Source organism: Eptesicus fuscus, chromosome 16, assembly GCF_027574615.1.
Source record: "Eptesicus fuscus isolate TK198812 chromosome 16, DD_ASM_mEF_20220401, whole genome shotgun sequence".
NCBI lineage: Eukaryota > Metazoa > Chordata > Mammalia > Chiroptera > Vespertilionidae > Eptesicus > Eptesicus fuscus.
The window spans coordinates 11,560,064-11,629,124 of record NC_072488.1 but is presented as its reverse complement, the minus strand read 5'-3'; the positions used below and the strand labels follow the sequence as shown (position 1 = coordinate 11,629,124).

At 56.4% G+C, this 69,061-nt stretch overlaps 2 protein-coding genes and 1 pseudogene across 2 annotated transcripts in view; 1 reads left to right on the top strand and 2 right to left on the bottom strand.

The window, feature by feature from the left end:
• The window catches only part of SLC35F6 (solute carrier family 35 member F6), a 12,898-nt gene extending 742 nt beyond the window's left edge, over window positions 1-12,156 (bottom strand). The window contains exons 1-6 of the mRNA XM_008162338.3: window positions 11,973-12,156; window positions 5,175-5,247; window positions 4,302-4,473; window positions 3,835-4,047; window positions 3,003-3,113; window positions 1-1,723 (exon numbers count right to left, since the gene is read on the bottom strand). The exon at window positions 1-1,723 is cut by the window's left edge and continues 742 nt beyond it. Coding sequence (XP_008160560.2) covers window positions 1,254-1,723; window positions 3,003-3,113; window positions 3,835-4,047; window positions 4,302-4,473; window positions 5,175-5,247; window positions 11,973-12,049 — 1,116 coding nt within the window. The 5' untranslated portion in view covers window positions 12,050-12,156 and the 3' untranslated portion in view covers window positions 1-1,253. The remainder of the gene's footprint in view (window positions 1,724-3,002; window positions 3,114-3,834; window positions 4,048-4,301; window positions 4,474-5,174; window positions 5,248-11,972) is intronic.
• A 6,472-nt stretch (window positions 12,157-18,628) lies between these two features.
• Window positions 18,629-19,842, top strand: LOC114230331 (40S ribosomal protein S3a-like; annotated as a pseudogene).
• Window positions 19,843-32,786: 12,944 nt separating this feature from the next.
• On the bottom strand, window positions 32,787-68,787 carry KCNK3 (potassium two pore domain channel subfamily K member 3). Its single transcript, XM_054728324.1, has 2 exons — window positions 68,505-68,787; window positions 32,787-33,748 (listed from the first exon to the last, which is right to left on the bottom strand). The coding sequence occupies exons 1-2, from the start codon at window positions 68,785-68,787 to the stop codon at window positions 32,787-32,789; spliced, it is 1,245 nt and encodes a 414-aa protein (XP_054584299.1).
• Window positions 68,788-69,061: the final 274 nt, after the last annotated feature.

Genomic DNA, 69,061 nt, shown 5'->3' with positions numbered 1-69,061 from the left:
GGGATGGAGGGCCGCTCGGCTCCCTGGGGTCCCCAATGCCAGCTTCCTCTCTTTGAGGGGGATGAGGGGGACCTACTGGGAGGATACCAGCTCATGATGTTTCTATCCCAGCCACAGAAAATTCCCCCAAAGACCCCAGAGAGAGACCAGTATGGCAGCGGGGGGCGGGGGGAGGGGGGGTGGCCACAGATTTGGAATCAGATTTCATTACTTAAACACCTGCTCCATGAAGAAGTCCCTTAACCTTCTCTGCCTCGGTTCCCTCATCTGTACCCACCTGTGAAGGTTGTTATGTGACAGAATGAAAATTAAGCACTTCAAACAAGGCCTGGGATGCCGGAATTACTGTGAACGGGCAGGATCCTGGTCAATCCATCACCCTGGAGGTGGGGCTGAGGGCCAGCTGTGCTCTAGATCCCAGCCTGTGGCAGGACCATGTGGCTACACGGCCAGAGCCCATGGCAGGACACCGGCCTTACCAAACAACTTACAATTTTGGGCCTCAGTTAAAATGGAAGGTGCAGAGTTCATAAAAGCTGCTACCATAAGGGCTGCCTGGAACTCCCCTGCAATCTCTCCCAGGAAGGGGAGCCCTGAGGGTGTGCGAGCAAGGACACCTGGGCACCAAAACAGGCCTGGGGGAGGCCCTGTGGGCAGAGGGAATTCCCAATGAATGGCTGTCACTCCTTTCCCAGGTTGGTCAAAACCTCAGGCCACAGAATGGGCCCAGCTGGGGTTGGGAGGCTCCGAAGCCACAGGCTGACACCATCTGCTTTACGGAGCGGGTCACCAAGGCCCAGAGCGACTAAGGGGCTGGGAGCACAGGCTGAGGTAGCAAAACCCAAGGCTCCGGACAGCGCTAGGGGACATCTTACACGTTTTAAAAACGGGGCTCTTAGTTCTGCTTTGAATTTGCTCACTGACCTCTCTTCTCTGGAGAATAATTTTGCTTGGGATTAGAAAATCCTAGGGGTGTTACTCCTGCAATTCCACTGCGTGGCTCCGCGTTAGTGCTGCTGTGGGGGCCTGGGTGAGCTTGGCGTGGGTCACTGCATTCAGGCCTGGGGGAGGTGGTGACAAAGGAGGACCTGGGTGTCCTGTCATCTTCTGTGGTCCGGGGGTCTGTCCTGGGGGTCTGTGGGGAGGGGCAGGGCGAGGCCTTGGGGACAGGGAGCGTGGGGCTCACAAGTCTGTGCGGCCTCAGCCTCAGGGTGAACAAGGTGCATCCACGTGGCAGCAGGCCCGCAGGAGGCTCAGCTGGCGTCGTTGATGAGAGTCCGAGAGGGATCCAGCAGGCGCTCTCGCTCGCCCTCCTCTGCTGGGGACTGGCCGCGGGCCAGGCGGGCCAGCAGCGGGCGGTGCAGCCCGTTGTAGAGGGCAGTGCCCATCAGGAGGATGAGGAAGCCGAGGATCTGCAGCGGGTGGAAGGCCTCCCAGCCCAGCGCCAGGCTCAGTGCCCAGATGACGACGGTCCGCAGGCTGTCCAGCACCATGCGGGTGGTGGCACTCATCTCCTTGGTGACGCTGATGCCCGCGAAGTTGAAGAAGGCGATGCTGCTGATGTTGCCCAGCAGCGCCAGGGCGATGAGCGGCTGCCGGCCCACCTGGCAGAAGGCGTCCAGGGCGTCCTCCAGCATCCCTCGAGGGTTCCCGCTGAAGGAGCCGGCAGGGATGTAGTACATGGGCACCAGCAGCAGGGACAGGATCACGAAGCCAAAGAGGCCTGCGGAGAGGAGGGACCACGTCACACTCTGCTTGGCCCCGACTCCCACTCCCAGCACATCGGGGCCACCTCCCCTGATCTCCAGCCACCCCTTCCTCGGGGCCCCCACGCGAGGAGGGCCTTCCTCTCAGGACCGAGAGCCGTCCCCTCTCATCCGGAGTTCACAACGGCCACTGAATGGGCTCCAGCTGCCCCTCTCCACGTTAACCCCCAGTTTCCGACTACAGCGAAAGAAATGCATTTTACATTGCGACCAGTGCATGTATGCACAGGCACACACACACACACACACACACACACGCGCGCGCGCTTTCACGGAACAACAGCTACCCTTACAACGTGCAGTGCTCTCTGACTTCTAAATTCCAGTCGACTCATTTAAAAGAGAATTGCTGGCTATAACCACTACGGTGCCCACAAGTGTGGAAAAACTGCTCTCATTCAGCGTCACTGGCCTGTGATAAGGAGCTGAACCAGAATGTAAATCAATGCACCGCTTCATTCAGAAAGTCTTGCTGGGGAAAAAGAGCAGAAGCAGAGTGTGCTTGACAATGTCGCTGACTTAGTTATGAACGTTCTGCCATGGCCCTCGGCTCACTGTGGACCAGGCACAGAGAGCAGCCTGACTAGGCCACGGCCACACTCGGTAGCGCTGCTCTAGTCCCCCCTGCTGGTGTCATATTTTTAAAGCACAATTTTAATAGCTATTTCCCGGCTCCAAAACCTCTGCTGCTTCCTCCCTGCCTGCCACTTAAATTCACTTGCCTGATGTTCCAGGTTCTCTATATGAACCTGACCTGATCGTTCTCCCAACATCAAACCTGCATCTCGCCCCAACTACTCCTCACGGGGTTGTAAACTCACGTCCAGCTCCCATGTCTTCGCTCTGTCTGGGGTTCCCTCCTTCCTACTCTGCCTGTTGAAATTGCAGCTCAAATGCCACCTTCCCTGACCCAAGGCACTCAGGTAGCCTTGGCAGGTGCAACATCACTTGAGCTCAGGGGGCCCGAGCTCAAACCACTGCTTGGTCACTTCTTGCTGGTCAGCGCCTCTAGAGTGAGGCTTACAACCAATTCATCTTCAGCCTCATCCCCCCTGAGCTCCTGGCCGTGTGCACGACATACGTGGCGAAGGGAGGAAGGAAGGGGGCAGGATGCTCACCCCTCCCAGTGGTCCCTGGCACCTGGACCTGTGCTCCTACATGTGCGTTCACTCCACACACTACCCTCCAGTGGGCCCCCCGACCAGCGCCCTCCCCCCAGCCCCTGTGCCCACTCACCCTCCGTGCCAACTGCCCGCAGAGGGTGCACATTGTGCTTGTAGACGAACTTCTCCTCGAGCACCATCTGGATGGAGACGATGATCTGGGCCATGATGATCAGCAGGTCCCCTGTGGGGAAGGACCAACAGGGCCCAGGGTGAGGGAGGCAGGGAGCCAGAAGGCCACGGGGCTGTGGGCAGGGTGGCGGGCCCACAGCTGAGGGAAGACAGCCCCCAAGGGGACATAACAACAGCCCGTGACTTTTGCAGGACAATATAGTTCATGAGGCACAGTCATAACATACCGTAACTAATCTGCTGGCCTCTGGGGGTGGGGGGGGAGGGTGGGTTGATAAGACAGGCACCGCACCCGCTCTGGGCTGAGGTCCCAGAAGGTCCAGAGGCCTGCAGAATGGGGTAAGCAGGTCTTTGGAGCACAGGCTGGGGAACAAACAGTTCTGGTTTAATCCTACCTGAGTGACCAGGGTGGTCACTTCATTGTAGGATGGGCTGCACTGCTTTCTCTCTGGAGTAAGGGCTCAATCAAGGTTCATTCCTCTGCTCTCCCAAACCCAGCGGTGTGTGTGTGTGTGGGAACATCACAGCACCAGCTCTCTGCTTCCTCTGACCTCCGGTTCCTTATCCACCCATTTCTCATGCTGCGTCGGCCTCTGGCCTTCTCTACACTCCACTTGCCAACTTGAGAGCAGGTGCATGTCCACAGCGGCTGGTCCCCACATGCCCACCCGGGGCGTGGCACGCAGCAGAGCTCGTAAGCTTGCTGATTGGCTCTGTGCTGGGCTCCTCGAGAGGGCAGGAGGGCAGCCCCCGGGGTCCCGACCCCGCGGCACCTGTGATCACTTCGCTGAGCTTGTGCTGATCGTCGTGCTTGCTCAGGAGGTCGGCCAGGCCCACGACCACCAGCCCCGCGATGGTGGCGAGGATGCCCAGCCACTGGCTCAGCACCAGCCTCCGCCCCAGGAAGGCCACGGAGAACAAGCCCGTGAATATGATCACCGCTCCCCGCAGCATCTGGAAACTGGAGGCGCTGGTCATGTTCAGGGCTGGGGGAGGACAGACACATGGCGTTAGTTCCTGAGTCCAGGCGGTCTGCCCGCTGAGGTGTCCTCAGGGCTGAGGACACGCCTCCCACCTGGTAGGCGCTCAGTGCATCTCGGGTGAGGGTGCGTTTGTGAAAGTCTGTGGGAGAGGGCGGGGGTGGGTGGAGATGAGCTGGGGTGGGAGTGGCTGTTTCATCAGTGGCCCCCTGGGGTCATGGGCTTCTCTGAGCCCTACTTGGCCTGGCCTGGAGACTCACCCACATACATGATGCTGGTCCCGGTCATGTCGCAAAGGGCTGGGGCCAGGAAAAGGAGGGGGTTGAAGGGCTGCTGGGGATCCATGCTGGCATCCGAGTACCTCGCGGTTCTGCACCGGAGCAGGTAGAAGGCAGCCAGGCAGGAGAACTCCCCCAGGAACATGCCCACCGCCTGCAGGGACAGAGCCCCAGGAGTTCAGAGCTGGAGGGAGGGGCACCTTCCACAAAAATACTTTTCACATCACCTTCCTTCAAACAAGAGCTTACCTAACCCCCACACACAGAACGGGCACAGGCAAAGCTGCTGTGTGTGGGAGGCCAGAGACTGCCTCCTGGTCGCCCCTAAGCCCCTTGAACATTTTGACACAAACCCTAAGGCTGTGGACAGCCTTGTCTGAAAACTGCTGATCTAGGCCAACCCCTGGTCAAGCTCCAGATGGGTAAACTGAGGTCCAGTGAGGCTCAGGAATTTATTTAAGGTCACAGAGCAAGTTGCTGGCAGAGCTGGGCTGAAATCCGGGTCTCCTATTTCCCTGTGGAGCAATCAGGTGCCTCCTATGTATGGTCCCTGTCCCTGTGGGGTCTGGGCTCCCAATGGGTGGAGAGCAGGTTTGGCTATGAGGGCTGATGTTTTCCAAACGTGTCCTGACTTCGACGTGGTGAGCGCTGGCCTCACACAGAGGACTGTGCCCTTTGCTCCCTTCCAGGGCACTCACACTCTGGCCTCTCTTCTGGGCAGTTCTCCTGGGAGCAGGGGGAGACTCCACCCCCAGATCCGGAAAGAGCAGGGCCTCCGGGGCCAGGAGGCCTGGGCGACAGGAGGTGGGGAGGACTGAGAGGTGGGGAGGGTCGTGGGGAGGACGGGGCAGGTACCTGGAGGAAGGGGTGCTGGAAGCTGTGCTCCTTGCTTCCTCCGCAGCCCGGGGCCACGAAGTTGTCAGCCCACCTGCAGCAGAGAGAGAAGGTCACGCCCTGTCGTGCAGCGGTGCCTGCGCACAAGCTCGCTCCTCCCAACGCCCAGAGGCCACACTTGGGGGACTGGGCCCAGAGTGGGGATCCCTCCCAAAGGGGCCAAGCCTCCGTGCAAGGAGTCTTCATCTGGGGGTGTGGACAGAATGTGGGGACCTGAGAGCCTTTCGCTGAAATGTCATGAACCTCTAACTGAAATTAAGCTTTTCCTCGAATTCTGAAGGCGGCATTGCAGCACTGGGGCTTCGTCACAGAAATCACAGCTACTCTCATGCTCCCACGAGGGTCGCTGCGGATGCTGTGAAGTATCATCACACTCATCACTGCTCCAAATTTATAGTAATTAGACCCACTGTTTACAATTTTATGCGTTAAGAAGCGTATAGACACATATGACTATTCATGAACTTGCCTCTTTAATGTTTTGATAACGTAATGTCAGCATAATTGGCTTTTTCCTGTGATCCTCAGTCTTTTATTTGCACATTTTAAAACATCACTTTAGGATTCACCAGATTATCAAAGAGCCACACTGCACAACAATATCAAGAGTCACTGGTCTACAAGGGCACTTGGGCCCTGGGAAATGCTGCCTGCCGCCGACCACCTGGTCCCCTTCCTGTGGCCGGAAGGCTTGGGGGGGTCTTTCCAGGGCAGACGCTGAGGCAGGTGGCAGGTGCCCGGCACCAGTGCAGCGGCCTCCCTGCCAGCACCCTGGCAGACGGCATAACCGATCATGGCTCGCTTCCCCAAAGAGCCACACAGGCCCAGAATCCTTCACGGCCCAGGGCGCTGGACAGCTACCACCAACGTTCTGTGCTGTCCGCCGTCTGTGCACTGAAGTCCCGCCCTTGAATTTCATTTTTGCTGCGGTCTAGTCTGATCTCGCTTTCATTTGAAAGCCCTTCAGAGATGTGGGGACTTTTCCACCTTCTGATTCTTCTCATCTCCTGGCTGAACAGCCCAGTCCTTCCTAACCTTTCACTTCCCTGGCTGCTGGCTGCTGGAAGTGTGTTGGTGGGCCTGGCCCAGAGCCAGGGGCATGTGATCTGGCCCAGACTGAGCCTGGCGAGGCAGTGACCCCTCTCTCACGTGGGATGCCCTGGTTAGCTGACACAACTGTGTCTGCTGACTCAAGTTAGTTGACACAACTGGGACTGTGTCACACTGCTGACTCAAGTCACTCAGAGCCAGGGCTGCTTTCTGTGGGCTGCCGGCCTGCTCCCTCTGCAGCACCCACCGAAGGCAGAGGCTGTCTCTCAGCGGAGAGGTTCAGGACTTCTCCCGAAACGTCTGTCAAGAGCAGCCACACTGCAGTGCCCAGCCCTACTCCAGAGGCATCTCTGCACAAGCAGGGGGGCCTTCTGCTGCCTGTGCCCCCCACAGAGCCACAAGCATGGGCCCCTGGTTGTGCCAAGCAGCTAAGAGTCTGGGTTTGACACACATCCTGTCCAGCCCTGGCTTCTGTGCCCTGAGTTTGGGGAGGGGAAGGGGAAGCTCTTTCCCACAGCCCAGGGCAAGGGCACGATGCCCGGATGCTGGCAGTGGGAGGGCGAGCTGAGTGGTGATGGAGCTCCTGGTCACCCGGGAGGGCAGCACCGGCCTGTGAGGGAGAGACCACGTCTACCCAGGTATCTGAACACATCCCAGGGCGAGGGAGCAAACAGGGCTAAGGCCACCTTATCTCACAGAGGGAGACCCCCATCTACTCCCTGAGATGGGGGTAAGAGGGGCAGTTAGGAGGGCTTGTGGTTCTTGGGAATGACGAGGTGCAAAGGAGCGCTGCAGGGCGGGGAGAGGTTCTGATGTGACCGGCTGGGAAGGCAGAGGAATCCGGGTCAGGGCCTGGCTACAACCCGCCCCAGCACCAATGGAGAAAGGAAACCCTCGCTGCAGAATAAAACCATCCGCTCTCGGGGGTCTCATTTCTGCCTGATCTGCTCCAGGTTCTGGCTCTTGGGTCCCCAGGGAGGGCAGGACATGGGACGTGGGTGGGGGCCACAGGCAGCTGTGGCTCAGGGCAGGCATGATTTACAAGCTATTCGCTTTTGCAGGAAGAGCCCCCTGGGAGGGCCTGGGGGAGGCAACTGAGTGAGACAGAGGAGAAGGAGTGAAGAGGTCAAACTTCACCAAGGGCACAGAGCCAACTTCCCCGGAGGCACTGAGCAGGTTGGAGAGGTGGGAGGGCTCCTTCAGGAGGGGTAAGGGAGGTCCTGCCAAGTCCATAAGGTCAACCAGAAGCCTTGGCCACGGGCAGGTATGGAAGCCCCTTCCTCATCCTGGGGCCACACCCGAGCAGAGATTGGCAGGTTCAAGATGACAACTGACATCTGTCTCACTCTCTGGTTCCACACTCACTGTCATTTAGAGTGTAAGTTCAGCGTCCAGCAGCTCCCACGTCTCTGTGCCCTGCTCCTGGCACAGCACTCTACAGAAGCTCAAACATCTTTTGGTTGAATGAATGAGACTTTCAGACCCCTCCAAGCAAACAGGCAGGTGCTACGTACAGTCCAGAGGCAGTGACTCATGAGTCCCAATTTCCCACCTGGTCTGAGGTGCCCCCTGCTGGTGGGAATAGCTGGGCCCAGGGTGGGGCACCGTGTGGGGAGCTGGATGCAGGGTTGGTGCTGAGCTCCTCCCCTCCCCCACCTCCACCCTAAAGGGCTGTCTTTGCTTTCTCCAAGGGCTGGGTCTGCCTGAACAGGTTGGGGCTGGCAGCATTCCCGGCTGGGGAAAAGGAGTCTTTTTGTATCTGAGGGCCTGGGGATGGCGGACAGCCCAAGGGATTAGGTGTCATCGGGACAGGCTGCCCTGCCCAGGCTCTCGTCAGCCCGGGAGGAGATCAGGCCAGCAGACACCGTGAGAGGAGTTAGGCTTCACATCCTGGCCCTGAGACAGGCCTCAGTTCATTGTGCAGGCACAGGAGGACCTCAGCAGCACAGAACAAGAGCCAAAATCCGGCCCCAGTCCATCTGGGGATGACAGCAACGACCCTAACGTGGGATAGCTCTTGGCTATTTGCAAATCATGTCACTAAAATGTTTTTATAAATACAGGGTTCACTGAGTACTGACTTTGTGCCAGGGCTGTGCCCAGCACTTCCCGAGGGTTGTCTGGTCGAAGCCTCACAGGGATCCTCATTTTACAGACGGGGACTTCCAGGTGTGGGGTGGAGGGGTGGAGAGAGGCGTGTTCAGGCTCAAACAGGTAACAACGGCCCAAACCCATGTGCTGACTTTTACATTCAGAAAAGGCAACAGGCTACATGGAAAGCCGATTTTGAGTTTCATAGGCTGAACAAGTTATAGTGTTTTTATCTATAAAATGGGGATAATACTGCCTTAGCCGGTTTGGCTCAGTGGATAGAGCATCGGCCTGCGGACTGAAGGGTCCCAGGTTCGATTCTGGTCAAGGGCATGTACCTCGGCAGGCTGGGGTGGGCTCCCCTTGATGAGGGGTGAGTCACTACACATGGCCTTGCCCAGTCAAAATCACAGCTCAGCATTCTGAGAGGCGAGTGTATCTATGTGTGTGTGTGTGTGTGTGTGTGTGTGTGTGGGTGGACTGAGATGGAGGAAGTAGCTGCCACAGACTGACTGGCTGTGTGTCCATTCCCCGCAGAATCTCTCATTTCCTCTTGAGTTTCCGGCTTGTCAAGCCCAGTGAGTCAGCAACTTTCTCCCACAGCGGGAGCTATAGAAGGGCCCAGGGCTTCTCTACTCTCTAGGGTAACCCGGGCTCACGTGGTGATAAATGAGAAGGAGCCCTCTCTCAGTGCAACCAGAAACTCTTCCTCAGTAGATGTTACCTGTGTCTGGGGAAAAGGTGGGAGTCCCGCCCCAGAACGAGGCACTTTGGGGTGCTGCAATGGTTAAGGAATAGGACTGGACCACAATGCCGAGACCTAGGTTCTGGTCCCTGCTCTGACCCAGCCAGCTGAGTCCCAAAAAGAAACTTCTATTGGGACCTCGACTGTAAATTGTGGGGGTTGGAATGGATGATTTCTATGTTTCTAACAACTCCAAATGCCTCCCCAAAATGGCTAGAGAAGTCCCCAGCCTCGTCCCACATTGGTGATTAAGAGCATGGATTCTAGCCCTGACCGGTTTGGCTCAGTGGCTGGAGCGTTGGCCTGCGGACTCAAGGTTCCCAGGTTCGATTCTGGTCAAAGGCATGTACTTGGGTTGCAGGCACATACCCAGTGGGGAGTGTGCAGGAGGCGGCTGATCCATGTTTCTCTCTCATTGATGTTTCTAACTCTCTATTCCTCTCCCTTCCTCTCTGTAAAAAATCAGTAAAATATATTAACAAAAAAATAGCATGGATTCTAGAATGGGCTACTTAGGCTCAAATATAAATTCTATAATAGCTGAGTTGAACTAGGGCAAACAAGTCCATCTTTCCATACCAGTTTCCCGATCCGGGAACAATGAGTTTACCTACTTCGTAGGGCGGTAATAAGAATTCATTAACTTAACACATGAAAGGCGGCCAGAGACAGGCCTGGCACACGGTGCTCTCCGTGAATGAGCTGATTAGCACTTGCTATGATCACATTCTTATCTTTCTGTCCCGCCAAAAACTGCAGGTCAGAGTGTGATTTCAAATTGAGAATGAATTCCCATCAGGATATACACAGCCACTTTCCCAAGTTCTTTCTCTGAGAGCATCCTTCTCCCAGGCTGGCCTTGGAGCACTGTTTAGAGTGCAATTCTGGGGCCCGTCTCAGGGAGGGAGGCTCAGGGCAGGGGACAGGATCAAAGGCTGGGTCCCCACCTGGGTGCTTCTTTCCTGCCGCTCAAGGCAAGGCCTCCGGAGGCTGAGGATCCTTTGGTTTCCTACCTGACCGGTTTGGAGCTTTTGAAGGAAGGAGCTGAGTCAGCCCCGTGTACCCCTGGAGTGACCGGCAATCTCAACTCTCCTTGGGGACAGCAGCCGGGCAGACCTACCGCCACTCTCTAAGCAGTTGCCTGAGGTCTTGGCTGGAGCTACAGATGGGCCACTGGTTCTGCTGTGAGCAGGTCCTAACTCGAGGCGGGGCCCTCAGGTTGAGTCTCCTTTAGAGCTAAGGCTCACAAAGGAGTGACCTCCAGGAGGCCTCGGGGCTCAGGAGACCAGCGCGGGACAGACGGACGCAGCTGACACAGACAGAAGGTGGGCCCCGCCCAGAGCTCCACTTCCTCTGGAGAAGGGAGGACACTGTGATCGCCAAGTGTGTACATGCCTGCCTCCTCCACCTCGGATTCTAAGCATCTCAAAGGCAGAGACCGTCTCTGTCTGCCTCCCTGAGTCCAGACGGCGCCTCCTACACTGCAGGTGCTTCACACATGCCTGACGCATTGAATAGGATACTTTCCTCCCAGGCCTCTCTTCTGGGGGCATTTCTCACGTCGCTGATGTCATGTGCTGGGAGCCAAAGCCTCAGAAACGAGTAAGACATGACCAGCCCCCTCCTCCCAGGGAGCACAGGCCAGAAGGTGACGAGGGTGACTCCTTCTGGCTCTGGAGCCTGACTGGGAGGGAGACCGCTGTCCACCATTCTCCACGTGCACCGTGGAATCGGTTCAGAGAAAGGCCCGGCTCTGGTCCTGGGGCTCCCAGATGGTGAACAGAGAGAAGGAAGGCCCTGCTCTGTGGTGGGGCAGAGACAGGGGCGAAGAGCTGCCAAGAGAAGGGGCTGCCTCCTGGACCCCTGTCCTCCTCGCACGTTAGGGAGAGGAGGCTACGTTTGGTTCCTCCCCTCATGACAGCCTGGGGTGCTCAATCCCCAACCTCCTAGGGCCTGTCCTCACCCTCCCACCAGCACCGCACCCTCATACATCACGGCTGAACTGCCCACTGCCCTCCCTGTCCGGGTTAATGGCGCTTCTGTACTCCAGGCAGACAGACATCCTGGCGGGATCATTGTCTCTGGATCCTGTGGGTCAGCCGGTGGCTTCTCTCTGCACCTGGTCTCTCCCCCCTCCTAGTTCCCCTCACCTGCTAGGCAGCAGCCTTGGGGTGGTTCTCCCTGCACCAAACTACGCTTCACCTTGACCACCAGCCTCATCATGCCACGTTCAGCCCCTCACCCCCTGCTCAGAAGCCCCTCTTAGATTATGGGGTAAAATCCGGCGCGGACATTCGGTGTTAGTCCACTTCCGTCTGGCCTTGCTGTTTCCTGCCGCGATGTCCCCGCCACAGGTAAAACTCCAGCTGTAACCCTTCCTCCATGCGGGCTGACAGGGCTGCCCCTTATCGGATCATTCGGCCCGCACGGCCTCTACGGCAGCTCGGGAGCACACATCTGGGGGCCTCCCCGACCCCCTCCCAGCACCCCCACAGCTCCGGGAGGGCGGGGCCTCCCACGCCGGCAGTGGAAGGGGTCCCGGGAGAGGAACTGGTCCAACCCTCCGTGGTTTGAAGATGAAACTCAGGCGCGGGGGTGGAAGCGACTCGCAGGATCGAGCACACAGCGGGTCACCGCCGGGTGGGACCCCTCCAGCCCGGGCACCTGCCCGCCCCGCACTAGCCCAGGCCTCGCGTCTCCGGGTGGTCCCCAAACGGAGCGAGCCGACCGGAGAAACTGGGCGAACGGGTGAGGCCGGGAGAGGACAGCTGGGAGGGGTAGGCGGGGAAGGTGGGGGTGGGGGGGTCGCCAGCGCCCCGCGGTCGCGGCGGGCCCGGCGGCGCCCCCGGCCCTCCCGCCGGCCCCGGACTCACTTGGCGGAGAGCGTGTTGATGGAGCCGGTGACGAGCATGAGCCCGGCCAGGAACAGCTGGTACTTGGTCCAGGCCATGGCGGCGGCGGAGGGGGGCGCGACGCTGCAGGGACCCCCGCGACCTCCACGATCTCTCGAAACTACAGCCCCTGACCCGGTCACCCTGGGGTCTCGGGCGCTAGCGCTTCCGGGCCGGGCGGCACGTGACTCGCGCAGGCCCCGCCCCCTGCCCGCTGGCTCCGCCCCCTGAGCTGGGCGCGCCGGTTCCCACAGGGTGACTAAGACACGTCAGCGGCGGCCAGGTCTCCCCATTTACGAAAGGAACTGATGGGACGGTGCAATGAGGGTGCATCTTGGATGTCAGAGCGTTTTGTAAACCGTTTGGAGAAGCTGAGCCGAATGATGTCAGAGGCAAACTACAAAGTGTTCCTGTCCAGCGTGGGAATCTCCTCTTCACATGGAACCCAGGGGCCTCCTGGTGGTGGCGGGGGAGGGCCTGGGACGTGTCCCTAGGGATCCCAGCCTGTGGTGTTGCTCACATCTTCCGGAAAAGTGATGTAGGAAGCTCATTCCTGCTCCCTGGGAGACCATTTTAGAGCTAAAGAAACGAAATTGATCATGCTAGTGAATGATGGGGCAGGAATTCGCACGCAGAGTCTTCTGTCTCCCCCAAATCCATACCTTCAGCCCCCCATGACGACCACCCCATTGCTCCTTCGTGGATTCCCCGAGGCTGCGAGGAGGCAATCCCGGCAGAAAGCCCTAGGCTTGTTTGCAGAGCTTCCTGGCTTTCAGAACCCTACTCCTGGTTTTCAGCCTGAGATGGACTGTCCTCACCTCCAGGTTTCTGGTCTGCACCCCGGGCCAGTCACACCGCAGGTCGGAGCCGGAGGCCTTCGAGGATCTGCTTCAGGCCCACTGGGTACACTTTCCCCATCACCGCAGGTTTTGTTACGGAAGTTGCAGAGATAGGACCTGCCTGCCCACTCCTCCTGCTTACCCTAACACTGCCTTGAACTTGTGAAAATGACCAATGTGGAATCAGAAAAACTCTCCAGGGACTGCACCAGACCCTTTTATCGCGGGGAGACCTGCTGTAGGAGGTCACCTGAGAGGCAGGGGTTTCCCAGAGGAGGGGATGGCACAGAGGTCTGAGTGGACATGGAGTGTGTCTGGCCCACAGACCACCTGGGAGCGTTCCTTCTCTGGAGCCTGTTCTCATAGGTCTGAGGGAGATGGGAGACCCAGAAGGAGCTTTCTTCTGAGCTTCTTGTCCTCAACAATATCATTAGGTTCGTGTGTTTTAAGAGGAATTAATTCATTTATCCAAAAATATCACTGAGATTCTGGGATCTGCAGGGATAAATGAAGTACAGCTTCTATCCCAAGGGGCAGGATGGTGCATGCCACGCCCTGGACAGCCCATCACAATCGGAGGCAGTTCCTACAGGCCACGGTGACACGCTCAGTGGGACTCTGGACCATTTCCCCCAAGTGTCCAAGCCAAGGGCACTGTCCTGAAGTAAACATTATTAATGATCAATGGTGTCACCAGCCCGACATGATGTCACTAGTAGCACAGTCTTTGCCTGTCTCTCTAGCCATATCTTAAAACGAATCTTAATTTATTGCCATTATTTGACCATTCATCAACTGTTGTCCTTGAAGCCTAGGAGACAGGAGGGTTTATTTGGAAATGGAGCCCACTAAGTGCCAGGCCCAGAGCCAGACGTGAGAGCCCCCCCAAAGACAAGTGAGACAAGGTCCCTACCCTGAAGGAATTTGAGATGTTATGAAGGAGAGGGGTGAGCACATGGGTAACCATGTAGCAATGCTTAAGAGACAGAGGGAGCTGGGAAAGGCATGGGGTTCCTCAAGAGGGGCAGGAGCAAGGCCATGAGGGTGACAATCAGAGCCGTCCTAGATTGGGGACCCCATCTGTGTCCGCCTGTGCTGGGAGCTTGGCCACTGTGGCCTCAGTTCTCACAGTCGCCCCATGTGCTGAAATTTAGGGCAGATTTGAGCAGGGGCTTGACAGAGGAGCAGAATTGCTCCAGGTGGAGAAAGGGGTCATGTGGGGCAAAGACCACCATGTGGACATCATGGAATGACCAGCCACCCCTCATGTTGGGGAATGACCTACAGTGAGGCTCAGGTCTCTGCCAGCCTGGCCAGCCTGGGCTTTACAGGTGAAAACCAGGGTTGACATGGGTGTTCCCAGGTAGCAGGGACCTCAGACTGGGCATTAACGAGCACTTCCCTTGCATAAGTAAGTGATCCTGACTTTGGGACTTTTCTTCCAAAGTCAGGGGCATTTTGAACAAATTTGCATGCTACTTTCAAAGAGCCTCTGATTTCCAGAGTCAAATAAAACGCTTCAGTGCAAACCCCTGCATTTGTATTCAAAGCTGACCGCCAGCCTGTGACTTGTCTGAAGGATTGAACATTTCCCCAATCAATTGAATCACACCCTGGATTAGGAGAGAGTCATTTTCTCCTGGGAAGGACAGAGACAGTTCCGTCAGACCTGTTTGTTTAGAACACGTGTTGGTTTTTTTTTTGCTGTATGTCCTTGGGCTACTTCTCTCATGTGTGGCCTGTTCCTCTGGTAGAATGTGACCGTATCATGGGCAGGTGACCAAGATTCTTTGCTTGACCAAATTTTAGTCAAAGTCATGAACCTGCTCCTGGGCCCATCTATGTATTTTCTTAAAAAATCCTGTTTTAGCAAGAACCCTGCCAAGTCAGTTTCACCAGAACCCTCCACCCTCCATATCTGATCACCCCCCGGCCCCAGGGGATGTCTGATCACCTGGCCTGCCGTCAGCAGGGATCCTGTTAAGTCAGTTTAGCCAGAGTCCCCTTACATCTGAGGTTTCCTCTTAGTAATTTCCCACCCATTGGCCTCACTCTGCTATTTGGCTTCGAATGACCATTGGCCTGGCTGCATTTGGAACTGAGCTCCGCATAGCCCTGCAGACTGAGGTCTGGTTTTCCCTGTTGCAATGTTGGTTTTATTGCTTTAACTGCCGTCTGCTTCTGGTTTTCCTTTGACACAGGACTGGGTGTCCAGTTGCCTGTCTCTCCCAGCAGGGTGGGCAGTGCAGAGCGGCCATCTGAGGCTGTGGCCGGGAGGAGGAGCTACGGCCTTGGGAGGAGGAGGGCAGAGGAGGTGCTGGATGTGTCCTGGGAGACACTGGGCCAATGAAACCAGGCCTGACAGGACCTAACCAGGGAAGGGAATGTGGATGGTCTTTATTGGTCGTGAGGTGGCACATAACTGTTTACCAGCTCTTTCTGGTGGATTTTATGGCTTGTTTCTATGGTGACTAAAGATGATCAGATCAGGAGTCATCTGCTCCTTGTAGCTTCAGGCCCTCATAGGTCATTCTCAAAACTTCTTTCTTTCTTTCTTTCTTTCTTTCTTTCTTTCTTTCTTTCTTTCTTTCTTTCTTTCTTTCTTTCTTCCTCTCTCTCTCTCTCTCTCTCCCTCCCTCTCTCCCTCCCTCTCTCCCTCCCCCCCTCCCTCCCTCCCTCCCTCCCTCCCTCCTTTCTTTCTTTCTTTCTCTTTCTTTCTTTCTTTCTTTCTTTCTTTCTTTCTTTCTTTCTTTCTTTCTTTCGTTAATCCTTACATGAGGATATTTTCCCCATTGCTTTTCAGAGAGACTAGAAGGGAGAGAGGGAGGGAGAAGGGGGGGGGGGGGGGGAGAGAGAGAGACACGGAGAGAAGCATCGATGTGAGAGAGACCTATCGATTGGTTGCCTCCCCAACCTGCCCCCACCAGAGATGGAACCCACAACCCAGGTACATGCCCTTGACTGGGAATCGAACTCTACGACCTTTGGTAGGAGGGTGGATGCTCTAACCACTGAGTACACTGGCCAGGGCTGCCTTTCTTTTGTTAAAGTAAAAAACCATTGAAACCTGTAAAGAATTTTTGTGAGTTTATTTGAGCCAAACTGTTTTGTGAGTTTATTTGAACCAAACATATGCCGGGAAGCAGAACCTCAAGGAATTGAGATAATGCTCCAGAGAATGGCGGGTTACATTTGTATTTATACATTGCAGTCAAAGGAGGGACATAGGTGGGTTACATGAAATTCATTGGTGATAGATTAAGGAGGTGGGATAAAGCAAAGCAGAGGAAACCCTTGGGATTGGATGAAAAGTAAAATGATGGACACATACTTAGGTGGGTGCAGGAACAATTAACATGATAATGAAGGAATTTGTGGTATCGGTCCTGGCCTGGCGACTACCACATTTGGTTATGCCCCAGGGGCTCCAGAAAAAGGGAAGTTACAAGTTACCCAGACATTTCAAGGGTATGTTATCACAGATGCAAAAAGACAGATAGGCTTAGTTAAGGTAAAGGTTGACCTTGTCAGTGAAGATACCGGCCTAGCAAGTAACTATCCACCATAACTGCGTTTAGTTAAAGTTTAATTTCAGACCGTCCTTTGTGGTTACTTTAGGTCTCTGAGTTTCAAGACCACCGTGCAGGCCTCCCCTGAGCTTGTCAGGTCAGCATGTGGCCCCTTTCGCCCACACTTTCTTAACTTCAGTGCTGATCCTTAGCCTCGGGTGGGTTACTGGATCTTGAAAGCTGGTGTTGGGCTTGGTCCTCTGGGAGCAGGATCAAGTCGGATCCAGATAAATTTGATTTCAGATGCCCAGTGAAAAATTGTTTCAGTTTAAGTATCTCTTCAATATCGTTTGGTCATATACCTATACTAAATATGATATATCATTTATCAAAACTCAAAATTAATCGGGCCACCCTGTGGTTCATTTGCTCAGACTGACAACCCTGGCGGCCTGGCACGCGGCTCAGTGCCCTCGCTCAGAGAAGGTGAACCATGATGCCAGCTGCACCGAATCGATGCATCTCAGGCAAATACCTTCCTTTCAATATGCTGTCCCGTAAGCTCACGGTAGCTTCTTCCTCTGATTCTGTGAAGTCTCTAAGTTGACACCCGTCCCCTTGGAGGTGGGTCTCACACTTGTGATCCAGCGTTTAACACCCTTCTGATTAGAGGTGAGGGATGGGGCATCTGCAGGAGGTTCTGAGGCAGACAGGGTTGAGACCCTCCCTTCGTGCACACGGTTTCAGGGTGTGATTCTCAGCTCCCATGCAGTGCAGACACGGATCCCCCCGAGGGAACATGATCACGTCCAACCTCTGGCTTTTCACGTTAGAAAGCCTTGTCCCAGAAAGGAGGTGGCTTGCTCAGCTCAGTAGTGACGTGTGAATGGTATTTATTATTTGGATTCCATTTTTACTAATTTAGCTTACTCTGGATAGTAATAAAAACAATTGGCTGGCCCTACAAATGCTTACTCACATTAACAATAATGCAACTTGCCCATCTGGCATGGCTCAGTGGTTGAGTGTCGACCCATAAACCAGGAGGTCACCGGTTCAACTTCCGGTTCAGGGCACATGCCCGGGTTATGGGCTCGATCCCAATAGGGGATGTGCAGGAGGCAACCGATCAATGATTCTCTCTCATTATTGATGTTTCTATCTTTCTCTCCCTCTTCCTTTCTCGCTCTGAAATAAATAATAATAATAATAAAAAACCACAACAAAAAAGGATGAAGTACTGACATATGCTCCAACCTGGATGAAACATGAAAACACGCTAAATGAAAGAAGCCAGCCACAAAGAACCGCTTTTCATATGAGCACATTTTTATGAACTGTCCAGAATACACTAAACTGTGGAGAAAGTAGACGGGTGGTTGCTTCATCCTGGGAGGTGTTGAGGACTAGGGCTGTGGGTAGTGACTAATTATGAATACTATGTTCCTTTTTGTAGGGGAGACATAACGTTCTGAAATTAAATTGTGGTGATGGCTGTACAACCCTGTGCATATACTAAAACCACCGAACCATTTTATCATATGCGAATTGTATCTTCATAAAAGTATCCACAAACATTCAACACAAGGAGCGCAGAAGGAAAATGGACCATGAATATAACCAGACAACCCATGGAAAAGAAAGTACCTCATTCAACTCCACTCGTAAGGAAAATAAAAGTTGGAAGTACAAGGAATACCATTTTCACCTGCGCAGTTGGGATGTGAAACAAAGGATGAGCAGCATGTGGTGTTGGCCAGGCTGTAGGGAAATCATTTGTGGCCAGTGGTGGAAATCAAGGCAGTGCAACCTCTGGGGAGGGCAATTTAGCAACATCTACCAACATGACACGTGCACACCCTCTGCCCCAACACGGAGTGCCACGCGCCCCTGTTCTGTTTGCCTCTAGACTTGTTTCATGTGAGATAGCGAGGCATGAAGTATTTAAGCTCTGATGCTATTCGGTTTCCTGGTATATGAGACCAAAATGAATCATAACTGATCATCCCACCAGTCCCACGTCCTCTTCTATAGGTTTCCCCATATGCGATTGTTGTAGCATCATTAGGTCCATCCAAAGGGAAGGAGTTACAGAAATGGTGGTACCTCCACGTACCCACACGGGGAATAGGGAGGGGCTTTCCAAAGGATGCTCATTATGTGCTGACGAATAGTGGCCTCCAAGGTAACTTATGTGTCCTGTGTAGGAAATGCTACCATCTGTGCAAAATTTTAGAAAAGTACTCTAAAATACGCAGACAGTGTCTGGAAAGACACGTAGAAACTGACAATGTCGCTGGGATCTGGGTGGCGGAGGGCTGGGGTGAGTCTTACTTTTCACCACGTCCTCTTTTTGTACGTGGGGGCCATGTGTCCCTTCACCTGCTCAAACGGTAAACGGAATAAAGGATGCGGTGTCAGGGAGATGGTGTACCCCGCAAAAGGGACCCTTCCTTTACTCTCACAAGTGCTGGAATCGAGAGCTGCTTCCAGACACGCAGCCTCCCCAGAACCTGGAGGCTGGATATTAACTTGCTGTGTGCCTTTAGGCTGGTCACTTGCCCTCTCTGAACCTCAGCTGGACCGCCTGGCTACCTGAGAGCCTTCCGGATCCCAGGCTCTGCAGCCACAGGTCCACCAATATGAGATTCACTCCACAGCCGCTAGATGGCGAGCTGCCTGTGCAGCTAACGGAGAGGCACTGTGGCTGGGGCCATCCAGCTTTTATATTTTATTTTAAAATTAATTTTGTTTATTGATTTTGAGAGAGAGAGAGAGAGAGAGAGAGAGAGAGAGAGAGAGAGAGAAAACATCAATTTGTTGTTCTAGTAATTTATGCTTTCATTGGTTGCTTCTTGTATGTGCCCTGACCTGAGATTGAACCTGCCACCTCGGCGTCTAGGCCAGGGGCCCACCTATCGCTGACCTGCAGAATCATGAAGGTGCATTTAGAAAACGCAAGCTGATTGCTGAGGAAGTTCAGGGCACAACCTGCCTGCCTAATTTCCATGGCGTGGATCTTACCAGTGACAAAATGTGCTCCGTGGTCAGAAATGGCAGACCATGATTGAAGCTTATGTCGATGTCAGGATTACGGGTGGTCATTTGTTTTGTTGATTCTGTGTTGGTTTTACTAAAAAAAAAAACACCCACAGCAATCACATTCAGAAGACCTCTTATGCTCAGCATCAACAGGCCCGCCACATCCGGAAGAAGATGGTGAAAGTCGTGACCCGAGAGGTGCAGACAAATGACTGGAAAGAAGTGGTCAGTAAACGGACTCCAGATAGCACTGAAAAGACACAGAGGAGGCCAACCTATTATCCGCCCCATCACGTCCTTGTTAGAAAAGTCAAAATGCTGAAGAAGCCCACGCTTGAATTGGGAGAACTCGTGCAGCTTCACGGGGAAGGTCTCAGTTCTGGAAAAGCTACTGGGGATGAGACAGGTGTGAAAGCAGAATGAGCTGATGGATCTGAGCCCCAAGTCCAAGAATCAGTTTAAAATTCAGACTTTTAATGCTGACAAATAAAAAAAATCCTATTTGTGAAAATTAACCTTGAGTCACCTGAAGGAACCCTATATAATAAAAGGCTAATATACAAATTGACCACATGGGGGAACTACCGGTTGCTTTGACGTGCTATGGCCACCAGCTCAAAGCAGGAGCTGACCCCTGGTGGTCAGTGCACTCCCACAGGGGGAGCGCTGCTCAGCCAGAAGCCCGGCTCATGGCTGGTGAGTGCAGTGGCGGTGGTGGGAGCGCTAAGGATGTCCTACTGATGGCTTAGGCCTGGGGGAGTGGGCCTAAGCTGCAGTCAGACATCCCCTGAGGACTCCCAGACTGCGAGAGGGCGCATGCTGGGCTGAGGGACCCTCCCCCCTTCCCAGTGCACGAATGTCATGCACCAGGCCTCTAGTCTATATAATAAAAACCCAGTGGTCATAATGCTGTAACAATCAAAGACCGGTCACCAGGAGGCTGTGTGCGTGACGAGGAGCACGTGGGTGGGCGGGGCTGCGTGATTTCGCACGCTGGGCTTCTAGTTTTAACATAAAAAAAGCAAAAACACAGTACTATCTTGGCCATTGTAGGGTAAGTGATTCAAAGAAGCAGAATAACAAAACAAACAAAGAGAGAGACAGAGAGAGAGAGAGAGAGAGAGAGAGAGAGAGAGCGAGCTAAGAGCTCAGCTTCTCTGGGGTCAAATGGTGGAGGATGCAGTCAGGTGTCCTCAATCAGGGTGGGCTGGCTTAAGAGGTTGGTGGGACCCCAGGCCTGGTGAGAGGTTTGTCTCCCTGTCAGTTTTGGGAAGCCTTTGTCCGGGCAGAGAGCCTTGAAAGGCATGGGATGTAGAATCAGGGTGGGCTGCTCTGTTGGTGTCTCTATCTCCCATCTGTGAAATGGGTATAATAGTCACAGCTGCCTTATAGGGTTGACCTGGCAAATAAATGATATGTAGTTCTCTTAGCAGTCTGTGCCCTTGACACATTAAAGGGGCAGTAAATGTAGCTGCCATATGTACGAAGAGTGGAGACACTTCCTCTTCAGAGGACACCTTCTCCTGGGACGGATATCCTGGCACAGAGCCCAGACAGGAGGCCTGAGGGCTTCTTGGAGGAAGCAGTTCTCCGGGTTGAGGCAGCAGTATTCCAAGCTGTTTTGGGGATGGCGCGGATCACTGCTGAGCTCGGAAGGTATGCCCTAGCCATCTGATGTAGACGGCTCCCAGATTTTACTTTTTATGGGGACTTGGGAGGAACGTGCTGCGTGTCTTTGCTTAAAAGTGGTTCTGTTTAAATATTATAAAATGTAAACTCAATGGAATAAGAAGGGAGGATGGCCTTTTTAAGAAGTTTTGGCCAAAGCCAGCGTTTGAAGCTGCTGGAAATCAGCAGGGCTATTCATGTGTAATTTTTAGCGACTCTGAGCAAAATGACCTTTTCTCCACAGCGGAGATGGGCTGTAGGGGGCAGGGCCGGCTGGCCACTGGGTTGGGCAGAACAGTCTTCTCCTGAGTGAAAAATGGCCCCGTGGGAGGGCCATCAGGCGCCTCCGGGTGCTATGTCCCCGCTGAGTGGCTCCCCAAGCCTGGAGCAGGGGCACCCTCATTTTCCGCCCGACAGAGGCTGCTTGCTCACCACAAGCACCTGTGCCTTCCAGAAGCGGCTCCTTTTTTATTCCACCCAGGGGGCCTCCCAGCTTGCCTTAGCCCTGGGAGAGCGGAGTGGAAATTGCTTTTCTCTTCTCCAAAGTAGAGCCCCGCCGACCTTTGCTTGATGTCTGTCTGTGCAGCAACACCCCATGGGGCCTGGTATTCGCTTGTTACGTCCGTACACCTTGAGGCAGACCTGGCTGCGGGTGGCATTGGTGACGCCATGCTTACAGCCGTTCTGGGTTGGGCTTGGCAGAGGATGACTAGAAGCATTGGTGGCCTCCCCACGGACCCTCCGGTTAGGGGGTGTAGGGAGCTTATCCCCCCAGCCCAGCCACCAGGACACACTGAGGTGTGGGTGGGCGGGGCGTGTTCGGCTCGCCTGGATGGGTCATGTTCAGTGCCTCTGCACCTTGTGTTTTATAAACAGCTTTTTTTTTTTTGAGATAACATTGACGTATAATAAACCACGTGTATCTAAAATGTGGAATTTGGTACATTTCTTTGTATGTATGTACCTATGAAACTGTCAGCATAGTCATGATCGTGGAAGTCCCTATCACCCCAAACCTTCCCTGTGCCCCTTTTAAAAAAAAATATTTTATTGATTTTTTACAGAGAGGAAGGGAGAGGGAGAGGGAGCTAGAAACATCGATGAGAGAGAAACATCAATCAGCTGCTTCCTGCATACCTCCTACTGGGGATGTGTCCACAACCAAGGTACATGCCCTTGACTGGAATTGAACCCAGGACCCTTGAGTCCGCAGGCCGAGCTCTATCCACTGAGTCAAACCGGTCAGGGCCCCTGTGCCCTTTTTAATGCCCCTCCTGCCACCCCCTCCTCTGTCACCCGGGACTGCTCTCTGTCCCTCTGGGCCAGTTACACTTTCCTCAGCTTCATATGCGTGGACTCCCACAGCACGTCCTTCCTTCTCACCCGTTTCACGCAGCGTGGTGGCTTGGGACTCGTCCACGCTGCACGGGTCACTGGTTCTTTCCTGCGTGTTGCTGAGTAGGAGGGCGCCTTGGCACAGACACACTCAGGTGGTTTATCCATTCACCTGCTGCCGGGCGCTTGGCTGGTTTCCAGTGTTTGGCTGTTACAAGCTCGGAGCTTGTGCTGCTTCTGAAACAGGGCATTGAGCTCATGGCTCCTCAGGCCCCTCCGGCGCTGACAGTCGCTGCCTGTGTCTGCGTTGCTGGCACTCCGTGCCCCACCCCACCCCGCCCCGCGGTGCTCATGGTGACCCTGACCCTGGGGGCCGATGGCGGAGGCTGGGCCTGGTCAGGACCTGGGTGCTTTGGGCACCGCACTGCCCAGGACTCACTCTGGCCCCGGGAGGAAGTCCTTGCTGCTCCTCAGTCCAGTGGACTTCAGTTAGGGGGGTTGGAATTAGCAAGGGCGACCTGACTGGCCCATGAGTTCTGGCAGTGCTCGTCCAGGCTCCGCTGAGCGCCCCAGGGTGGGTGTCTGCCTGAGCACGGGCCGCATGCCCTGCTGGTGGGCAGAGAGCTGACCCTGCATTTCACAGGCCCCGGGGCCCTGGCAGGTGGGATGGAGCTGGTTCTGCACCTCCTCTCCCTCCCTGCCTCCCAGCAGCCTCAGCTGTGCCCTACTTAGACCCCGGGAGGGGTCTGCCCATCTGTTCACCACGATGGGCTAGAGGGGGCGGGGTGCAGCAGATTCATACAGCGTCTCTGGTGCCAGATCCGGAAGATTAATCCCAGATCGCTCAGGTCTCGGGAACACTGGGGCGGCTTCCCTCCAGCCTGATGTTATCACCCCAACCTGCGGCTCCCTCCTGGGGTCAGGAAGGACGGTGCTCAGGGTTGCCCTGTCTTCCAGAGGCCACCTAAGCAGCAGCTGGCTCCCCAGTTGCCTGGGAGGGGACCCTGGGAAAGGTGAGAAAATGGTGGCAGCGAGCCAGGGGGTGTGTGACCATCGTGGAAGGTGAAGCACACAAACATGGGGTCCAAGCCTGGTTCTGCCACATCCTGGCTGGATGACTTTGGGCAAGTGATGGGACCCCCCCTGAAGCCGTGTCCTCACCAGGCGATGGAGACAGCTGTGCTGCTCCCCCAGGCTGTGCTGGGGCTCTGGTAACACACCTCGCCCAGCTCCTGGCTGAATAAATACTCTTTGCTCCACTTACTCCAGCACCCACTGACCTAGGGGCCCTGGCTGTCAGCCGTTTCCTGTGGCAGATCTCAACTCTTGGCGCCATCCCGAGTGCCAGTGATGGCCTCCCACCTCCTCCCCTCAGGGGCAGACCAGTTGCTTGAGAGAGGCGCTGAGGCTGAAATGGGAAGGCGACGAGAAGGGTAGTGCTCAGCTCAGGAGCTGGGGCCGGGGCTGGGGCTGGGGTGTGGGCTGGGCAGAGCTGAGCTAAAGGAGGAAGCCCAAAGGAGGTGGTGGGGGAGGGGGAGAAGGCTGAGCCAGGCAGGGAGACACCTGTTTGCAGGAAGTGCAGATTCCCAGCCCAGGCCACTGACTTCCTGGCAGACTAGCACATGGTGGCCTGGAGCCCAGCCACCTGGGAGCCTGGATTAAACAGACGAGTTTAGAGCACAGATAAAAGGGAGCGGTGAGGAGCTGGTCCCAGGGACAGTTCGCCGAGAACAGGCCGGAGTACATGTCGCCCTGAATTAAGTGTCCTCTGTTTGGGCCTCTTCTCTTTGATATTTTCATCAAAGGCTTGAATAATGGCACAGAGAGCTGGATTATCAAATCTGAGGGTGACATGAGCTGGGAGAGAGCGGGACAGACTTAATAATGGAACCAGCTTCGGCACCTGGAGCATCATCAAAAGCCAGGAGCCAACCAGATGAGATCTAGCGGCACTAAGTCAATGACATGCTGCACGGACATTACAAAGGGAAACTGCCCAGCTTCCGTGCAGGAGCGGCCTGGCTCCGAAGGCACATGAAAGGCACAGCCTTTTTCTCTGAGCCTGGAGTTTGCTGCCAGAATGCACAGTCAAGGACACGGAGATGCCCTCAGTCCTCCCTGGCCCGGACAGACAAGCAGGAGATCAGAGAGAGGAGGGAGGGTCTCTGTCGTCGGGAGGTGTCAGCCCGGGAGAAGAATGCTGTGGTTCCCCACTCCCCCAGCCCAGCCAGGCTCCTCTGAAGGGAGGACAAACAAAGCCATTTCTTCCTTGTGGTCCATCGGGTTCAGCTAGTGCAATCATCCTGCTGCAGGAGCCCATGGGCGACGGCCGTCAGCTGTCAGAAGGGAAAACCATCTGGCTCTCCCACTTTCCCTTCCTTTGACAAGAGGTCCAGGGGAAGGGGTTCCAGGGACCATTCAGTGTCACAGAGAGAAGCAAGCTCTCTGTCCCCGGCTGCCATTCCCGCTGTCCCAGGCGTCATGCACAGGCCTGGTGGCCCGTTAGAGTCGATCCTGTTTCCTCCCTGCGCTTTCTTTTAGGAGAGGAAAGTCTTTCCCAGGAGCCCCAGCAGACTTCCCTGAAGGACCCATTCACCAGAACTGGGCACTCTCATTCCTAGTCCAGTCTCTGCAAAGAGCCCGAGGTCATCCTAATTAGCTTTGCCCCTGGAACTGGGCCTGGAACGCCAGAGCAGCGGCCGCTTTTTGCCATCAAGGCAGAAGGGCACAGGGATGGCTCTTGGTTAGGTAGCCAATATAGTGTCTGCAGCAGTGCTTCACATGACAGACTCCACAGGGGTGTGGGTGGGCTGCACGCTCAGTGCGAGGTGGCTGCCTATATGCCAGGTGCACTCTTAGGCTGCATCAATAGGAGAAGAGCATCCAGGGCTGGCTGGACCACACATGGTGTTATCACGCTCTCAACAGGCTCTGGGGGGAAGCTGAAGCTCTTCCAGACAAGGGGACCAGGCTGCTGCCGCCGGTGTGTGTGGGGGAGGGGTGTCTAAGTGCACTGTCATAAGAGGTGGGGCTGAAAGAATACCTTGGAGAAGACTGGGAGGCACCTGTCCAGAGGGGAGACATCTTGAACCCACAATGGAGGGAATTACTTCATGTGGCTCCAGAGGGCACGGAACAGGAAGCAGTTCTTGTCTCAAAGAAGGAAGACACTCATGGTTCTGGGAGCTGCTGCTCAATGAATGAAGGGGCTGCCTCCGAGAGTGAGGGTCCTGTAAATCAAGACTGTCTGACCTGTTAGGGAAGCTGCTGAGCCCATTCTTGCTTTGGGGGTGGGGTGGGGGGGTGGGGGGCAGGTTGAGCTAGATGCACTCCAGGCATGGATATGCAATGGAAAGTGCCTGGGCTCTAGCAGCTCCCACAGCCCCTGGCTTCCTCAGATGAGTCGTGGGATGCTGTTGGGCTTGGGGGCAAAGCTGAGCCTGTAGAAAGAGCTAGATGGTCCTACGTCTGGGAGTGGGAGGGTCTGGGTGGAACAGGATTTCTCAGAGGGTCCTGGCTGGGGCTTTGCCACTTGATAGCTGTGTGACCTTGGACGAGTCATTTAACCTCTCTGAGTCTCACCTTTCTCATCTACCAAAACAAAAGTAACGCCACCTGTCTTGTAGAGTGGTTGTGAGGTTTATTAAGTGCAAGGCACACAGTAGATGCTCAATAACAGCCTTAGCTTTAATTCTCTGGCGTTCCCTTTACCTTAGGAGAGAAGCTGGCATTACTGGGACAGTACCCCCGGGCAGCCAAAAGTTTCCTTAGAGCTTTTCCTGGTCTGGAATGAGGGCAGGATGAGAGTTCTAACTACAATGGTGAGAGCAGGGCACAACACAGCAGCCCCCCTGGTTTCCCAGGTTGGACCTGTGCCATCTAGAAAGTGCCTCTCAAACCCCAATGCTGGGGCCAGCACGAGCCCAGGAAGCCACTCCGTTCCAGTAGTCAGACCAGAGTGTTTCGTCGTCAGGGATGACCTGGTCACATGCTCCCTCTTCAGGGAACAAGACCTGTGGAAGAGTGTTGATCTGGGGAGTTGGCGTGGGTCAGAGGCATGACCTTTCCCCCGGGAACCTTCAGCTCCTCCCGCTGAAGGGCAGAGATTGCTGGCTGGACACTCTGCTGCCCTTGGTCCAAAGCCCGGAGCTCCGGGCAGGGTTGGACAGGGGCACGTGGTGAAGTGGGTACAGCATTCATAACTCCTTGTCTTCTTTTGCTGATGGGTTCTGTGCGCCATGTCCACCTGGGGGCTCTCCAACCCACGGGATCCAGTTTGGCAAGCGGCGTGGGACACTCGCTGGCCAAGAGTTACTGGGCTGTGCTCCCAAGGAAATGCCCGGTGGTCTGGTCAGCACTCAGAAACAGAGGTGACTGTGGGACAGTCCCTGCTCTCAGGACCTGGGTCTTCCTGAGCTTTGGTGCTGTTGTCTGCAAAATGGGGTGTTCATCCTCACCTAAGCCCTCAGAGGTGTCCAATGATTAAAGCAGAGACCGAAGTGAGAGAGCTTTGTAAATGGCAAATGCCATTGGTGTGGACTTTTGGGGAGTTCCTGACCAGAAAGGTCATGGGGGTCAGTTCCACCACAGCCCCTGCCTGAGAGGTGGCACCGCTCACAAGCCACCCCCCCCCCCACCACAGCTGGGAGGCTGAGGGGCAGAGATGTGAGTCTCCCGATGTTTGTCCCAACCTAGATGTGGGAAATTTCCAGCCTGAGAATGACTCAACTCCAGAGATTAGCAGCTTTCATCTGAAATCAGAGTCAGAGAAGGCTGGGCCCCCGCTCTGTGTGTGTGTGTGTGTGTGTGTGTGTGTGTGTGTGTGTGGTGGGGAGGGTGGAAAGTTAGGCTATCTGGATACTAATCCTGGCTACACCATTATCTTGCTTCATGACCTTGAACATCTCACTTCCTCTCTGTAAGCAACAATCCCTTCCTTTGAAAAACAGGAGCTGGGCCAAGGGTCCAGAGGAGTGTGTGCATGTGTTTCTTTGCAGGTTTTGACAAAGGTGGCGGCAGCGCCTGAGGCTGTCGTCCTAGCATCACTGCCACCCGGGCAAGGGGAGGGCACCGTGCCCACTAGAGACTGGGTTGTTCAGGGGCCTCTTGGAAAATGGAGTCTGGACGGCTTTGGGAGCGAGAGGGGGCATCAGCTGCTCAGTGGAGCCAGTGACGTGTGCCCTGGGTTGGCGAGGCCAGCAAGGTCAGCGTGGGCAGTGCTCTCTCCTCTCGCAAGAACTCCTTTCCTGGCCCACGGTCCCCCTGGCTTCCTAAGATGAGTTGTGGGATGCTGTTGGGCTTGAGGCAATGCTGAGCCTGTAGAAAGAGGCCAGGTGGCCCCATGCACGGGGTTGGGAGGATCTCGGTGGAACAGGGTTTGTTAGCTGCATCAGAATCTGGCATTTTTGAGAGGTGACAGGTTACAGCCTCCCCTTTCACCAATGTCCTGAATAAGAAATGCCATGTCCTAATCAGCTAGCTCCGTGAGCTCCTTTGCTGATGACAGGGACCCGCCTGGGGACAGGACACAGTGAGGTGGGCGAGAGCAAATGGTTCAGGGCCATGGGGCTGGGCTCACATCCCAGCTCCGCCACCAACCCGCTGTCCGATCCTGGCTCTGAGCCTTGGTTCGAGCTGACACATAATTGAGGATAAAATATGGATTTGGTAATGTCATGGCCTTCAGTTATAGAAGGGCTTCTAAACGGAACTTTTTTTTAGAAGAATTTATCGAGGGGGAGGGTCAGCCTTCTCTCTTCATCAGACCATGAGATTTTGATAGATCAGCATTTCCCAAGACGTGCTCTGAGGAACACAGGCCCTGAAGAGATGCCACACAAACAGAGGGTCTGGCGTTGGGCATGAGTGTGGGTGAGGCTGAGGGGAGCAGAGGGGAGCAGCGGTGTTTGCTGCAGGGCTTCTCAGAGCCTTTATAAGCGAAGATGCCTTGTGAAGCTCCATGCGTGAGTGACAGGTACAGTGTTTCCCCAGCTTCATGTGACTGAGGAACCCTTTCCCACAGGCACACCATGGACACGTCTGGGGAAGAGGTGCTGTTGTAGGCCTCTTTCTCTCTTGGCTCCCAGGACGCTTCTGTCTCAATCTGATGCTCACACAGTCACCACAGGAGCCGGGATCTTGGTATATTTATGCCCCCCCCACTTCTGCAGTGCTGGTTTCTAGTTTTGCATTGCTGTGCATATACACTGAGTGGCCAGATTATTATGATCTCTGAACGCATAATAATCTGGCCACTCAGTGTATATCCTATATAATAAAAGGCTAATATGCAAATTGTCCTCTTGACCAGGAGTTCAACCAGCAGGCAGGCCGGCGAACCGCCCATGTCCCCTCCCCATGGCCAGGCTGGCCGGACCCCACCCATGCACGAATTCATGCACCAGGCCTCTAATACACACACACACACACACACACACACACACACACACACACACACACTGAGTGGCCAGATTATTATGCGTTCAGAGATCATAATAATCTGGCCACTCAGTGTATTTTGTAGTGCAGGATGCCTCAGATACTGTGTGTAAGTGAGGAGGGTGGGATGGCATCACCTAGAGATACAGAGCCCACGCTAGGACCACGGGCAATTCTGCACCCTCAGGGGCTAGGCAGGGGCTGGCATGCAGTTCACCGCTGCCACAATTCTGGTCAACCCTTGGAAGACCGAGATGCATGCAGCCCTTCCGGGACCCCTTCGAGCTCTGATTATTTTGTCCTGGGTGATGAAGAAAGGAGGGCAGCCTTAGCCGGTGTGGCTCAGCGGGTACAGGGTCAGCCATGGACTGAAGGGTCCTGGGTTTGATCCGGTCGAGGGCACATACATTGGTTGCAGGCTCGGTCGGGAAGCACGTGCAGAGGCAACCAATCAATGTGTCTCTCTCACATCGATCTTTCTTTCTCTCTGTCTCTCCCTCTCCCTTCTGCCATCTCTAAAAATCAATGGAAAAATATCCTCAGGTGAGGATTAAAAAAAAAAAGAAAGAAAGAAAGAAAGGAGGGCAAGTGTCAGCATGTTTATGTCCTGCAAGGACTGCTAAAGAGAGTAAAAGCAGCCTGTGCTGACCTCAAAAATGATATCATTTCTGCTGTTGTTGCACCGAGAAGGACAGAGGCGATTGGGCGAGGGAGCCCTGGCTTCTGATGAGGTGCCACCAGGACCTGAGGTCACCCCGAGGGCCACAGGTCAATGAGAAGCACGTCCCAGGAGCCTGCCTGCGGCCGCACGGAGCAGCCAGGAGCACTGTCACGTTGTCCTGCCTCCTGGAGGGGGTGGGGTGTGTGGTAGTGGTGGTGCAGGTGCCACCACTTCTTTCTTTGCTCCCCGAACCCCCAGTAAATAGGCCTCTCTTTCTGTCTTTCAGTTGACTTCTATGGGTAGGGGGGAAGGCTGGAGAAAGTGCCCCTACCCACCCCCCTTTATTTCTCCAGTGTATTTCAATCTGCAGGGAGCACTAGTGGGGAGAGAAATAAATTGAGTGGGCAGTGACCAGCATTTCATCACAGGAGCTAGAATGGAAAGGCTGTAGTAGGGATTAAGTATTGCTTCACGAGAGAGAGAGAGAGAGAGGTGGACAGGCATGTAGATAGGTTCGGGGTTGCAGTATAAAAGGCATTACTCTGGGTTGCACTCAGCAACATCTCGAAGCCACTGGCCAGCTGATTCCGGGGGCTGGGACCAGCTGGGTCTGTCCTGGGCTCTGGGGTTCAGTCCCAGGCCAAGTTGTCCCTCCAGAGAAAAATGTACCCTGAAGGGGCTTGCGATGCGTCTCCCTTGGAGAGAGACATTTTCGTGCGCATCAGGCCCCTGAGCCTGGGAGGCCCTGCTGGAAGAAGGGCACCCCCACTCATTGCTGTGTGACTCGGGGAAAGTGACTTGCCCTCTCTGGGCATCAGTTTACTCATGTTCAAGGGGAGAATTGAACCAGGTGATTTCTTTTCTGAGGTCTCGCCTTATAGATGTTCCTGGTGAAACAGAAACCCTGGATCTGGGAGGAAATCACCAAAGGGAAGCCAGTATTGTCCCCAGCCTTCTCCCTAAGGCCCATGGATGCAGAGGGTCTAGTCAGCCCAACGTGCATCCGCTAGTGTGTCTGTAGACCCTGGCGGGGGCAGAGTGTGCGAAGAGGTGTGTGTGCGGGCCAGCAGGTGGCCCGGCCCTGGCAGCTCTCAGGGTACATGAGGACAGAGGCAGCCGAGCCTGAACCTGGTCTCCATGGACAGTATTTATTAGACGCCATTCTCAGTGTGAAGACAGATAGGCAGCAGGGTCTAAAGGGAGGCCGAGGCAGCCGCAGCCTCTGGGGTCCGGGGGCTGCCCGGGGTGGGGGTGTGGGCGTGGGGCATGTCACCCACACATATTGCATATTCTGTGGCAGTGTGCCCAGGCATAAGGCATTGGGGAAGCAGAAAGGCTGCCTGCAGTGGGAGGGGGGAGGGAAGCGATGCTGGCCGTCCAGTTCCCCGGGAAAGACCCAGCAGAGACTGGGAGCCTGGAGACCGAGCAGGGCCATCCAGCCTCCTTCCCCACCATCTCCCTGCAACTTTGGTTGTGGCTCCCTCAGGACTGACGGGACAGGACCCCTCGAGGGCAGGGTCACACACAAGACAGAGGCAGCCGGCACCGCTCCCCACCCCAACATAAACACAGAGGGCGCCCCGGCTCCTGGGGCCTGCTCTCTTTGGCACGTGGGCAGCCAGCTCCTCCAGCTGAGACAGGACTCACACATAGGCCAGGCCAGACTTCTTCCCTCGCAGGGGTTCCCAGAGGCGGATCACCCCGTGGGTCCCCACTCCAGCTTTTCTGAATGCCAGCGTGGGCCTTGCTGAGCGTGTTCAGGAGCCGGGACACGGGAACAGCATGCAAGGGCAGCGCGGAGGGAGGAGAAGCCTCTCACCCGCCCTTGGATGCTGTCCTGAGTCAGGCGCCAGCTCCAGCGGTGGGTCCCCGCAGGGAGCCTAGGTTCCCACCTCCATCTCTGCTCTCCCTTTGGGTTTCTGGGTGGCACACCAACTCCAAGCCCCCCACGTGGGAGGGGCGTGCCTTGCTGCAGCCTTAGCTGATCTCTAGCCACTTGGGACACAGGCACCAACGCTGGCTGTGGGGTCAGGGATAACGTCCCAGGCGGCTATGCCTGCCAGCTCTCTAGCCCCAGCCCTGGCTCAGACCTGAGGTCTGGGCCTGCTTTAGGCCCCGGTGCCCACACGAGGCCAGTGCACAGGGCAGGAGCTTTGCTTTCAGGAGCGGGCAGGCAGAGGAATGGGAAGGCAAGAGCACTCCGCCTGGGAACAAGTGGCCTGGGTTCTGGTCCCGCCCCTCTGTGCCTTTTGCTGTATGTGTCACCTTGGACAAGTCCTGTCACCTGTTTGGGCCTCATTGGCATCGGTAAAATGTGGATGAGCATTCCTGCCCTGGCGACCTAACTGGAGTGTTGAGAGACTCAAACAACGAGTAGTCAGGACATGGCTTTCCAAGGCTACAGCTTATTCCAGGTGTCAGAGCTGGTAATGGTGAGCAGGGGCCGGATGGCAAGCAGGACGTTTTCTGGTCCATCAAGGGGAGTGTCGGTCGGAAGGCTGGGTTCCCTCTGCCCCTCTGGGAATGTGACTGAAGGCCACTTGGTTCTCACCTGCCAGCAGGACCACCCTGGCCATTAGCTCTCCCCTCCCTTCTCTGCCTCCCCCCCCTCCCCCCCCCGCCCCCCCCCCACTGTAGCCGGCCTGGCCTGGCTCCTGTCCGCCTGCCCTCTGGGGTCTAGCTTTAGGGACTGCTGGGTTTCCACTTTCTCCATAACTGCAAAGCCATGCAAAACAACACAGAAGGTCGTGGGAGGTTCGGAGACATAACTGGGCATGAGGAAGGGGAGCAGACTGAGTGGGGGTGACCTGGACAAAGACACCCTGGCTTTTGGAGCCAAGGGAAGGTGGGAGACCTGGCAGGACAGAGGTATAAATAGAGATGCAAACGTACACGGAACACGAAGTCCCCTCCGGATTGGGGGAGGGGGGGCAGTCTGGGTACCAGCAGGGCCTCTGAGAACTGGGGGGGCTCCTTAGATTTCCAAAGGGACGGGAGGCTCCCAGCTTCTGCCTTCCCTCCCTGCTATTCCCCCCTCCCCCGCCCCCCCAAGTTTCACATTTCTCGGAATTTGCAGGGCGCAGACAGGGGCTCCAGGGTCCTCAGAGCCCCAGCTCCTGCTGGCTGGTGCGAGCAGGCACAGTCGGAGATGGGGGGTGGCTGGGGAGGGTGGAGAGGGGTGGGCTGTCCCCCAGGGGCTGAAGGCGGCTGGGGGCGGCCCCCTCGTCCACCCCCGCTGCTCCGCGGGGCAGGAACCCCGCCCGGCCCACACTCCCAGCTGCTCCAGGCCCCGCGGGCGGGGCGATCACACGGAGCTCCGGCGCTTCATGAGGCCCCGGAAGGTGGACAGGCTGTGCAGGCCGGTGGACACGGAGCTGATGGCCGAGCGCTGGGCCCCGCTGCACAGGCAGCGGTGCGAGGGCGTGTCGCTGTAGCGGCCGCCCCCTCCCGGCGAGGAGTGGCTCTGCTCCACGCACGTGTCGGACGTGGAGAGGTCCCGCGGGATGATCATGGGGATGGAGTACTGCAGCTTCTCGCGGCTCTTGTACCAGAGGCAGGAGCACATGGACTGGAAGTGCAGCACCTCGGCGTAGACGTTGCGGAAGCCGCCGCCGCCGCCGCCCACCGCCGCCGCCGCCGAGGAGGAGGCGGTGTCCGTGGTGTGCACGCTGCCGCCCGCGCCCCCGCCGCCGCCCCCGCCGCCGCCGCCGCCGCCAACGCCGCCGCCCAGGCTCCCGCCCGCCTGGCCGTTGCGCGTGAGCAGCGCGCGGTGCTCGGCGTCGCGCTTCTCGTCCTCGGCGTTCATGGTCATGAAGCGCAGCACCACGAGGTTGAGGAAGGCGCCGATGACCGTGAGGCCCGTGAGGATGTAGACGAAGCTGAAGGCCACGTACTGCGGCTGCGTCTGCAGCGCCTGGTCCTTCTGCAGCGCCACGTAGTCGCCGAAGCCGATGGTGGTGAGCGTGATGAAGCAGTAGTAGTAGGCCTGGAAGAAGGTCCAGTGCTCGTAGTAGGAGAAGGCGGCGGCGCCGATGCACAGCGTGCTGATGCACGAGAAGAAGCCGATGAGCACCATGTTGGCCATGGACACGTCGGCGCGCCGCATGCCCAGGCCCCGCTTCGCGCGGTGCAGCAGGAACTTCACGAAGGTGTTGATGCGCTCGCCCAGGCTCTGGAACATGACCAGCGTGAGCGGGATGCCCAGCAGCGCGTAGAACATGCAGAACACCTTGCCGCCATCCGTGCTGGGCGCGGCGTGGCCATAGCCTGGGGGTGGGGGTGGGGGGGGGGGAGGGGGAGAAACAGTGGAAGAGGAGAGAAAAAAAGCTCTACTGGGCTGCGCATTCCAGACACCTGCCCCCTGCCCCCTGCCCTCTGCCCCCTGCCCCCTCCTCTGCCCTGCCTACACCTGCCCCACCTTGGCGAGGCCAGCAGTGAAGGAAGCTTCCCTCTGAGGCCAACCATCAAGTGGCTTTAAGTCGGGAGTTCTGCCTGGAGCCCCGGAGGGGACAGGACCCCGGATGGGAACGCAGAATCTCTGGCCCTGTTACTAGTGGCTGTGTGACCTTGGGCAAAGCACTCCCACTTTCTGAACATGTTTCCTCATTTGTAAAATGAAACCTACTGGTCCTGGCTCTGCTTCCTTCACCGGGCTAAGATATACATAGCTTTATTAATGAAATTATTATAATAAAAATAATGCGGGCAGGCTTTCCAATTTTTCCTCCTTTCAAAGCCTTATCAAAACTTAACCAAAATGTTGCCTCTTCCATGCAGTTGTTCTGGATTCTCCCCAGCTGGAAGTGACCTCTGCTTTGAGTGGCACAGAATGTTCAGCTCTGACCTCCAGGGCCAATGTTACCAACGCCCCCCGACCCGTCCCCCAGGGTCACCAGCTACACAGATTCGGTTAAACACGAGCTGAGGGTGTAGGGTAGGCACTGCTGGCCCTTGTCGTGTTCCTCTCTCGTTCATGCCCAGGGGATATGCCCGCAGCACCTTGGATGAGGCAGGGCAGGATACTGTGTGCTTTGGCCTATGATCTGAATTCAAATCTTTATTCTCCCATGGACTGTGTGTGTGATTTTAAACCTCTCCGAGCCTTAGTTTCCATATCTGTAAAATTGGGGCTGATAAGCAGGGCATTTGGGGGTGAAATAAGTGAGGAAATGTGTTTAATGCACTTAGCCCAGGGCCTGGTATGTATCAAGTGCTCAAGAAAAGCTCACTATGATGAGTAATGAATGAAGTGCCAGGTTGCCCTCACCTTCCACCTGGGCTGGGGGTCAGCTCAGGTCCAATAAAGCAGGCATCTCTGTCAGCCCAAGGCTATTTGAGTCTTCAAGCTCAGGGAGGTCTGGGGACAGCTGCTTGGGGTAGGGGAGGCTGTGGGCTACCCTTAGAATGGGGTCCCCTGCCTCCCTGACCCCGGCATCTAGCTGGTGACTGTGTCACCCTTTGCCAGCGGCCTGGCCAGCTGAGCTGGTGCGCCCCCATGCCTGGCCTGTCCACGTCTCAGCAGAGTGAGAACAGATTGTGCCCGCCAGCTCGGCCATGGCAGCCAGATCACAACTCACCTCGACAGCTGGGCAGGCCCCGCGCCAGAGCTGCTTCTCACCCTGTCCTTCCCTGTCCAGCAGGCCAATACCACCCAGGGTGTGGGGGCGGGCATGGCACTGTGGATGGGCTGGATCGGGGTTGGGTAGTGTGGGCCCAGCCCCAGCTTGACCGCAGGCTGGCTGTGTGACCGCGGGCAAATCCACCCCCTCTCTGGACCTCTCTTACCTTTCTGCACGCTGGGGCCTGAGCTACGGCTGTTAATCCCTGCCCTGGCCGTCTGGCAGAGCCGTCTTCAGGGGGAAAGGAGGGACTGGGCTGTGAAAGCACTTGGACCCCGTGGCGTTGGCCACAGAAGCAGCAGCGATGGGGCTCCCAGGGGGAGTCCTGGAGGCGGGGGCAGCCTCTGTGGGGCCAGGCAGCCATATCCCTCCATCAGGGAGAAGGACCTGTCTGGCCACCACCAGCACCTCACCCCGTGTTTGTTCATAGGCTGTGATTTCCCCTGGCCCATCAGCCTTTAGGGAGGCCCAGCGCCCACCCGCCTGGCAGCCTCATTGCCCATGGTGGGTTGCCCACAAAGTCCCCCAGCTTCGGGGAGGGGGGGCTCTCCCCCATCTGAATACAGCCCACGTCCCAGCAGACATGACGGCACCTCCCCCATGCATGTCTCACACCGTTCTCCTCCCTGCCTCTCCCTGTCCCATCCCCAGTGCCCTGTCTCCCAGCCCAGATGACAGCGCCTTTCCCTGCCCGCCTCCTGTGGAATGGAGTGATTTTCAAAGCAGGCGGCACATCCCGGCTTAACCAAAGGCTCTTACCAGGCTAGAGCCTCAGGCCTCACTACAGCCACGGTCCTGTCCAGGGTGGCCCCAGCCTTACCTTTGGGGTCAGCGGCCCTCAGGGCCCCCCTCACTTCCCACCAAAGGCTGAGGCTGAAGGTCTTATCTTTCAGGTACATTTTAAACTTTAATTCTCAAAAACTTCCTATAAGGTCATTATTATGACTATCTCCATTTGACGGAGTAATTAAGGCTGGAGAGGGCTTGTGAGTTGGCCAAGGCCACTAGGACTTTCTGACTCATCACTCATTCCAGTGCCTCGGAGCCAATTCATCACCCAGGAACAGTGATTAGGATGGGAAGCTGGGGCCCCGAGAGGGGAGTGCTCCCCTCGGTGCCTCATCCTCGGGCAGTGCCCGAGCCGGACGTGGCAGAAACAGCACCGGAAGCGTGATGCCCAGGGAATCGTACGCTTCTCCAAGTATCGGGCCCAGGGTCAGCATGCCTCTGCCCCTTGGCCTGGTCCACTGTGGCTGGGTGAAAGGCCCCGGGAGCCGTGAGGACCTGCTGACGTGGGCTCCACTTGGAGGGGTGCCCGCTGGGGTGGAGCCACTCCCAGGGGACCCTGGGAGGTCTGGGAAGTGAATGGGAGTTTGGCAAGGCTTGTCTGCCTGCCAGCGGGCCCACTGCCTGCCTGGTCCTTGCCCACATCAGCCTGGGATTTACAGGGGGGAGAGGGGCAAACAGTAGGGCCCATCTTCTCCCTCCCGTCCAGCCCTGCATCTCCTGGTGAGGGGCTCCGTCCGTCCTTGTGCGTCACTGATACACACAGAGGCCGCCACCGGGGGCTCCTTGTCTGAGGACCCTCCTTCATCGTACCCCGTGGACTGACCAGCCAGAACCCACGCATCACCCAGAAGACTCTGGCCGCTGTCTCCCAGAGCGCTAACCAGGGCTGTCCCCGCCCCTCGTCTTCCAGCCACCGGCCTGAATCCACCATTGACTTAAGGTTCTAAGGGCCAGAGAGGCCCTTGGCGATCAGACAGCTCAGTCCTGACAGTGTACAGATGGGGAAATGAAGGCCAGAGAGGAACCGTGACCTTCTCAAGGTCATGCAGCCAGTGAATGGCAGAGCCAGGACTATAACCCAGGATGCTCAGTTCTAAACTCAATGCTCGGTCCTCTGCCCTCTGGCTCAGTGGGACCAGGGTTGACCTGTTCATTCAACCAGGCCCAGCATGTCCTGCGTGGGAGCAACTCAGCTAAGCGGTGGTCCTGGAACCTGGTTGGAGGCATGGGATTCACCTGAGGGAGCCGGGTGGCTGGACAAAAAAATTAATCATGTGGCTGGACATCAATATTAATGATGAATATTATCACCGTTCTTCTGTTTTTCTCCCGGCATCACCGAGGAGCGCAGAGATCGGCTGAAGCTCTGCCTTCCAGGGAGATGCAGAGGGTTGGGGGTCCAGCATGCCTCTTAGTGGATTTTCTCTCCCTGTGGCCTATTTCCTTCTGGTCAAAGAATAAATGACCAGTCTGAGCCTTGGTAATGGCCGTGGTTGAACTGGGCTCAGCTGCCTGCTCCCCACCGACCTCATATGCCTGCCAGCCTGAGTGCCTGACCTGTACGCCTGGTCCAGCTGGCCACAGAGCCAGAACGCTGGCCACAGCCTTGGGTGGAGGAAAGAGCCTGGGGCCAGGCAGCAGGAGACCCGGGGATCTAACTTGACCCTGACCACAGCTAGCTTTGTGTCTTGGGCAAGTCCTTTTCCTTCCCTGGGCCTCAGTTTTCCTCATCTGTGACATGGGAGGATAGGGCAAGATAAAAGGTTTCCACCGTTTTTCCTCCCTATGGGTCCCTTTTATTATTTTTTCTGTTCACTCACTTCGAGTGCAAATTTCGAAAGATTTTATTTATGAAGTACAATGTGTTGATCAGTGCAGTGTAGCTGCTACACACAACAGGCACTGAATAAATGTGACAGCAATAATTAATTATTTTCCCATCACAATGAATTAAGGACACATCTGCCAATCAAAACTTCTGAGTAGCATGGGATAACTGATTTTATGAGTCTGAGTCAAGTTATTGTTATCGTTTCGAAATACTGAAAATAGGTATTTCTGTTTTCTGCAGGGGATCTCTGCAGTTTAGTGGCGTAGATGAGAGCACAGCCTTTGGAGCCAAACAGCTTTCAACTTTGGCCAAGTGCCTCAGTTTCCACACCTGCAAAATGGGAATAGTGGTGGGACTTGCCTCATCGAACTGCTGTGGGGCTTTGATGAGTTAGTAGACTTAAAATGCTTGGGATGCTGGGATCAATAAATACGAATCACTAGTATGAATAGTTTGGGGGAATATCAAGATTAGGTGGTTTTTAGAGTTCCTTTCAGCATCAACATTCTATAATCAGTATTTCCCAAAGTTAATTTCCTGAAATACCGTCCCATGGACTGCGAACAACTGTTGGGTGGGAAGAGCTGTTGGGTTAAATCCGGTGGGAGGAAGGCTGAACGTAACAGGAGTTGTCATTTCATTTGTGTCGGCTGCATCGGAGCCCACACGTGTTAACATGCGAGGTCAGTCAAAGTTGGGAGCACATGCTACATTTTCCCACTTGATTGACCTTCCACCACTTTTCTGACAGTGCTCATTGCTGGACAAGGGTTCCCTAGAGCACAGTCTGGGAAACTCTCCTCTGTAGCATCAAGAACTCGAAGGTCCTTCTTCCAGGACCTCAGATGCTCTGATGTCCCTTCTCTGGTGGGCTCAGTCCTTCTACAGGTGAGGAACAAAGAGCCCTTGGCAATGCCTGGCTGGGTCTGTTTCCTGGTTCCCAAACACCTACTTATCTAATGTAAATACGGGCACTGAACGGGCTAATGTTTGCCCTGAGGGAAGATGGATGGGTGACCTGTGGCCTGAGGTGCTCAAAGGCTGATGCAGAGCTAGACATGGGGAAGGGCCTGACCCCAGGGTGCTGCCTGGGCCTGGGGGGACCACTGGAGAGGAGTGGGGGCTCCAGGGAGACTGAGGCAGCTCCAGGGCTGGCTGTAAGACGCAGTTGCCCCAGAGAGGGGCCGGGCTCTCCTGCTGGGCCTGAGCCTGAGCGGCACCCAGGAAAGAGCCACCAAGGATCCCCCGTGCTCTGGGGATGGCAGCAGTGTGGAGCCAGGAAGTGGCACTGGGGGTTGAAGGGGCCTAATGGGTGTGTGAAAGGAGATGAGGCAGAAGCAGCTGGTAGCAGTGCCGGGCCCTCAGCGGGGACGGAGGAGGCTGTCCTGCTTGGTGGACTTGGGGAGAAGTGCGGGCCTTCTCCAGCCTTTAGGTTCCAGCTCAGACACCTCCTTTTCCAGGAACCTTTCAGGACCCTTTCCGGGGCCTCTCTGCCTCGCTCTCTGCCTCGCCTGGCACGTGTGCACGCAAGTTTGCAGAGTTCCGCAGGGCTCCGAGCTGCTGGAGGGCCGGCAAGTCCCCTCAGGGTCCCGCACAAGGCCTGGTGGGAGCAGCTGCTCAACCCGGACAGACCTGAAGCCTGGATGTGGATGGGAGAAACCTCCCCTAGACACCCGGCAGGGGGAGGGGCGGCAGCCTTGGCGCAGGGCCTTGGGTGACTCATAGCCCCTGCCCTCCCTGTGGCCCCAGGCCCCTGCAAAAGGAGGTCAGCTTCAGTGCCCCGGTAGGAATCCCCCCCCTGCCCAGGCCTGTGGTAGGCCTGGGAAACCACCAGGGCCTCATGGACCTGGGTGGGGGGAGGGGCCAGTGTGCAGAACTGGGTCTGGAGTTTGTCCCCTCCAGGCCAGAGCTCCTTGGAAGGACAGCTCTGAAGCACAGCACCCTTCCTCCCTCTACCCTGCCCCTTTCTAAGGCCTCTCTTCCCATCTTCCCAGCTACTCTTTCCGCTCTTCTCCCCGCTCCCCACGCCCCCTAGCCCGTTCTCTCCCGACCCCTGGTTTCCTCCCAGACTTTCCAGTGTAGTCCCACCGCTCTCTCTTCTCTCTCTCTTTGAGCTCTCTACCATCCACAGGTGCCCCTATTACTCTGATTCAGGGTCCTGAATGTAGAGCAGCCTTTCTCACTCCCATCCCCCACACTCCCCAGGCCCACAGGATTAGGGGGAGCTGAGCGGGAGGGTGCTGGTGTCATGGAAAATCCCTGCGGCAGCCAAGGTCAGTGTTTGCAGACACAGTCTGGCCCGGAGCCAGGCCTGCCTCCCTGGCCAGCTCCCTCAGGCCTATCCCAGAGGCTGGCTTTGCACAGGGGCCCTCAGAGGCACCCTGGGGCGGCTCTGGGTGCCTGGGGCCAGGGGCTGCAGGGGCAATCAGTCCTGGAGTGTGGGAGACTATGTAGTTCAACGCGCTCATTTTATAGGTGGGCAAACTGAGGCCCAGAAGTGGGGAGGGACTAGCCCTAGGTCAAGGTGAGTCAGTGACAGAGCCAGGGCCCTCCGTCCTAGCGCAGTCCGCCCTGCAAAGGGGTGTGTGTGTGTGTGTGTGTGTGTGTGTGTGTGTGTGTGTGTGTGTGTGTGTGTGGCATCCTAAAGGCTGTTCTCATAGAAAAAGGAATAGTGACGCATCCAGGAGGTCAAGGACCAGCTTGAGGCTGGTGATGGGGCCATAGCAAGTAAGTAGACCCAGATGATCAAGCCACGGCCCTTGACCTTAAAACGCTTTCTGTCCGAAAGTGAATCAGATGAAACATCTCAGTGGAAGCACTTTGAAAACTCAAAGCCCTGAACCAAGAAGAGGTTATTATAACACAAATTATATAAATGCATGGCAACAGTGGGAAATGTTTCAAGAAGAATTTAAGACAGGGGCTGAAGGAGGGCTAGAGGTGGAGAACTTCGGTTGGGGTATCAGGAAGGGCTTCACGGAGGAAGTGGTCTTTACCCTGAGCTTTGAAAGATGGGTGGGGAATGCAGAGTTCTTCTGACAGAGGGAAGCTGCTGAAGCAAAGACACAATGCTCGGAAGACACGTGGCGTGTTAGGGGCAGACAAAATACCCCTGTCTGAGGCTGGTGGACATGCTCACAGCTGGGAGGTCGAGGGGACCAACACACAGTCTCAGACAGGCAGCGTCAAGAGCCTCAGCGTGTGTCTGCCCGCTGGACCTGCAATGCCACTTCTAGGAATCTCTGCTCAGAAAATAACCAGAGAGCGGAACAAGGATTTATGAGCAAGGATGTTTATAGCAGTATTTTCATTGTGAAAAATGGTAAACAGTCCTAATGTTCACCGATAGGGTTTGGTTAAACATATTAAGGCATATTTATGTGTTGGAATATTGTGCAGCCACGAAAGTGCTGTTCTTGAGAAGTCTTTTAATGACTAGAAAACCACCTTAGAATGCTAAACAAAACTGGTAGGATGTAACTCTTTATGCATAATGGGATCTCATGCTGAATATACAAATATTTAAAAAAAGTATACACACACACACACACACACACACACACACACAACACACACACACTCAGAAAGAGAAGCTGGAAGGAAATATACTAAAGAGCTCATAGAGTTTATCTTTAAAGTATGGGCTCATGATTAATTTTTAAAATATATTTTATTTATTTTTTACAGAGAGGAAGGGAGAGGGACAGAGAGAGATAGAAACATCCATGATGAGAGAGAAACATTGATCAGCTGCCTCCTGCACACCCCCTACTGGGGATGTGCCCGCAACCAAGGTACATGCCCTTGACCGGGAATCGAACCTGGGACCCTTCAGTCCGCAGGTCGACGCTCTATCCACTGAGCCAAACCGGTTAGGGCTTATGATTAATTTTTAAAAAAATATGTTTTTATTGATTCCAGAGAGAGAGAGGAAGGGAGAGGGAGAGAGAGAGAACATTGATGAGAGAAACATCCTGCACACATCCTACTGGGAATCTAGCCCCCAACCTACGCATGTGTCCTGACCAAGAATCGAACCAGCAACCTCTTGGTGCATGGGACATTGCTCAACCAACTGAGCCACACCAGCCAGGGTTCATGATTAATTTTAATTTTCTTTTATATATTTCATATTCTCTACAAAACTCTATTACTTTTATAAGTAGAAAGTAATGACTATTAGAAACCTAACAACAACAGAAATTCTGGTTTTCTTGGAGCGGAAAGTTCACGGGTAGTGAAGGTTGATAAGGTGGGCAAGGGCTTTGAAGAGTAGGTACGGGAATTCAGACCTTGACTTAGTCGCTGATGGCTCCTGAGTAGGGAACGGACATGTCAAAGAGGTATCGAGATGGCTTTTCCTGGCATCCCTGTGCGGGGCTTGGCAGTGGGAGACGGGGAGCAGGATGATTCATTAGGAGGCCTCTGCATGGTCCATTGTCAAGTGCTCAGCTGTGCACTGAGTTCAGGAGAGGAGAGGGGAGGGGAAGGAGGGAGGGGAGGGGAAGGAAGGAGGGAAGGAGAGGAAAGAAAGAGCAGACACACAATGTGTGAGATGCTCTTGTATGTGTGGGTTTGAACTGTAATCCCCATGAAGGAGGAGATTTTTGTCTCTTTTGTTACCACTCTATTCCTCACACCTAGAAGAGTATGTGGCATGTAGCTGGCATTTAATAAATCTTGATTGTTGAGTGAGCGAACTAGGAAGGGGAGGCATCAAAGGTGAGCCCGAGGATTGAAAGGGGTGGAGGGAGGGAAGATGGACAGGGCGTGAGGCCCAGAGTGGGCAGTATCACAGAACAGGGCCAATCTGGGGCCTGTGGGGTCTGTTCCAGGCCAGCCATACACCAGGTGGCCATGGCCTAGGCCCATTGTCTGTCTGCATCCTTATGACCAGCTGGACAGGACATGTGTGAACTCAGAACTTCTAACAGATTGGATCTGGTGGGGTTTTAATTACACGAATGCACCAGGGACAGCCTGGCATGGAGAAAGGAACTCTACAGCCCGGTTTACAGTGGACTTGGCCATCTGCTGAGATGCCAGTCCTCCTCTGAGCGCTTCTTGACAGCCTGTGACTGTAACTCCAGCATCTGGCTGGCTCAAGTCCTGCACGTACACTCACCGGCTTGTCCTGTTCTGCCCGTGGAGCAGAAGCAGGGGCCTGTTGGCATCTCTTTGCCAGTTTCCCCCTAACGTGTCTGACCTGCCCCCAGTAAGAAGCCTTGTTGAGTCATGGGGGCAACCCTCCAAGGACCCCTCTTGGCTGTCCCGTGTGTCCTGGAGCTGAGCCTGCCCAGAGGCCGGCTGCCTGAAATCTCACCCCGTGGGCAGTGTTACAGGGGTGGGGCCGAGAGGGCCAATGGTGCAGAGTTAAAGAGCACCCAGTCAGGAACCGGAGGCCTGGCCCCCGACCCAGCTCTGCCCCATCTTGCTGTGTGGGCTAGGAGTTGGCGAACTTCTTTTCTATAAAGGACCAGAAGAGTCAATATTTTGGGTTTCGCAGTCCATATGGTCTCTTGGAATTACTCACCTCTGCTTATTGTATCAAGAAAGCAGCCACAGACAGTATGTAAACGGACGGGAGTGACGGGGCTCCAATAACACTAGTTATAAAGCAAGTGGTGGGCCAGGTTGAGCCCCGGGGCCCGCGTGTGCTGAGCCTGCTGCAGGGCCCTTGTTAAGGCAGGTCAGCTCGCTGAGCCTCAATGTTCAAGTTAGATTAGGAGGCTATTTCTATTAAATAAATTGTGAGCTTTCTGTTTCCTGGACCCTGCACCGGCCCAGAAGAGAGTGGTGAGTTCTGAGCAGGGCTTGGAGCCCAAACCTGCCTGTGGAATTGGTGTCCACAGCTCTCGGGAGGCCACAGCTGCATTTCCACATTTTTTGGACACGGTTCATGTTTTGTTGCCCTGCCCCCAGCCTCCCATGGGCTTCTACGTCTTCATCAAAGCTCATCTCAAAAGTCACCCCCTCTTTGAAGCCTTGCTTTTTAAAAAAAAATTTTTTTTTTTATTGTTTACAGAGAGGAAGGGAGAGGGATAGAGAGTTAGAAACATCAATGAGAGAGAGAGAGAGACATCGATCAGCTGCCTCCTGCCCACTCCCTACTGGGGATGTGCCCGCAACCAAGGTACATGCCCTTGACCGGAATCGAACCTGGGATCCCTGAGTCCGCAGGCCGACGCTCTATCCACTGAGCCAAACTGGTTAGGGCTGTGGAGCCTTCCTTGATCCCCCCATCTAAACAAATCAGTGCTCCTGGAGCCCCCTGTTCACCACTCACCATGCTTCAAACGCCCTCCATTCAGCCAGCAGACTCTTTTGAGTCCTTAGTACGTGCAGTGCTCTACGTTCTAGAATAATAGTGACAATGCCTGTGTTTCACGTCTGCAGGGCTTTGTCGTTTACAGGCAAGTTCTATACATCCTATTGTCTGAGCTCACACAGCAATCCTGTGGAAGAGGTGTTATTGTTACTCCCATTTTACAGATGTGGAAACCGAGGCCCAGAGACATAAAGTGTCTCATCTCAGGCCGTAATGCTAGAACCAAACTTGAAACTCAAAGGCAGTTCTCTTTCCACTGGACTCTTCCACAGGGATGCAAGTCAGAAGACCTGGGATCTGGGTTCTAGCTCTGCCATGTGATCGCAGGCAAGACCCTGTCCTTGGCTGGGCCTGGAGTTCCTTCTCTGGGAAATGGAGAGGCTGGAGGAGATATTCTTGGGGCCCTGCAACGTTCTAAGGTTCTAGGCGTTCAGAGCGGCCATGTTCCCTCATCCACAAACAGTGGAGGAGGAAGCAGAAATCTCAGGGGGACTGTTTGGTCCCCAAAGCAACGGCACTGAGCCTTTGGGTACACATTAGACCCAGCTGCTGGGGCCCACGTGACTGTAGAGTTGTCCCAGTTGGCACTGAGCAGATGCTGTGGATGGGGTGGGAACCCGAGGGCTGTCCTGGGAAAGGAGGGCGGAGGGGGCGGGGGCTGGCCTGGTCAGCACGGCTCTGAGTAACATCCCTCCAGCCAAAGCAGAGGGGCAGCCAGAGTCAGCTCTTAAAATCGTGTTTCGTCCACACACTCCTATACAGACGCCCAGCACATGACACCACCCGGAGTCAGGAGGAGATGGCTGCACCGCCCTACCTGAGCCTCCCAGGACCAAGGCAGGCCAGAGCATCCAGGAGGCCTTGTCCATCCTCAGGGTCTCCCTACTGACTGCTGAGCCCTGCGGGGCCCTGACCCCACCTCCATCCAGCCCTGGAGACCAGTCTCCTGGGGCTTGGAGTCTTGGCTTCTACTTGCTTTTGCTGCTTTTTCCTTCTCCCTTTTCTCTTCCTCCCCTTCCTCCTCCTCTTCCTCCTTGTCTCATTTTGTCTTCTTAGTCTCCCTCTGAGCTCAGAGGACAGAGGTGGTGCCTTGTACCTTTCAGTAGCTCATTCCCTGGCCCACAGTAGCCCGTAGGAATGGTGGTGGTGGTAGGAAGTAGTAACAATAGCAGCAGTAATTGTAGTAAATAAGAAAGCTCGCATTTAGTGAGCATCTATGCGCCAGGCACTGTCCTAAGTGCTTTTAGTCACAATATTTCATTTACTTTTCACAAAACCTTTATGAGCTAGGTATTATTTCCTTTTTTTTAAAAAAAATATTTTATTGATTTTTTACAGAGAGGAAGAGAGGGATAGAGAGTTAGAAACATCGATGAGAGAGAAACATCAATCAGCTGCCTCCTGCACACCCCCCACTGGGGATGTGCCCACAACCAAGGTACATGCCCTTGACCGGAATCGAACCTGGGACCCTTGAGTCCGCAGGCCGACGCTCCATCCACTGAGCCAAACCGGCTTCGGCGGTATTATTTCCATTTTACAGATGAGAAAACCGAGGCACAGAAACTTCCCGGAGCCCATTCATGACCACACAGCTGGTGAGAGCCCGAGTCAGGGTACCAACTCAGGCCTTGTATAATCTCACCGACGTTAGTTGATTAGATACTGCATTCTGCATGGCAGGTGCCCTGGTTTTCCAGCTGAGGAGGCTGAGCCAAGGGGCTGGGTGACTTGGACAAAGCCGTACAGGCGTGTGGCAGAGCCAGGCCGTCCTAGACTAAGTCCTGCTCCTTTTATTCCACTTGCCGGTGGCTTCCAGGGCCTCGTGGGCCCAGAGATTGGGGTCCACGTCCCATCTGAGTGGGTCCTTCACGAATTGCTCTCAGGGTTGTTCTGGGAAAGTGGAGAGGCAGCTCGTAAGCTGTCTGTCAAAGCAGGTGCTTTCTCCAGCTGCGATCCCTCCTCCTTCCCATCCAGGCCCTTCTCCCCGAGAGGCGGGCCTGAGAGTGCACTGGGTCTCCGCCAGCCTGGGCCCGCTCCGAGGAGGTTGAGGGGGCAACGGTGCGGGGAGGGTGTAGAACTTGGCTGGTCTCAACAATATCAGCTGAAAAATCAGTGAGATGAGAATGGCTTCATCCCCCCTTAGCTTGTCTTAATTTAATTGGGCAAACATTTCTTAAGCACCTACTTCTTGGTGCCAGGAACTTGACTAAGTGCTGGGAGAGGGTGCAGAGACGAGGATGGCTCAGTCCTGCCCTCTGGGAAAACAGACAAGTCAGTGGGCAGGTGAGAGCAGACTGTCCCTTAAGGAAAGCCTTGTCCCAGGACGTGCTGAGCCGCTGCCAGAGGAGCCATCCCGTGACGGTGGGACGGAGGGCACCCCAAACCAGAGGGAGTCAGAGCCGTAGCAACCCTGCCCGTGCCCCTGTGGCTGGGAGCACGCCGGCTCCGCTCCTGGTGGCCTTCGAAGACGGCCCTGGACACTTGGAAGCGTGGTTTAGGGTGAGTGTGCACACCTGGCGGCCACAGAGCTGCTTGGCCCCGGCTGTCACTAGAAATTGGGTCAAGGTCACTGTCTGATGCCATGCTCTCTGGTCCTCTCCCCTCCCCCTCCCCCTCTTCCTTCTCCTCCTCCTCCTCCTCCTCCTCCTCCTCCTCCTCCTCCTCCTCCTCCTCCTCCTCTTTTTCTTTCTCCTTCTCCTTCTCTTTCTCCTTCTCCTTCTCCATATACTATTTCTAAGTAAACTCTTTATTTTAGGGCACCTTTCGGTTTACAGAAGTATGGTGAAGACCTTCCTTTCTTTTTAAAACACTCACCGCCTCCCCTGTGTTGATGCGCTGCTGGCTGCTGGGTTCCCGCCTCCACCTCCACTGCCTTCTCCCACGAAGCCTTCCTCGGCTCTGGCCCTGCGAGCACCCCCGTCGCTCAGCTCCCCACACAGCACCCATCTCCGCACCCATCTCCGCACTCACTTGGCTTCTTGGCAGACGCTGCCTGGCATAGTCACCCTCTCCTTATGCACAGCGACGCCTGTGAGCAAGGCTCCTTGAGTCAGGTCTGCCTGTGCAGAAACTGGGGGGGTGGGGGGGCGGGCGTGGCAGGTCTGGGGTGATGCTGGACACTGGACAAGGCTTTGGGAGGTGGTCAGGGCCCAGGCCTGGTCCCCTGGGTGGGGCCTCGCCTCGTGGCCTCCCCTCTGTGCGGCTGGGTCTGGGTGGGGATGGGAAGGGGATGCTCCGTAAGAAGAAGGAAGGGAGGCCAGTCACAGACCAGAACAGAGGCTGTGCTTTCTCTCTTCTAATGTCTCCCTAATAATGGCGGTCCAAGACCTGTGCTGTGTCCGTCTCCTCTGCTCTTCACCATGGCCTTCACGGTGGGCATTATTAGCTCCAGGCTGGTGAGGAAATCAAGACTACTTGCCCAAGGCCAGGCCGATGACAATGGACAAAGCTAGGATTCAACCTTGATCTTTTGACCTTAAAGTCCAGGCACTTTCAGGCGCCTGGGACCACCCACTTTGTTTCAGAGCACGGTGTCCGGCAGGCGTTATCCTGAGACCAATGGAAGCCCCAGGGCAGGAGCAGGTGCGCTGCATACAGTGGATATTCAAACCACGGGGGAGGCGGGAGCTGGTGTGCTGATGGCGTCCCTCCGAAGACCCTGTCTTCGGCCAGGCTGATGAACCCAGCGGTGGATGGCCAGGCCTTTCTGTCCCAAGGAACAGCCAGCCCCCTGGAGGTCTCGTGGGATGTGTTAGTACGGCCCTGAGCCAGAGAGAGCAGGAGGAGAGGAGAGGGAAGCTGGAGGGTGGGGGTGAGGGACCGGAGGGAGGCCGTTTATAGTGGAAATGTCTAGAGCAGTGGTCGGCAAACTGCAGCTCGTGAGCCTCTTGCGGCTCTTTGGCCCCTTGAGTGTGGCTCTTCCACAAAATACCACGGCCTGGGCGAGTCTATTTTGGCGTTAGAAGAAGTTTAAGTTTAAAAAAATTTGGCTCTCAAAAGAAATTTCAATCATTGTACTGTTGATATTTGGCTCTGTTGACTAATGAGTTTGCCGACCGCTGGTCTAGAGTGTCTGCTCCCTTCCTGCCTCTTTGGAGCTGTCCTTGCAACCACCCTAGTCCAGGGTGGGCCTACGCAGGCCAAAGCGGATTGGGCCAGGGATGGACTCCTGATCCAAGAGGACCCAGTATCAGCTGCCCTGAGCCAATCAGGTCGTCTCTCCAGACACTGTGATCAGAGGCTGAGGGGCTGGTCAGCGCTGGGGAGCTGAGCTGCAGGGTTATAAAGAGTCTGGTCCTAGCCAGGACCAGGGTGAGCCAACATCGCATGTAAGTCAGAGTTACCAGGGAAGAGAAGCCAGAGTGATGGGGACCAGCAGGGACAGGGATGGTGTGGCCTGAGAGAGGCGGAGGGAGAGGCCTGGGCTTCGCACTGCGGGCTCTTGACCCCAGCTAAGTGGTGCTGTTTCCTTTCTGAAGTCTCTTACTTGCACTGGTCCAAGGAGGCACTGTGCCCCAGCTAAGCTCTGGCCACTGACAATGGAGGGGCCAGGCCCCCAGCACTGCATCTGGGTGAGCAGCACAGCAAAGGCCCTGGCTGGGTTTCAGGGACCCACCCGGACACTGTGCTCTACAGTGTTCAGGAGCCCCTTCAGCAGCCCCGTGCAGCCCCTTGGGCCGCGGTGGTCCCCATTCGAAGGTGGGGACAGTGAGGCCTGGAGACATTAGTGTCTCACCCAAGGCTGCAGCTCCAGAGCTGGAGGACCTGGGACCCAGGTCTCCTGACTCCAGGCCTGCTGCTTCTCCCACAGCCCACACTGCTGCTCCGACCCCCGATCTAAGCACATAGCTGGGTGGCCTTGGGGTTAGAAATGCAGTGTGTAAAGTGCTTGGTACGAGACCTGGCATGTGGAGGGTCTCAGGAAGTAGGAGCTGTTATTAATTTTATCATTTTCTAAAGCATAGATCTGAGCTGCCACTCACCACTCAGAAGCCTCCCGTTCCCCCCTCCTCCCCCGCCCCACACTCCCCCACCTGGCCTTCTCTCTCCTGATGCGCCCAATGGTCCCGGTCCCCTCTGTCCCAAGGTTCCTCTGCACCTCCCATGCCTCACCTGAGTACTTCCTCGTGTTGCAGCTGCCCGGAGTTCCCTCCCTCATCTCTTCTGCCCCCCCCCCCAAGGACTGCTCCAGGGCTGCCCCCTCTGGAACACATTCCCCTGTCCCCCAGCTTTGCGTGGCGGTGGGTCCCTCTCCCAGTGTCCACGGTAGGTTCCCAGTGGATATACAGAGCCGGACTTGCTGGATGGGTCGGTTTGGTGGGGGAGGCCTTGGAGCTGGCGTGGCCCCTGTGGGCCTCCATCACCTGCTTCCCTACTGTCCTTTCTGGTCATGGCTAGTGGCCCAGACAGCTCTGGGCTGGCAGGCTGTTTGGCGGCAGATGCCAGGAGATGTGAAGGAAGCTTTTCTTAGGCTCAGCACCCTCCCCAGGGCTCGGGAGCTTAGATGGTGGAGGCTGGCCTCGTGCCCAGGAGGAGAAGGACTTCAGCCTGGAGGCAGCTGCCAGGACCTTCTCTCCCGCGAGCCAGCCTGCAGATGCGGTGTCCCTCCTACACACTCCCTCCAACGCCCCACATGTCCCCCAGGGGGGCCTCCTGGCACAACTTCATTCACCATTCCGGGTGGACGCGCAAGGACCAGAGGCACGATGGGTGGACACACCCAGGGGAGCAGGAAAGTCTGCACCTCAATGAAGGGAGAGAAGCCACCACCGGACCTGGCCTCTGGGCCATGAGGGACCTCAAAAGCCACCACGTCCAGCCCCTCCCCCGCTCGGCCCAGTGGACCCAAGAGACTTCTCAGGGGCTACGATTCCGCCACTCTCCATGGAAACACACTTCCCTCAACCCTGCCCTGTCTGCTGGAAATGCTCCTTAGGCAGAAAGACATGACCGAGGCGCAGGCCATTCCTGCTCAGCCTGTCTTCAGTGGAGACAGCAAGCAGCTGTCCCCATCCTCGGGGACACTGCCCTTCACACAGAGACATGGAGGCCGGCGCTCACGCCCTGCCTGCCTCCCGCTGCCTGCCTCCCCCCTGGGCCTGTCACCTCTCTTCTGGCCTCTGGTCGTGCAGCCTTGTGCATGACCTTGCCGCCGGACCCACCTTCCACCGGCACCCTGTTCACAGCCCAGGCCGGGCCGACAGGCTGGCTGGACCGGGTATAAATGGAGCATGACTTCATGGCTCCTATGGCTTGGAGAGGCTGCCTAGTTATGCATTAGTGTCCTGCGCTTGCTTTTTATGATGCCAAGAGCTCCGCGCTGGGCAGTGTCCCCAGGACCCAGTGCGCTCCTGCTACTGCTTATAGTTCCGACGAGCCTCGCCCTCCTTCCCGCCCCCCCCCCCCCCAGCTCCAACCTGGAACCTGGGAGCGCTGGCTTTCCCTGCACTTGACTTTATTCAGATGATTAAATGCCTGCCACGGCCCCCTCCTCCCCAATTCCAAACAATACCAGCGGACCTCTATGGAGCGCTTACTACGTGCCACACCGCTCTAAGCCACTTAATCCTCACACAGCCCTATTCGGCAGGTACTATTCTTATCCCCATTTAAAGAGGCGGGAACTGAGCCACAGAGAGGTGGACTTGCTCAAGGTCGTATAGAAAGTACGTGGCAGAGCCGGGCCCTCCCACTACGGCTTCTGCTCTCCCTTCACGTTGCTCCCATCCCCCGTCTCCCATTTCAGAGGGGGCGGGGCCTCCCCTCCCAAGGCTGACCCCCAGTGTTTTTCCTCATGGCTTTGCTCCTGGAGGCCACCACTGTACTTCATTCTTTTTTGTGGTGTTTTTTTTTAAATATATATATTTTATTGATTATTTACAGAGAGGAAGGTAGAGGGACAGAGAGATAGAAACATCGATGAGAGAGAAACATCGATCAGCTGCCTCTTGCACACCCTCCACTGGGGATGCGCCCGCAACCAAGGTACATGCCCTTGACCGGAATCGAACCTGGGACCCTTGAGTCCGAAGGCCGACGCTCTATCCACTGAGCCACACCGGTCAGGGCTTTGTGGTGTTTTTTTTTAAAAAGATGTTTTTATTGATTTCAGCGAGAGGAAGGGAGAGGGAGAGAGAGGGAGAGAAAGGGAGAGAGAGAAAGAGAGAGAGAGAGAGAAATATCAATGATGAGAGAGATTCATTGATCGGCTGCCTCCTGCACACCCTACACTGGGGATCGAACCCGCAACCCAGCCATGTGCCCTGACCGGGAATTGAACTGTGACCTCCTGGTTCATAGGTCGATGCTCAACCGCTGAGCCATGCCCGGTCTGGCATCTCCTCACTGTTTTAAAGACTCCTCGTGTCCTTAAGAAAAGGAAAGGGCGGGAGACAGGGAGGGTGGCAGGTAGGCAGACCCACCACGCCCTCGCCTTGGTCTTGCGTTTCCCCTCACCCATCAGGCTGCCCAGTAAGACTGCTCTCCCCAAGAGCATCAGGGCCTTCCTGAGTTCCAGACCCAGTGCCCCGTGGGCAGGCTGGCTGCCCCAGCTCCCTGGCACTCAGGGACACATTAGGACAATGGGCTCCTCTGGGTGGATGCAGCCCCTGGGAGCGCATCACTCGGTAGCAGGCTGGACTTCAGCAACCCAAACCCCAGCTGGGTTCTTTCCGGCAGTCGTAGCCTGGACAATCGCACAGGGTGACCCGGACTGCTGGCATCTCATTTTCCTTCATGTTCTGGCCACACTCAGCCCTGGTGGCCAGCCCTCCTCCTCCCGAAACCCTACCCTCCTGCTTTCCACTGGTCCTTGGCCGTCTCCCCTGCTGCCTCGGCTCCGTTCTGCATCCCGACTGGGCCAGGACTCTGCCTGGGATGCTCTGATGCTGGTTCCAGGGAGGCCCCCAAGGCCTGCCTCCAGCTCTGCTCCAGGCTGTATTCCCACCCATCACCTGGCTGAACCACGACCCCCCCGAGCCCGGCTTGGCCACCGGAATGCATCATCCCCCCACCCCCCATGCTGGCCCTCTCTGTGCTGCCTGCTCTCTGATCATGGCCTCCTTCCTCAGTCAGCCAGGTGAACACCTTGCCTTTCTGTCCCTCCTCTTCTCCCGCATGCCTGGTCTCCGCCGTTCCTGCTTTCCTAGTCCTGCCCTTTCTTCCTGTTCCTCCAGCCACCACCATCGTCTGGGCCCGCACATTCTCCAACCTGGACTTGGGCAGCTGTTCCTGTCACCTTCAGCCGCTGCCAGTCCCCTGTCCCCTCAAGTTCCCCACACCTGCTCCCAGATCGTGCCTCTCCTCTGCTCAGAACCTTCCACGACGCCCCACTGCCTACAGGGACAGAAGCCCGAGCTTTCAGCCTGTCTTTCAGGGCCCTTCACTCTACGTCCCACCTCTCCGGCCTCAGCTGCTGCTGCGAACCCTACCCGAGGAGAGGGTGTCAGAGCGAGCCTCTGGCAATGCTTTTCCATAGCTCAGCTCTCTGGAAGGCTGCCAGGAGGGAGGTGGGTGGGGAGGTGCTGGGGGAGGGTGGCTCTGCCCTCACCCCCATCCCAGCTGAAGCCTTTTAATGGTCACCAGCAGCCTGGCAGCAGCCCTTCACCTGAGCAGCCTGGGTTAGGGTCCAGCCAGATTAGAAATGTGGAAGGCAGGTCTCAGGGCAGGTGGGGAAGGGATGAGGGAACAGAGGAGCCTCAGACTGGGTGTCACTCACCAGGGAGAAGGGCCTGGCTGGGAGGGGGGTTAGCAGGACAGTGGGGGGAGCGTGTTCCCAGGGGTGTGGGTTATCCTAATACTCTTTTCTGTGTGTGCAGCATTTTAGTCTCTCACTCCCTGTGGAGTGTCTGACCTCAGAGAGGCAGCTATCAGCATCACACCCCCCAGGAGGAGTGAGGAGGCTGAGGCTGGGCAGGTGAGGTGACCTGGTCAAGGACAGTGAGGTGGGAGTTTGCTGTGGGTCCCCTGCTGCTGGCCCACCTGCTCCCCCGAGACTGGACCCAGGCTTTTGGCACAGCAGGAACCTCCCTGGCCATGCAGAAAGGGGCTGGTTAACTCTGGCACCCAGTGGGGACCCGGGGAGGGGGGCGCATCTGCCCTGCTTCATTCCTGGCCCAAATTGGCACCAGCACCTGGGAAGGGCAGCCGGCCAGCCACGTGCCAGTGTTACTTTAAAAATAAACCAGGGAAGAGCGAGGCTTAAAAATAACCCAGGGGAAGTGTGAGAAGCTAATTACTACTGCAGCCCCCTGTCAGGGCTGTCTGTATGTCAGGTCCCCTCTGCTCATCTCTTCCAGAGGGAGGCAGGTTCCAGGCCATCCCAGGGCAGCCGGGGGTGGACAGGGCCTCAGGATCTGATGGAGGAGCTGGAGGAGGCCCTGGACATCCTAGGGGGAGGCCTCCCTCATCACGACCAGGCAGGGAGGCTGGGGAGCCCGGGGGGAGGGGGAGGGGAGCCCCCAGGCTGGGCAGAGAGCTCCATGCCCTAGTCCCTGCCAGGGCTTCTCTACCTCACTAATCTCTGGGCCTCATCCACAACTTCCCACTGGAATCACTGTGGCTCCAAAAGGGACTTTGAGGTCCTGAGTGCACCCCCTCTCCCAATTTCCTGAAGCACATGTGACGATAGCCAGGTGGCCAGTGTTGCCAATTACACCCTCTTTAGGCCTCCTGTCCACCACTTCTCACCTGTACCATTCTCTCGGGAAGGACTTTGAGGCTCATCCTGCCCCATTGGGGTAAAAATGCATGGCCTTTCTGGATGCCCACTCCTGGCTGCCTCTGTAGGCATCCCTGGCCTGTGAGCTCCCATCTCTGGACTCTCAGTGCTGAGCAGGGACTGAGCTGCAGGCTGGCCAGGCCCCCCAAACCCCCAGACTCTTTACAGACGGCAGTCAAGGGGGCAGAAGCCACACCCCCACACTCCCACTCACAAACACACAGGTCCAGGCTCCCCTAAGGCTCTTGAAAACTCTTGCAGATCCCCCACCTTGGTGCGAGGACATCTTACAAGGGTGGGGGTGGGGCATAAAGCCCAGCTTAGGATGCAGCCGAGGACAGAGGGGCAGGATCAAAGAGAAAAAGCAGAGCTTTCCAGGAGGAGGAAGGCAGAGGCCAAGACTGCTGGACGTGGACAGGAATGATCAAAGGACAAGGATGCACTGGGGAGATGGGAGGAGAGGTGGGGAGAAGCTGCAAGGAGAGGTAGAGGCAGAGCTGGCCGCTGGGAGGTGGGGGCCGCTGCACGGTGAGCAGGGACTTTGGTGATGGACAGGCCTGGACTCAGGTCCCTGGCTGGGTGCCCGGAGCCGATAACCTTGCTGGGCCTCGGGCCTCATTTGCATAATGGACATAATGATAACTACCTCGTGGGCCTCTGCAGGAGGAGGTTTGAGAAGCATTTATGAAAGGGCCTGAAACTGAGCTGCGATCGTGTTCTCTCTCTCCCTGCCTTCCCTGGAACCTGGCTCTTCTGTTCCACTCCAGGCAAATACAAAAGGCCCCCTGCCCCTCTCAGCTGCCCTGCTCCTGGAACAAGCTGTTGAATGTTACACCGTTTTCACGGTCAGTGTCTCCAACGGCCACTGTGTTGCCAAACCCACTGGTTGTTTCTCTGCAGTCACCTGACCCGATCTCCCAGCAGCGGCTGGCAGTGGACGGCTCCCTCTCCTGACACTCGCCTCCTGGCCTCCACACACCGCTCTCCCCAGGTTCCCTCCAGTCTGCAGGCAGCCCCTCCGTGTCCACCTCCTGCAGCAGGAGAAGGAGCTGGCCGCAGGCCTGCTCTCCCCTCTCCCCAGCTGACCCCATTTAGCCTCCTGACTTTAAATCATTTCCATCTGATAACTCCCAAATTTATATCTCAGCGTTGACCTCTTCCTTGAGCTGCAGACTGGTCTCTCTAACTGCCTTCATGGATTTGCTACAAGCGTCTCAAAATTAACCTGTGTGTCTAAAACAGAAGTCTTAAATCTTATCTTCTGACCAAACCCGTTATTCACCAGGCTTTATTCCCCAGCTCAGGAAATGCTTACCCTCCACCCAGGCGCAGGCCAAAGTCCCTCCTTGTCTTTCCCTGCCTCCCATCGCCCTCCCCCTCCCTCCCTCTCCAAGGCATTGCTCCTATCCATCAGCAGGTCGGGCCAAGTCTGCCTCGCAAACACCACTCAGTCCGCCCTGCTCTCCACCTCCACAGTCCCCACCAGGTCCAGCCCTGCGTCATCCTCTCTCTCAGTCACTGAACTGCAGCCTGGCCAGTCTTCCAGCTTCCCTCTTATTCCCACCCATCTGACCGCCACCGCGCAGCCAGGGGGATCTGGTAAAAATGTAAGTTATATCACATCACAACGCTGCTTAAGACCTCCAGGGACGTCCAGCCCACTTAGAACAAACCCAAGCTCTTGATGGGGCTTCCATGGCCGTCCTTCCCAGTCCGCACCTCTTGCTCAGCATGCTGTACCTACATCTTTCTTTCTGCTCCTGTTCCTCAGACACGCCAAGGCAGGCCCCTATCTGGGGCCTCTGCATATGCTGTTCCCTCTTGGAAAGTCCTTTTCTGATCTCTGCATTACACAGGCCCCCTCCCAGGAAGGCGCTCCCGGATTGTCCTGGCACTTGCTACCATTGAGATGCTATTTTATTTGTGACCACATAGTTTAGTTTCTTGACTATCTGCTTCCTCTGAAATGGAGGCACCATGAGGACAGGGGCTGAGTCCCTGAGGTCTAGAATGGTGCCTGGCACATGGAGGATGCTCAGAAAAACAAAAGGGATGGAGGGATGCCTGTGCGGATGCCTGAAGGAGTGGTCAGGAGGCCTGGGTTTGAGGCCTGGCTCTGTTACTGAACTGCTAGGGGCTGGGGTGTGGGTGAGGGCGCTCCCCACCTCTCCCTGCACCTCGCCCGTTCTCAGTCTCATCTGGAAGAGAGGAAGGTTGGACCGAAGCAGTGATTTTCAAAGAATCCGAAGGACCCCAGGCATTGCCATCCACTGCCAAGCTGCGCCCTTGGTCTGCATGAGCACACCAATGCCTGCACCCTGCACGGACCTCATTCCAGCCACAGGCTGAGGAAGACGCTTGTCGGGACCTTCCATTGGCTTGTGTATGTTCTGCAATGGGTCATCATGTAATGATGGGTCATCATGTAATGACCCATTGCCGAACATAAGCGTTTTCAGATATCAAAACATGGGGCTAACCCCGGCCCCTCACAGGCCTGACGAGTCACTGGTCTGGGTGGGATGTCACAGTTTCCATGAGCAGGATCTCAGCGCCCAGACCTCAGAGGCCTCTGAGTTAGCCCAGGGCCTGGGTTGCAGGACTGACCGCAGCGCGCTCCCCCTGGCGGGCTCAGGTCCAGCGGCGATGTGGGAAGTCGGACCGTCTGCACCTCTCTGCAGGCTACCCCTGTCAGAAAGCGCTGGCTGGGGTCAGCCTGCTCTCAGCCCCACGGCTTCCTCCCACACGCACATGGGCTACCGTGGGAGCTGCCAGCCCGAGCGGCCCCCCTTTCCGAGTGGGAGGCCCCTGCATTCCAGCTGTCCCAGGGGCTGGGGCAGTGGACTCGCTCTGCTGATAACGGGGCCTGGGCCACAGTCCGAAATGCTTTCTTTCCAGCAGGGGGGTGACTTGGAGGTCCCGGACAGAGCTTTATTCTTGGGACTGGACTCAGAGGAAGTCCCTCTAGGGCTCCGCGAGCATGGGGTGAAATGGGGACAAGAGCGTCGTCCCGGGGAATGTGCCTCTCAGGAGGGGCTGGGAGAAGCCGAGGCCGGGGGCAGGCCCACCAGAGGCCGCCCGGGCAGTAAGGGGCTCGGGCCGCACCAGCCCAGTCCTTTGCGGATAAGCCCAGGGCGGATGCGACTTGCTGTCGGTCTCACAGCCAGGTAGGAGCAGAGAGACAGTGGGGGGCGCTGTGTCCCCCACTTCCCTCAGTCAGCTGCACTGTCATCAGTCACAACTCCCAGAAAGGATGCGTAGACTGTTCATCGACTGGACAACCCCGAGGGCAGCCAGGGACACCAGGGCCTCTTTGATCCCCAGGAAGACGAGCGTGCTTGGCTCTGGGGCCTGGAGCTGAGCAAGACACCAGAGGGAAGGAGGCTGCCACTGGGTTTGGATCCAGGGGCCTTTCTCTCTGGCCCCATCTGGAGGCGGACCAAGGACCATGAAGAGCCCTAGGGGGTCTTCCTAACCCTCATGGTGGACAATCCACCAGGCAGGCCATGCTGACGAGGGCGGCACACTGGCTCAGCCTGGCCAAGGCCCCCAGTTTGGTCCCGGATAAGCGATACTCACACGGCCAGCCGAGGGGCCTGCCTCCCTGGGCTGGAGCCCTTCCCTGGGGTTGTCTGAGAGCTAAAGCCACGAAGGGGAGCCACAGCCTGCCCGCAGGACCCCCACGGAAACTCTCAGCCCCTTTTCTCCTCTGAGCGGGTGGGGAGACTGACCTTCTCCTGGGGCCACCCACTGGCTCCTGATGTCTCCGCCACCTGGCTCACTCCAGGCGCTTTGGCTTGCGAACACCAAGGATTCTTCCTCTGCTGCCCCTTGAATGTTCCTTAAAGACCAAGGAAACCCCGAAGGAAAATGCTGGCTGCCGGCTCGCGAGGGGCCCAGCCCCCCCAGCCGCAGCAGAGCGCAATCTTAAGACGCTCTCTCCTCTCCTGTGTGTGCTTGAGCGCAGACGCCTTCAGCCTTCACACAGGGAGTATTTAACACCTCCCGCCTCCCGGGCTGAGCGCAGGTCTAATGAGTTAGCGTTGGGGGCTGGGCCCTGACACCTGTGGCTCTGGCCCAAACAACTGATGCTCCTGGGACAAGCTTCCTCCTCAGCACCCAGGGGCCATCTTACCCTATCGGCCCCCCTCAGCAAGGCACCAGTGAGCACCCCCAATAAGGCCCCCCCCGCCCCCACACTTACTGGCCACACTCAAGAATCATCACTCTGTTCCCATGTCCAGCTTCAGGTTCCTGTCCTGTTCAGAAGGACGGTGTTGACAAATGCACGGAACTAAGGCCACCCGGTGACAGCTGCCCCCACAACACTGCCTTCTGCCCCCCCCCCCCCCCCACAGGCTGACATGTGCTTCTCAAATGCACTAACGCCCACGCAGTGGGGTGACCCACCTTCACGCTCCCCTTCGTGGCTTTAGCTCTCAGACAACCCCAGGGAAGGGCTCCAGCCCAGGGAGGCAGGCCCCTCGGCTGGCCGTGTGAGTATCGCTTATCCGGGAACAAACTGGGGGCCTTGGCCAGGCTGAGCCAGTGTGCACTAACACTCACGCCGTGGGGTGACCCACCTTCAGCCCTCGCGGGGAGAGCTCGGTTTTAGGGTAGGTAGGTCTGGATGTGACGCCTGCTCCCACAGCTGCTGGCTCTGGGTCGCAGGCAGTGACCTCACCTTCTCAAGTCCAACGTTTGGCAAAGTAGGAATGATGGTACCTACACCTCTGGGTTGTTGGGAGGCTCTTCCTGTGGGACCCACTGTGGTGCCCGCTTTCCCCGGCCCTCTCTGCCACTCGCCCGCAGTGTGACGTGGGAGCATTTCTTAGCCCCGCGGAGCCGCAGGGTCCTCACCTATGAAACGGGGACAATAGTGCTGCCCTCATCGGGGACCGTGAGGACTCAATGAGGTAACACACGGAATGAACTCAGCCCAGAGAAGCCTCCCAGTGAACGGCAGCCTTGGGTCATGACCGTGGAAACTGAGGCGGGCTCCGTGGGGAATGGCCGCTTCATGTCGGGTCTAAGATCTGGATGGAGTCTCCCAGGGAAGACGCCTCTGCTGCATCTATCGGATACTTGCTTCTGCCTGCTCCCCAGGCTTCGGGGAGCTCCCCTGCACCCTCAGGAGGACTCTCACCATCCCAGAGAGAGGCCGCCTCCTGTCTGAGAGCCTGGGGTCACTCTCTCCAGGCAGCTCCGCTGGAGCCGGACAATGTGGGTCTCTGGAGAGCGCCCCCCAGATGATCCCGTGGCCGGCAGGCTGGAATGTGCCTCTCCGGATGTTTCTGAGATGGTTATTTCTGCATCGGGGCCGTGGTCAGGAGAGGCCCTGCACATTCCTGAAGAGGGACACTGAGTCCGAGCCAAGCCCTGGAGCCTTGAGCAGAGAGGAAGGGGATCTGAGAGGGGGACCTGGGGCTGTCCATACAGAGAATATCCACAGAGTATCATCCCTCAGCTCGGCGCTGCCCCGGCCTCTGCCACATCACCCATACGCTGGCTGTGGTCTGGGCTCCAGAGTGGGGCTTTGGCCCAGAAAAGGAACTGTGTCCTGGGGGCTGGCTGAGGTCTGCTGAGTGACCAGGAGAGGGTGCAGGGGGCAATCAGGATTCAGGTTGCAATTACCCTCTTGTTCAAGTGGGGTCATGGGGACACCCACCAGTTCAACTGAGCTGATGAGAGTAACCACTAATTCAACTGGGGTCATGAGGACCCCCACTGGGCAGGCTCCAGGTAGTGGATCCAAACACAGATTGGCGTTGGCACTTCCCTCCTCCAGCACCTGTCAAATCAAGTCCATTCACCGGAGCCCAGCACTCAGCCCCCTCCAGGGGCTGCTCACAACCACCTTTCCTTGGCATGCTCATGGCCCTCAGCCGGTCTCACGCTGTTCCCGCATCCTGGAAAGCTCCCACCGCCAATCTTCACCTGAAGTCCTCACTCTCCGCCCAAGCCCATCGGAGGTACCACCTGCTTCAGAAAGCCTTCTCACTTCCCTGTTTCAGTCATTCCACTAGGACTTAGCATACATACCACTCAGTTTGTGGACTCAGGATTCTACTGGGCCAGAGACTCCTTGGGGACCTTCTGGGTCCTAGTTTTCCATTCTCTTGGTATAGTGCCTGGCCCTCAGGAGAGCTCAATGATTTCTGATAAACTGACTAAAAGGAAGGCAAACCTTGGTTTATTTGGAAGGTGACCCAGAGGGTATGGGGGGCCCCCAGGTCACACCTGAGTCCCACTCTGGGTGCTCTAACTTTCCAGGATGCCCCCTTGGAGATCAAGAAATCAAAGCATCTTAGGGTTGGGAAGAATCTTAACAGCCATTTATTGCAGCCCCCCAGTCTGATATATGGACTGGGTGATGGTTTTTTTGATGTGTCAACTTGGCTAAGCTTAATAAAGGCCCTGGTTATTTAATCAAACACTAATCTAGATGTTGCTGTGAAGGCATTTTGTAGATGTGATTAAAGTCCATAATCAGTTGTCTTTAAGTAAAGGAGATTATCCTAGATAATCTTCATGGAGCTGATTCAATCAGTTGAAAGGCTTTCTGAGCCGAGCTGAGGATTCCCCGAAGAAGAAATTCTGCTGGTGGACAGCAGCGTCACCCTAACCTGTCCTTCCTGGTGGCCTGCTCTGTGGATTTTGAACTTGCCTAGCCCGCTACTATTATCACATAAGCCAGTTCCTTGGGATACATCTCATAATATGTATCTCCCACTGGCTCTATTTTTCTGGTTGATCCTGACGGATCTAGGTGACCTCTGCTGCATGCCTATCCAGGGTCTTTTGTATACTTTCTGTGATGGGGAGCTCCCACCTCTCTAGGTCGCACAGTCCATCTTTGGTCAAGTTCAAAGCGAATACGTTCTGAATTATATTGGACTTAAGTCTTTCTGTGGACGCCACCCACTGGTGCTGGTTCAACCCCAAGCGCCTAACCAGCCCAAGGTTGATGCTTTTGCCTTTCAATAGCCCAGCAGATATTTGAAGGCAGCACTCATGTCCTGCAGGCCCGCCCCCACCAAGGGCCCTTCATCTGACATGCTGCTCCCCTCCTCTGAATGTTGCCCAGGTTGTTGATGTCCTTCCTAAAATATGCAGACACACGTGGCCTGATGGGTCTAGAAAAGAGCGGGCCCTGTCCTGCTACCTGCATTCCACGCTGTCGCTGGCAACAGGGCGAGGTATCTGGTAGCCATAGGGCCTGGTGATGTCTATGGGCCTCGGCTGTCTGGATCCCAGCCCATGAAAGAAGAAATGAGCCTGAGCCTCTTCTAATGGGGGCAGGAGGTCGGACTGCCCCTGGGCTTCTGGGGAGATGCCATGAGGGCGGAACCAGTTTCCCACTGTGACATGTAATCTCTGGGGCACCTCTTCTCCCTGGATCTAAGGCACTTCCCTGGCAGACAGGGGAGGAAAGGACAGCCGAGGACCAGTGGCTTCTTGTCTGCAGGCTTCCCTATGGGACAAGCCCTTTTCCATTCCTCTCCCTTCCACCCACCCTCTCCACATCCCTTTCTTCCACCCACAGTGACTACCCAGGCTCCCACCCAGGCTCCACGGCTGGCTCCCATGGGGCAAATCAGAGCCCCGCTCTAAGCCTCAGAGAAGGGTCCATTAGCTCTGAGACCATTGGCTCTAACATTCCAAGACCAGATTCCTAAGGATTTTCCCAGTTCTAAACCTTCTTGTTCTTAAAACCACAGTCACATGACTATTCCCAGAAGTCAGGTCTCCAGGTTATTTAGATCCTTGTCACTAAAAGTATGGACCATGGATCAACAGCATCAGGTCCCTTGGGGCCTTGTGAGAAATCCAGAGTCTCAGGCCCCATCCCAGACCTAGTGATTCAGAAGCTGCATTTAAATAAGATCAAACCCGGATCTGACCGTTTGGGAAAGATTAGCGTAGAAAATTCTACATTGCTGGGCTAGCATGCATCATGTCCCCTTGTGGACACCCCCCTCTATACGGATGGGAAGACTGAGGCACACTAGGGAAGTTTTTGTTCCTTCCATGAATACAGGGGAAGCGGGGAGAGAGAGAGAGAGAGAGAGAGAGAGAGAGAGAGAGAGAGAGAGAGAGAGCGAATGGATGAACAATTTGTCTAAGGCTTCTCAGGAGAGAAAGAACCCCATCTGTAGCTCCCAGGCCAGGCTCCTGCCTTGTATTCATAGCAACCAGTGTCCCCTTCACAAAGAGTTCCTTGGGTGTCACTGGAGGAAGCAGGGGGGTGGAGGGTTAGCCTCAGTGGCAGGGATCCCAGGAGGCCACAGGACCAGGAGGCCTGGGGCTGCTTGCTCTAGGCAGGGGCTGAGGCCGGCTATAGCGAATGGGACAGTGGAAATGTGACTTGGGCCAGTAGCTTGGGGTGGAGCTGCTCCAGGTGAGGAGCAGGTCTCTAGGAGCCTCCAGAAAGCTGCCTGAGCGCCTGCAGTTTCTGGACAACCAGCCAATGTGGACAGAGAGGCAGTGGCATGGGCTTGGCCCTTGACTGCTCTATCGACGACCATAAAGGCATTGGTCAGGTGACTCTCTGAGGACCAGAGGCTCACGGAGGGATCAGGAGGAGGCCCGGGGCCAGCAGACGAGGCTGGCTGGCAGCCTGCCCTCTTTTCTAAGAGTCCACGGAGGACCCCACAGCATGGAGTGAAGTGTCAGTACACGGGGCTCCAAGGCCAGCTCTAAGGACAATGGGAAGTGTAGCCGTTAGCAAGTCCCCTTTCCAATCTGAACGGTAGTTTCCACCCTGGAAAACGAGAGGACTGGAGCTAACATTCTGCTTTCTCCTAGGGCTACCTGCTTGATCCATAGTCCTGAGGGCAATCAGCCCTGAAACAGGCCACAGCTGGAGTGCCCTGCACAGACCCTGGTGCCATTCTCATTACTTGCGATGTTCCTATAGAAGGGATGACAGAGGCTCTGTGGGGGTTGGGGAGTGGAGGGCTCTGTGAAAAGTCTTGGGTGTAAGCCCCGGGGCGGTCGTTTTATATCTGTAGGGCCCTGGGCCACATTCTGCAGCTCTCTGAGCTTCCCCTTCCTGGGTTGTAATAAGATGATAACGCCAGCCCTCCCAGGGCGGTCGTGGGAATGAAGGTGGTAAGAAGGGCCCGGCACAGTGCCTGACGTGTTAGAGACCCATGACACTCCCCTGCGTCCAAGGCAGAGATGAGGTCACTTGTCCTGGGCTCAGCTAAGGTGCCCACGCTGCCAGCGGTCTCTTCCCTGGCTGGCTGGCTGCAGGAAAATCAGTTTTACATTTTTTAAAATTACAAAATCAACTCACAGAGCCACCGTGTGTGCTGCCAGCTGAAAGCTGTTCATAGTGGCGATTTGCACTGTATTCATCTGTGCTTGTTTATGTTTTCTTTGAAAATACTTATTGTGTTTGTCCTGTCTCCACTGTGTGGCCGGCCGTGTGTCTTCTATTTCTGTCCGATTCTCACCCCACTCCCTCCACGTATCTGCCTGTCGCCCCCTTCCCCCCGCCCCCATCGTGATGTATGGGAACCGGACATGTAGGCATGTAGGCAAGGAGGCATGGCCGTCAGAAGGACCTCTGATCAAATACACCCGCTTTGTAGATGAGAAAACTGATGGTCATAGAGGACCAGCAGCTGAACTAAGTGGAACTGGAACTTTTGCTTCCTGGCTCCAACCCAGGGTTGGTTCTTACCACGGTGCACCTCCCTCTCTCATTTGGTTTTCCCCAGGGTCTGCCTGCACAGAGGAGGGAGCATTGGCCCTGGGTCTGGATGGCAGGTGGGCTCCAGGCATACGTGATGACCTTGGAAGTCTGGGATGGGGAGTGGGATTAGGAGGTTAAAGGGAAGGGGGTGGCAGCCTTTGGTTTTCAGCCCCACTGTCCCCGCCTCCTTGCAAGGAGCAGAGGTAGCTGTGGTCATAGAAGTCCTTGGGAAATAGCACTTCCCTCTGTGGGGGAAGTAATAATACACAGACAATACTATTAATAGCACCAATAGTTGCAGATACTGTTTATTAAGTGCCTACTCTGTACTGGGCGCTTTCTTTATATTAGCCCATTTAATCTTGGGAGGCAGATATTAGCCTCCCATTTTGTAGACGACAAAACAAGCTCAGGGACACGAAGTAATTTGCTCGAGATCACACAGCTGGTGGCGGGGTTTGGGGGGAGTGCGTGGAGGGCTGGTTTGAGAGATGAACCCTGGCACTACGGCTTTTAAGCCAGTATCTGCATTTCTACACGGCCCTCAGCCAAGGCCTGTGTGGTCGAAGCCGAGGAGTGGCCTCCGGGCAGGGAGGAAGGAGATGCCAACTGAGAGTGGGCCGTGGGGCTGCCCTTCCATCCCCCGGGGAAGTCAAGAGAGGACTGGGAACAGTGGGGTGATAAGCAGCCGGGGCCCAGGGCTAAGAGAGATGGTGGGTCGTGAGGGGAACAGGCTGGGGCGATGGAGAGAACTTCAGTCGGGGCGCCCAAAGGTGCAGGTTCTACTCAGGGTTGTACCTTCAGCTTACTGTATATGACCTTGGGCAAGTCGCTCACCTCTCGGCTGTTGGGATGATTGCTAACGTCTCCTTTCGCTCTTTTAGTTGCAGACTTTGGGATTTGGGGATGGCAGGTCCCTTCTGTGGTTAAAGAGACCTTCCTCCTCCTCGGAAAGATGGAACAAGTGAGCGGCCGGCTTGAATTCATAATCGAATCCAGGCCATGGGACCTGAGGAGAACAGGCTGGAGGCTGAGGAAAGAGCAGGACAGAAGCGTTTCTGCTCCAGCCCCTCCGCTAATCGTCATCTGCTCTCATGTTGCCTTAGAGCCACACGGGTTCTGGGACCTGCGGTGGGAGAACAGGCACCTGTGAGCCTGTGGCAGCCTCGGGGAGGCCTGGTGCTGGGCTCAGCTCTAGCACGTGGTCAGGGGGCAGGATGTGGGGAAGCAGCAGGCTGGAGAGGGCTTTGTTGGGGGAGAGACAAGCTGTGGCTGCCCGGTGCCCTCAAGATACAGGGTCTGGGCTGAGTTCTTGAAGTGGAGAAAGAACTGGCAAGACATCCAGGGCATGGGAGTCAGAGAGGCTCAGTTGAATCTGGGCAGGTGCCTCCTTTCAAGTCACAAGGCGGTGAGTGAGTCATTTACGCCCAGAGCCTTCCGTTCCTGCCCTGAAAAAAATGTAGGTAATAATGCCCATCTTGGAGCGTAGGTGAGGGGATGAATTGAGGGGATAGAAAGAAAGAGTTTTGGATAGGGCCTGCCCAAGAGTAGGTATTAAATGGTGGCTACTATTATTATTGTTGCTGTTAATAATAACACTAAATAAAGAGGCGTCCTGAACAAGGTGGGGCCTGGGAGGCAGGTTTCGCTACCCTCTGGCTGTGTGGCGCCCATCACCTCTCTGTCAGAGGAGGGGGGCACTAGCTGATCTCCAGGCCCCTTCCTGCTCTGACAGCCTCCGGCTATGAATAGATGGGGCTGGGGCCCCGGAGGAGTTTAATGACTCAACAGCTAGAAAGGTTGAACTTCCCAGTTTCTGTTTGCATATGATGAACTTAAGGCCCAAGAATGGAAGGGTTTCTTGGCTAGGAGGCCAGAGATGGGAGTTGAGGAATCCTTGCAGCCAGCAGAGACTGTGACTAACCAGGTGAGTGACTAATGCTGACCCTGCTGACCCTCCACCAATCAGGGCTGCCCATGGTGGGTGCCCTGCAAGCTGGCATCACTGAGCACATCTTGGTCATGCTGATCCTGGCCGGCTCTGGGCTTCACAGCCTGTGGAGGCAGAGGAAGCAGCAGGGGAAAGAGCACTAGACTTGGAGTCAGAAGGCCCAGCTTCTTGCTCTAACTCACTGCTCACCAGCTGCGTTACTTTGGGGGAGTCCCTTCCCCTCCCTGAGCCTCCAGGTCCTCATCTGTGCAATGGAGCTAACAACACCTGCCCTGGAAACATCCCTGAGCTATGAAGGCTGAGGTGAAAGTGCACTGTGCTCATTAAGGTGCTGAATGAACGGGAGGTTCTGTCATTATCCTGTCCCGATGGGGTTACCGGTGCCTCAGGAGATCCACTTGGGTCCCCAAAGGGGTCAGATGGACAGAGGCTGCTGCCTTTGGGTTTTGGGTCCATGAGTCTCATATAAAGCCCCTTCCAGCCATGGATCACAGCCCAGACAGTAGAGCTCCTGTGGACAGCTTCCAGCCGGGTGGCATAGCCGGGGTGAAAGGTGACAAAAAGCCAGGGATGGTTGGGGGAGGCAGGGAGTGGGCCGTGCCAGTCTGGGGCCCCCACAGCCCTAGGGTGGTGCTTTGACGCTGTCTTTCCTCTTGCCCGGCACGTTATAAATAAATAATCACCAGAACCACACTCTATCTGTCTCTACCTCCAGCTTTTAGCATCTCTCTTGGTGAGGACGACAGACACTTTGGGAGTCGGCAGGGATGGAGGGAAAAGATGATGTCTCTTCATTTCTGCACACCTTAAACCCCTCACTGGCCTTCTCTGTGCTCACGTGTGCCTCTGGGTACTGTGCCAACATAGGGGGCACGGAGATGGGGACCACAAGGCCCTGCCCACGTGAAGGTTATGACAGTGTGGGTAAAGAGAACAAACGCAGCCCCGAAAATTTAAGTAACGATGCAAAAGCACCTCCAGTGTCACCCATACATCATCCTGACGATAAGTCTTGCAATTGCCCATAGCAGCGGCTCGGGAAGTTCCTGGAGACTTTAAGGGGGAAGTGTGTTTGAGCAGGACCTGGAAGGTTAGCTTGGACAAGATAAATAGAAGACAGAGGAAAAGGCATGTCAGACAGCCACACTTCAGGGGTTCTTGGGGAACAGTTTGGCTGCAGTGGAGGGATCACGTCAGCATGAAGTGAGAAATGAAGTTGGACATAGAGATTGCAGCCGGGTTCAAAGGACCTTGAAACTAAAATAAGGCGCATGGACCGGATTCCACGTGTAGGGGATCATCTCGGGCTTCGGAGTAGCTACTGGTGTGGCCGGAGCTGTGCTTTGAGGAGAATCTTTCTGGCAGCACTGTCCAGGGGAACGTGCCCCGTGGGGGATGAGGCTGGAGGCAAGGAGTCAATTGGGAGGTTACAGAGGAGCTGGGCCGCTGGTACATGGGACTGAGAAAGAAAGGGGGCACAGAACCAAGGGCATGGTGTGTGGGAAGAGGGAGCAGGGAGGCCCGAGAGTGTTCGCTGCTCCTGAAACCCTGGCAGGTGGCAGGGCGGTGGCCGAGGGGGAAGGGGAGGACCCGGTCTGGTCCTTCCCAGGAAAGCAAACCTGATCTTTGGGCAGGGCCTGAGTCTGGCCATCCTGCTCTAAACTCACAGCAGAACCCAGAGGGACCCCCCACATCTACTTTTGGCTCCTTTTTTCCCCTTCCAAGAGAGGAATCCAAGAACTACCCGGCATAGTTCCCTGTGGTCCCCGGAGAGACGTGGAGCCTCCCACAGAGTCCTGCAGCGGACAGACGGACAGATGGCAGGGACAGCCTCGGGCCCCGCCTTCACCCTCGGGACTCCTGTTGACTCTCGGGCAAACACTGTCATCTTGCCATGGGCCATGCCAAGTGGCAAGGAGCCCCTGGGAGTCCAGCCAAGGCAAGGAGGGGGCCAGGGGGAGGAGAGGAGACAGGAGAGGTGGAGGGACCAGCCCCTGGAGGCTTCCCGGGGGGCTTTGGACGAAGGTGGGCGGGAGCAGTCAGGACTGGGAGGAGTCCTTGAGCTCATTGCAGCCAAGCTCTTGTTGTCTGGAGGTGAGCCTGAGACCCAGGCCCGGGAAGGGACTTGCCCAAGGTCATACAGGGGCAGGAGTGAGGAGCTGGCTGGGTTCAGAGCGCCCTGGGAGTGGGGAAGGTGTTTACTCCTGTCTGGACACTTTTGAACAGCACATCAAGGGCCTCCCTGGAGAGTTCTTTCCTGGACATCTGTTGTGTGCTGTGTGTCTGTGCCTGTGTGTGCTCACGCGTGTGCCTGTGTGCGCGTGCGCCTGTGCCTGTGCTGTGAGAGAGCCTAGGTGTGTGTGTAGCTTCCTATGCTGCGGTTGGCCTTGGCTTGGAGAAGGGAACCGAGGCCATTCCTGTGGGGTGACTGTTTTCCTGGGACAGCAGAGGAGAAGGCAGACAACGCTGCATCTGGCTTCCAGAGCCAGTTCTGCCACCCTGACAACATTAAAGGCACCAACTCTCGGAACTGGACACACACACACACACACACACACACACACACACACGCACACGGAGGCACCCCCAGCCCGCAGATACAGGGTGTTTCACGAACCCGGAGTGGCCCAGAGTCCCCGGAGTGCCGAGTACCTGCAGCCACACGTGTCCCCGGAGCCCCAGCCCAGCTGCAGGGACAGGGAGGAGTCGCACGCGCCCAGCGGCTCGCACTCCGCGCCCCGTTCCACGGCCTGGCCGGGCCACACCCCTCCTCCCCGGCCTCGGCCGGGCTCCTTCCTGCTCCTCTCACACACTTCGGAGTCCCCTGGGGCCCCGCGCAGCCTGGCAGGGACAAGTTGGGGCTGGCCCCGCTGGAGAGTCGGGTCCGGAGCCAGGAATCGCCGCCGCCCCCCCGCGCCCCTCCCCGGCAGTCCTGTGCCCGCGGAGCAGACACGCCAGGCTGAACTCGGGGCTCTGGAAGCACTGGGGTCGGCGCCTAGACCCTCCACCGGGGAACCCCCTCCCCAGCGGGCTCCGGTGTACCAGCCCCAGGTCCCCGCCCCCTGCCCCGCGAGGAGTTACCGATGGTGGTGATGACGGTGATGGCGAAGTAGAAGGAGCCGGCGAAGCGCCACTGCACGCCGGCCTTGTGCGGCTTGAGGCGCAGCACGACGCGCTCCAGCTCCTCGTAGCCGCCCTGGCTGAGGTTGTAGCGCGCCCGCAGCTCCTGCTGCCGCAGCTCCAGCCGCTGCCGCTCGATCATCTCGGGCTCCGACTCGAGCGCGTCGAAGACGGCGGCGCCCACCAGCAGGTAGGTGAAGGTGCACACGATGAGCGCCAACGTGCGCACATTCTGCCGCTTCATCGTCCCGCCCGGGCCGCCGCCGGCCCCCCGGCGCCCCCGGCCCGCGCCCCGGCCTCGGCCGCCGCTGCTGCTGCCCCGGAGGCGGCCTGGGGCATGGCTGCGCTCGCCGCTCCCGCGCTGGGCACCCGCTCCGCGCCCCGGGCCGCCGCCGCCGCCAACGCCGCCGCGGAGCTGTCCCTTCAGCACCACCCACCGCCCTCCTCCGCCCGGCCCCGCTCCCGCCCTCCGCCCCCCGCCCGCGGGCCGCCTCCTCCCGCCAGCCCTCCCGCCCAGC

Bases quoted from the DNA above. Each gene is read 5' to 3' on its own strand.
- KCNK3 (XM_054728324.1), bottom strand. From the start codon at position 68,787: ATGAAGCGGCAGAATGTGCGCACGTTGGCGCTCATCGTGTGCACCTTC. The intron at 33,749-68,504 runs GTAACTCCTCGC...CCCCACCCCCAG, and splicing joins CACCGTCATCACCACCATCG to GCTATGGCCACGCCGCGCCC.